Source organism: Natrix helvetica (assembly GCF_964273705.1).
Source record: "Natrix helvetica genome assembly, chromosome: 2".
Lineage (NCBI taxonomy): Eukaryota > Metazoa > Chordata > Lepidosauria > Squamata > Natricidae > Natrix > Natrix helvetica.
In genome coordinates, this window is record NC_138552.1 from 2,661,984 (window position 1) to 2,733,573 (window position 71,590).

Below are 71,590 nucleotides of genomic sequence, written 5' to 3' on the forward strand. Positions count from 1 at the left end.
TGACAGCTTTAACACTTGTGGACTTCAACTCCCAGAATTCCTCCTCCAGTCATGTTGCAGAGACGTCATCTGCGTGGATCTGCTCCATCTTTGCTTTCTTCATTGTGGGCAGGGCTTCTGCTGAAGATGCCGACGAGTACGAGTTGCCACCAGAATAACTGCTGCTACCTCCTCCTCCTCCTCCTCCTCCTCCTCCTCCTCCTCCTCCTCCTCCTCCAACAGAATCACCAGATTTGCTCCTCAGCTCAGCGCTGGGTTACCTCTGCCCCCTCCGTGCTTTTGAGGAGCTATGAGGCTTTTTTTCCCCTGCTCCCCCCCGCCTTCCTACTGGCTCCTGCAGCCTCATGGCTCCTCAAAAGCACGGCGGAGGAGGAGGAGGGGGCAGGGGTAACCCAGCGCTGACTGAGCTCAGCTGCTCCGAGCGGAGGGGAGGCGCCGCTGCCATGCGCGGAGATGCCGGCTGGAGCTTTGGTGGCTTCATCTCAGCCGCACCGCCGGGCGGCAAATCCGGCAGTGCTGCCTGTTAGAGGAGGATGAGGAGGAGGTGGCAGCAGTTCTTCCGGTGGCGGTGGGGGCTTTGGGGCTTCACAACTAGCCTCAGTCGCCCCGTGCTCCTCAAAGCAAGTCTGGGGAAGTCCTTTGCGGGCGGCCCGTTCTAGCTGCCTGCAAAGGACCTCCCCAGCTTCCGAAAGGGAGCGCGCGATCTGAGCCACAGTATACTAAATAATGATAAGAGGCAAAGAGCCTCATTCATTTTGGCCGGGAGCCGCATGCGGCTCGCGAGCCGCGTGTTCGCCACCCCTGATATATGATATCGGTAGATAGATTATCATTTATAGATAGATAGATAGATAGATAGATAGATAGATAGATAGATAGATAGATAGATATGATAGATAAATGGATGGAGGGATGATACACAGACTGAACTTAACAATAGTCCTTAGACATACACACCACTTTACAGTGCTTTATGGAACCTCTCTAAGCAGTTTACAGAGTCAGCCTTTTGCCCCAACCATCTGGGTCCTCATTTTAGATAGATAGATAGATAGATAGATAGATAGATAGATAGATAGATAGATAGATAGATAGAGTCAATCTTGAGCCTGGTAAGATTCGAACCGCGAAATTGCAGGCAGCCGGCAGTCAGTGGAAGTAGCCTGCAGTACTTCATTCTAATCACTGCGCCGCTGTGTGAAAACTAGTCCTAACTCAATTTTTTTTTCACTGCTGTTGTAACTTTGAACGGTTATTAAATGAATAGCTGAGGACTAGCGTTAAACTGCTTTGAATTGACAGTGATGGGGAGCAGCTTAAGAGCCAAAGTCAAAGAATACTGTATATATATTGGGAAATAATTGCAAAATCAAATTCTGATTTTTCTTTTCTTTTGTTTACAGAACTTGCCTGAGGGAAGACTCGGAAGATTAGGTGCTGCCACCATCTGCTGGAAGGATTTGGAAAGTCTCGGCAGAAAGTGGATAATGAAAAGGAAACCCAGGCCCAGCAGGTAGTAAGGTAGTCCTCAACTTACAACAGTTCATTTAGTAAATGTGGCACTAAAAACGTCCAAGCAAGTGAAGGGCAGCTCAAATCTCTGGAGAAACCGCAGATGCCTTGATATGCCCTGTAACCCTTTAAGAAAGAAGGAATTGTTAGGTGCAAAACTGATTGCAGGGAGATCTGAAGCCACGAAGGTCGTTCAAAGCTGAAGAGGTCAAGAAACTCAGAAACAGAAAAGCTAGCGGTGTCTAAAGCCACTGAAGCAAACTCAGCTCTGGAACCAGGAGCTGCATTGAATCACAAAAAACTTCACGACAAATTTTATTTCTTTCTTCATCATTTCATAACCAGTTGTCCATCTCACAAAGGAAGAGATTCTGGACCATCTACAAGGAAACTAAAATGCAGGGAATCTTTGACCTGCGACCACAGTCGGGTCCAAAACTTTTGTTGCTAAGCGAGACGGTTGTTAAGTGAGTGTTGCCCCATTTTACCACCTTTCTTGCCACCTTTGTTAAGTGAATCCCTAGAGTGGAATTAAGGAGAAACTTCCGGGCAGTGAGGAGAATTAACCCCTGGAATAGCTGCCTTCAGGAACCGTGGGAGCCCCATCACTGGAGGCTTTCAAGAAGAAACTAGACAGCCCCTGATCTGAAATAGTGTAGCTTCTCCTGCTTGAGAAGGGGCTGGGCTAGAAGACCTCCAAGGTCCCTTCCAGCTCTCTTCTGTTCTGTTCTGTAAGTTAGTCACATGGTTGTGAAATGAATCCGGCTTCCCCATCGACTTTGCTGGTGAGAAGGTCACAAAATGGGATCACATCCCTCCTGGGACAGCGCAACCGTCATAAATGTGAGTCAGTTGCCAAGCATCCAAATTTTGATCATATGACCGTGGAGATGCCGCAACGGTCATAAGTGTGAAAAACAGTCATAAGTCACTTTGCTCAGTGCCGTTGTAGATTTGAACTGTCACGAAACAAACTGTTGTAAGCCAAGGACTATGTAATATCATATAACATCACGTAATGTCATAGATGATGAGTCCTGCATTATGTATGTCATATTATCATAATGTATCTTGTATCTTGTATCATGCATCATATATCATGTATCATATAACATGTACCATGTAAGAATAAAGTGGATCAGCCATAATCTCGGTTGGGGTCTTTGGACATCCAGCAGGTGGAGAGCCCCCTCCCTCCCTCCCATTGGGTCATTCCGTAGGAGATATGATATGGCCAATGTTATGGAAGGGTTTATCAAGGGGACCCTCCATATCCCACCCCCATTATCTGGGGGAGTGGGAGGCCCCTGGGGTCATGGCCTCAGGTAACCCCCATGAGGGCATAATGAGCTGTGATGTCATGGCCCCTGAAGGCAGACCGAGAAAGGCCAAAGGGAGGAGAGGAGAATGGTGGAGCCTTGAGTTAAGCAGCTCTGCTTTCTCTCTGCTGCCTGTTACTTCCTCTCCGTCTTCTCTCTCTAGCGGAGTTTTGGTTTGGTTGTGGTGCCAAACCAGACAGTTGTAGAGGTACAAAGGAGAAGAATTTCTCTGTAGAATAAGCAGCTCCTTGGGCAGTCTGAGCTTCCTGAGTTGACCCAGGAAGAACACGGGATAAATAGATAGATAGGAGATAGAGATAGATAGATAGATAGATAGATAGATAGATAGATAGATAGATATAGATAGACATAGATAGATAGATGACAGATGATAAATAGATAGATAGATAGATAGATAGATAGATAGATAGATGATAGATGATAGATGATAGATGATGATAGATAGATGATAGGTGATAGACAGACAGTCAGTCAGACAGAGAGGATCACCAGGGACCCCTCTTTTCAACCTGGAGTTACAAACCTTCTCCCTTGTTGATCTGCATCCAGGTCTAGCGATCACTTATCAGGATGTCTCACATGCGGAAAAAGTTCCCCTTCCTGAAGAGGGACAGCCAAGAGGCACAACTACAAGTCAATAATAATAATGACCAGCAGCGGTGGGACAACCGGGAAGGCCAATTCTCGGGCTCCCACCGGTTCACTTCCTCAGCCGCTCAGCGAGCCATGGAAGTCCTGCCTCTGCTGGTAAAGGCTTCTCCAGCTCCAATGGAGGCAAGGAGGAAGGTTCAGCTTCCAGCGCTGGGGCTGCCCAATCTGGTCCAGAGAGGAACTGTTAAGATCCCTCCAAGGATTTCTCAGCTGGAGGTCAAGCACGGCCAGAAGGAGCTCCCTCCCCTGCCAAGGGGGCCCGAGAGTGAAAAGGCTCAGAGGAGCAGCCTTGACCAGGGGACAATATGCTCCCCAGATGCCATCCTATCTTTATATCCAGGTAACTACACTACAGGTCTGGGCTACCTCTGGAACCAGCCTTCTCCTATCACATCAGCCAATCCCACCCTATCAATCAATCAATCAATCAATCAATCAGAACAGAGCAGGAAGGGACCTTGAAGGTCTTCTAGTCCAACCTACTGCTGAAGCAAGAGTCCCTATACCATATCAGACAAGTGATTGTCCAGTCTCTTCTCAAAAGCCTCCAATGATAGAGCACCCACAACTTCTGGTGGCAAGCTGTTCCACTGGTTGATTGTCCTCACTGTTAGGAAGTTCCAGGTTGCTTCTCTCTTTGATTAGTTTCCAACCATTGTGTCTTGTCCTGCCTTGGGGTGCTTTGGAAAATATGTGGACCCCCTCCTCTTTGTGGCAGCCCCTCAAATACTGGAAGACAGCTCTCATGTCACACACACACAAACACACACATACTGCCCTTCTTTTCTCTAGACGAGCGAAACCCAAATCCTGCCACCGTCCTTCATCAGGCAGGGGAGTTATGGAGGAGACCCTCTTAGCTCTTGGCTCTTAGCTCTGTTTTAATCTTATCTTTTTAGAAAAAAATTGTCATCCTAAATCAATCTTCGTATTTCATGGCTAATTTTATATGCTGTTTTATATCTTGATTGGCCTCCTCCTCCTCCAGAGGGTTGTCTGAGGACATGAAGATGAGGGACTCGAGGCTTGTGACACGTTTGACCCCTCCCTCAGGCTCAGCCTGGCCCTCCCCTACACCCCTTTCCCCTCTTCCCTTCGAGAAGGCTCCTCCCACCCAATTGCCCCTCAATCTCATCCTGTCTCTCCTTCCAGAACTCTCCGATGAACAGTTTCGGTTTTTGTGGGAGAGCAAGAAGTCTCTCAAAGTCAGACCCATCAAAGAAATATTGGACTCAATGGAGGAGAGGGTAGTGTTGGAGACTATCTTGGAACATCTTCGTCCTCTCCCGGTAAGCAGCTGCATTTGTGTCCTTTGTGCAGAGGTTGCAGAAGTCAGGGCTGCCCCGGTGGAGATAATTGACCCCCAAAGTAGACAAAGGTGGTTCTGGAGAAGCAGTTGAACGATGGGGCCCTTGGTGGGAGGAGCATGGAAGGACCATGGAATGATCACCTCAACCATTTCGGACCCCGCCTCAACATCAGGACAACGGGATCCTTAGAGTCTGTCACCAGCCGTCGAATGCTTCCAATGCATGGAGAAAATCCAAAGAAGGTGGAGATTTTTGGGTGTCTGGGATCCCACCTCCAAGGCAAAGGTCTTCTGACCCAGGCTTCTTTAAAAAGCATGAAGCAAAGTCTTGGTCCCAGCAAAACCTCTTTTACTGACACGACTGTGAATTCCTTTCATTCAGAGTCAGCCAGCCTTGGCAAACAGACTTTCAGAGGAATATTTATCTACATGAACCTTATCTCCCTCGGAGAACTGCCAGATAATCAGTTTCCAAACACAGGGCAAGGCAACACTTGGCCCAGAGACTCTTAGAGTCACAAACAGAACTTTCCACTCTTGAAATGACCGACTGGCTGAATTGTTTCCTGCACAAGCCCCCTCCCCCTTCACTCCTCTTTTGTTTCCTCTGGGAGGGGCCAATCACCTCCAAGGTGTCTCTTTACTCAGAAGTCGACCCTGCTTTCTTAGTAGTTCTTGTCTTCTGGCAGCTCTGCGCATGCACACACTGGGAACAGGCTCCAGCTGTTCCTCTGCCTCACTGCTGCCTAGCTCCCTCTCTGCCTCTGATGCTTCAGTGAGCTTCCCTGAGCCCCCAGGACTGGCCCATGTTCCTCCCCAACCTCCTCACTGTCCGACTCTGCTGCCAGCTCCACTGGTGGGCCACAACAAAAGGGAACATCAATGGCAAGGTACGAGCAAGGGTGAATGCCCCCTGGATGCGTTGGCAAGAGCTCACTGGTGTGTTACAGAACGGATTGGCATCTATCTTGAATCTAAGACCTACCAGAGAACCATCCTCCTGTTGCACTGTATGGCCCTGAATGCTGGGCAGCAACAGGAGGGAGCAAAAGCTCTCTCCATGCCATGGAAATGCGAAGACTCCCTTGCATATCGGGCACCTCCCTTCCTGACCACATCACACATGACACCATTCGACCACATTTTGGTGTGGCTCCGATTACAGAGAAGATGAGAGAAGGCCGACTCCGCTGATAAGGACATGTCCCGAGAGGAGCACCTTTCACCGTGGCCAAGGCTGCCTACCAACTAGAAGACAAGGACTGGTGACCTTGTGGGCATCCAAAACAGGGATGGCAAGGTGGCATCAACAAAGATATAGAAGCTGCAGGCCTTCTCCCAGGCGACACAGGTGATGGCGTAAAGTGGCCCTCAATGACCCATAAAGCGGACACTGTACCTATGGGAATACGCTAGGAAGAAGAAGATGGGGCCCTTGGTGCTCCCTGAACTGGGTTCTTTAGTTGCACACATTTCATGACCCAACTTCTGTACATCATCAGTGCTGGTAAGTGTGATGTTTGCTCCCTGCTTATTCGGGACAAGCTCCTGTGTATAAACAGAGAGAAACTTCACTCCCTCCTAGCACTGATGATGTTCCCTAGTTGGGCCATGAACCATCTGCAAGAAAACAACTAAGCTCAGAGAGCATCAAGGACCACATAGTCCTCATCATCATCCACCTCCCTTTTCTTTTCTCCCCTTCCATCCTTCCTCCTCCCCTTCCTCCCCTTCTTCTCCTCCAGTCTGAAAACCTTTCATCTCTCCCCCCCCCTTTATCCACCCGAGCGAGGGTGGGGCTTTGCTAGCAGCGGTGGCTCTTCCGTCCCAAGGACCAGCCCATAGATTTCCACTGCTCTCCTTTCCTTTGCCTTCTGGGCTTCCACGCGTCAGGCACTGGGCCCAGTTGTTCCTCCTCTTCCTCATCAGCCACCTCCAGATCTGAGAGGGGTTGAGTCTCCATCTGAGGTCTGATGGACAGCCCAGGCTCCACCCCTGTCACTCTCTCTCTGCCAGCTCCATTCCCTCTTCCCCCTCGGAGCTCCTAGGTTGCCTCAATGCTGACATTGACTCCCACACCACCACCACCTCCTCCTCCTCCTCCTCCTCCTCCTCCTCCTCCTCCTCCTCCTCCTCCTCCTCCTCCTCCTCCTCCTCCTCCCCCTCCTCTGATTTGACTACTGTGGCGGAGAGGCCCCAACAATAAATGGTGATAAATCAAGGACTACCAACCTCTGTAGACCAGTTGCATCCTGGCCATTCCAGACAGAGGAAGAAAATCCAGGCTCTTCATCTCACCATTTGTAGCAGAGCTTTCCCTTCTGTTCCTCTCAAAAGCTCTCTCGGCTCCAGCTGATACAATCCGGATGGTCTTTCTTAGGTTCTTCGTGTCTGTCCCAGCAAGAAAAGTCGAATCAATGATCCGATGCATCCTGAGGCAGAAGGGAGACCAACCCTCCCTTTGGAAACACACAAAAACCTCTTCCTTCCTCTGCTCCTTCACTTCCTCACAGCTTCCGTTTTGTTGTCTTTGTTGTCCAAGCAGATTCCTGCAGACCACAAAGTGCCCAGGGGGAAAATCAGTGGACTGCAGCCCATCAGCCAGAAGCCTTCAATGCCACAAAGCTCTTCCCACTTGTTGCCTAAAGACAAGGTAAATATGCTGAGCTTTCCCCCTTTTAAGGTGGCAGTTGTCTTACACACAAGGTCAGAAGAGGACAACTTGCTGTGGCCAACTCCCCACTGCCCACGAATCACAGCCGACTTGACAGGGGTTAATTTAACAATTTCATTCTTCCCAATAATGTTAAAAATCATTTAAACATTTTTTCATTTCATTTTGTCTCTTCTTTGGCATCCTTTCTTTGATGCTTATGTTCCACATTTCTTCGATATTATACAGACAAATGAACATTAGAATTACAGACTTGGAAGGGGGCCTTGGAGATCTTCTAGTCCAACCCCCTGCTCAAGCAGAAAATCCTTTACCATTTCAGGCAAACGGTTGTCCAATTCATCTTAAAAGCCTTAAGTGATGCAGCACCCACAACTTCTGGAGACAAACTGTTCTACTGGTTAATTGTTCTCACTGTTAGGAAGTTTCTACTTAGTTCTAGGTTGGCTCACTCCTTTATTAGTCACAGAATAACATAATAAGAGAGTTGGAAGGGACCTTAGAGGTCTTCTAGTCCAATCCCCTGCTCAAGAAGAAAACCCTATACCCTTTAAGGCAAATGGTTGTCCAATCTCTTCTTAAAAATCTCTAGTGATGAAGCACCCACAACCTCTAAACTGTTCCAGTGGTTAATTGTCTTCATTGTTAGGAAGTTTCTCCTTAGTTCCAGGTTGGTTCTCTCCTTGATTACTAACAGAATAACATAATAAGAGAGTTGGAAGGGACCTTGGAGATCTTCTACTAAGATCTTCTACCAAAAGTGTTAGATCTGGGCAACGAGAGAACAGACTGCGGACACGAAGTGACTTAACAGCTCTTTATTAATAGTAGTAGTGATCCAGCTTGCTCTGTGGTCGGAGGGTTCCCCTTTTATAGGGATCGGGTACGCCCCTCGACCAATCAGAACGATACCTGTTTCCCGCTGTAGCAGCGGACCAGAGAGGAGACTTTCCACGATATATGTTAATATCTAACACCCCTCCCCTCCTAGACGGAACGTTGCGGTTAGTAATATAGTCCTTAAGATACGTTGGTGTTTGCCTTACTCGGGTGGAGCGTCGCAGTTCGGGTTGGTCAGAAGTAGTTGTAGGATCGGTTTCTTTCTGTGTTTCGTTTCTGGGCGTTTGCAGGCTCTCATTGCCTTGGCATTCGGGGATCTGCTCGCTTTTGTTGCTTGGGGGTTGTTCTGTTTCGTGCTCGACCTCTTGTTCTGTCCTTGGCTTGCAGGTGTCGTAGTTCTCTGTGTTGGGGCTCTCGAGTGGCTGGCTTTGCAATGGCAGGTAGCTCTCGTTCTCTGTTCGTAGATCTGAGTGCGCCAGGCGACCCCGTAGTTGGTCGATGTGCCTTTTCCAGTTCCGCCCATCTTCTAGTTCCAACAGATACGATCGTGGACCCGTGATGCCAATGACCTTTGCCGGCATCCATGTCCCCCCTGCATAGTTGTGGGTGTATACCGAATCCCCTATGCTAAAACTCCGAATTTTGCTTGTAGAGTCTGGGGGAGCTGTGGCAGAGTAATTTGGGTGAAGACGGTCCAGGTGAGACCGTAGACGGCGGCCCATGAGTAGTTCAGCCGGGCTCTTACCCGTCGTTGTGTTGGGGGTAATGTGTTGGATCAATAGGTAATGGTCAATGCGTGTTTGCCAATCACCTGGACCCATCCTAGCGAGGGCCTCTTTTGCGAATCGCACCATTCTCTCCGCCTGTCCATTTGATGCCGGATGGAATGGCGCGACAAGGGCGTGCCGAATTCCCTGACCTGCTAGATATGTCTCAAATTGCATGGCCGTGAACTGGGGCCCGTTATCGGAGACCAGGAGGTCGGGCAGGCCAAGAGTGGCGAAAAGTCGCCGTAGAACCTTAATGACTGCCTCTGCCGTGGTTGAAGTCATTAGGACTACTTCTAGCCACTTGGAGTATGCATCCACAACTATGAGGAATGTCTGACCTTGAACTGGCCCTGCGAAGTCGATGTGTATTCTCGACCAGGGTGCTTTAGGCTTTTCCCATTCTGTGGCGGGCGCTTCCGGGGGTGCTGGTCTCGATTCCTGGCATGGGTCGCAAGTGGCCACCCATTCCTCTATTTCTTTGTCCATGTTTGGCCACCAAACGTAACTTCTTGCTAACGCCTTCATCCTAACAATCCCCGGATGACCAACATGTAAAGCATCTAATACATTCCCATGTAAAGCATACGGAATAACAGCTCGATCCCCCCACAATAAACAACCTTGTAACACTGAGAGTTCGTCCTGTTTTGACCAAAACACTTTGAATTCCGGGCCCACGTTTCCCTTCGGCCACCCCCTCCAAACCCAAGTTTGAACTTGCTTTATTAAATTGTCTTTGGAAGAAAACCTTGCAACATCGTAGGAAGAAACCGGTCCTGAGTCCAAACAATCAATGAGCAGCACCGGTACTTCGGGAGTGGGGTCTGGCAAAAGGTCCGGTAGTGGGCAACGGCTGAGTGCGTCTGCGTGTCCTAGAGTGGAGCCCGGTCGATGAATTAACTTGTATGAGTACGCAGCCAGGAAAACAGTCCACCTGGTCATGCGTGGAGAAAGGGAGACTGGAGTGGGGCGGTTTCCCGCCAAAAGTCCCAACAGCGGTTTGTGATCTGTAATCAGTTCAAAATCGCGGCCGTAGAGGTATTCGTGGAAACATTTTACTCCAGCTACAGCAGCTAGCGCTTCCCTGTCCATCTGGCTATAATTCCTCTCGGCCGATGAAAGAGTCCTGGAGTAGAAGGCGATGGGTACTTCTTTTCCGTCTGGCATCCGGTGGCTGAGGACTGCGCCAACTCCAAAAGGTGATGCGTCACAGGTCAATACCAGCGGTAGTGTCTGGCTGTATTGGACTAACAGCGAGTCAGTGGTGAGCAGGCGCTTTACTCCGGCAAAAGCTGCTGCTTCGGATCGTCCCCATTTCCATGGTGTGTTCCTCTGGAGTAGACGGTGTAGTGGCTCAGCAACGGTCGCCTTCTGTCTCAGAAAAACGCTGTAGAAGTTAAGTAGTCCGAGGAAGGCCTGCAACTCGGTCTGATTCCGTGGTGTGGGGGCGTCCTGGATCGCCTTAATTTTCTTTGAAGTGGGGTGTATTCCCTGACCATCGATTCTATAACCCAGGAATTCTACGCTAGGCACGTTAATTTGGCATTTTTCCTTTTTGAGGCGGAGACCCTTTTCTCTGATTCTGGCCAAAACAGTTCTGACTCTTTTATTTAATTGCTCCTCGTTTGCAGCGGACACCAAGATGTCGTCAAAATAGGGGACGACTCCCGGTATCCCTTGCAAAAGCCGTTCCATGACGCTCTGGAACAATACTGGAGCAATACTCACACCGAATTGTAGCCGGTTGCATTTGAATGCTCCTCTATGCGTCACTATAGTTTGGGCCTCCGCTGTGGCGCTATCTACGGGCAGCTGCTGGTAAGCTTGTGCCATGTCTAATTTAGCAAATACCTTTCCTGGCCCCAACGAGTGCAATAAGTGCTGTACTACAGGCACAGGATATGCGCTTTGTTGTAGCGCGACATTAATTGTGCATTTATAGTCCGCGCAGATGCGGACTGATCCGTCTGGTTTGACTGGGGTCACAATGGGCGTTTCCCAGCGCGCGTGATCCACCGGCTCAAGGACTCCTTGCTCCACTAACTTATCTATTTCCTTATCTATTTTTGGGCGGAGTGCAAAAGGCACTCGTCTCGGTTTAAGTCGGATTGGCGCCACTTTGGGGTCTAAATTGAATGAGATAGGTTTACCCACATACTTACCATGACCGGGGCTGAACACATCCTCGAACTCCTTAAAAATCTGTTCAGCGCTGCTGTTTCCTACGGCGTTGATTCCGGTGACTTCTAGCCCCAAGGATTCAAACCAATCCAGTCCTAGGAGGTTTTGTAATGGTGCGCTGGCGATGGTCACGGGCAGCTGGGCTACGATGTCCTTGAAACGGATCTGGAACGTGCCTTGGCCCACGATGGGGACTCGGTTCCCCTGGTAGTCTCGTAGCAGGATGTCTGCAGCGCATAGTTGGCTCTTTTTGAGGCTAGGGATAGCCTGTTTCATGGATGCCCATGAAATGATCGTCAGGGACGATCCTGTGTCAACTTCCAGCTCGCAAGGTGAGCCCTCCAAGAGGACTGTGACTTTCAGCTTTTTAGGCCGCTTGATGCGGACCTGGCTTATTGTTGTGAGATACGTTTGCAATTCCTCTCTCTGGGTCAACTCTATCTCATCATCTGTATCCTGAAAATACTCTCGTTGAGCGTCTTGATAGAACACTCTCTCAGCTCTTTGTGTGTAGTCTCTCTGGGAATACGCTCGCTCAGCTCCTTGTGTGTAATCTCTCTGGGGATACGCTCGCTCAGCTCTTTGGGAATTTTCTCTCTGGGTAAACACTTGTGGATTTCTCTCTGGGCGCCCTTTTTGATTTCGCCAAGCCCCTGGGTTGGGCTTCTGTTGGCGGTACATGGGTGGCTGCCGTGAGGCAGGGACTTCGCTCCGGCACATTTGTGCGATGTGCCCAAGTTTGTTGCAGTGCGAACAAACAACGTTCCTGAACCTACAGGTAGACCTGGGGTGATTCCCTCCGCAACTTGCGCAGGGCGGCAAACGGAATCCGGGTCTCCCCCCAGGCCTCATGTGACTGCTCCGCATCAGGTGACTGTCCTCGAACTCGGGATCCTCGTAGTCGGGGCTTGTGTCCTCGTAGTGAACTCTGGTTTGCCTTGGTTCTGGCTGATTTACGCTGAAACCTTGTTGTATGGTTACCGATGATTTCTCCGCTGACTCTGACGCTCTTGCTTCGTTTAGAGCTATCTGTAGGGTTAAATTCGGGTTTGCCAACAGCTTCTTTTGTAGTGAAATGTCTCTTAACCCACAGATAAGCTGCGCTAAGATATGCTCGTCCAGATCCCTGAACTCGCAGTGAGTTGCTGCTTTACGCAGGGCTGCAACATATTGATTGATTGATTCTCCCGCTTTCTGGTTCCGTGTGTTGAATTCCTTGCGGCAAACATGGCGGGAAGGTTTTGGCGCGCAATGGGTCTGTAGAGCCTGTTGCAACGCCGTCCATGATACTGCCTGTATCGGAGTAGGCGCGGTGAGGTCTCTGGCCGTGTTGAAGACTTCTTTCCCGCAGTAGCCGAGGAAGATGTTTTTCTTCCGGGCGTCGGTGATCCCCGTGTATTCGTTCGCTTCGAGAAAACACTCGAAGCGAATCATGAAGGCTTCCCACTCATCGTTCGCTGGGTCGAATGGAGCGGGGGGAGTGTGCATCGCCATCTTCTCTCGTTTGAATTTGCCGCGCTGCGGTGACCGAGATGGCTGCCGGAATTTCTTCCGAATTCCTGGGCTGGATCAAATCCGGAGATTCTGGAGTAGCGTAGTAGCGTTCTTCGTCCTATCTGCCTCTCGATCCCACCCTCGTCGCCAATGTTAGATCTGGGCAACGAGAGAACAGACTGCGGACATGAAGTGACTTAACAGCTCTTTATTAATAGTAGTAGTGATCCAGCTTGCTCTGTGGTCAGAGGGTTCCCCTTTTATAGGGATAGGGTACGCCCCTCGACCAATCAGAACGATACCTGTTTCCCGCTGTAGCAGCGGACCAGAGAGGAGACTTTCCACGATATATGTTAATATCTAACAAAAAGGTTTTTACTAGGTTGGTTGTCTCCTTGATAAGTTTCCATCTGTTGCTTCTTGTGCTGACTTCTGGTCCCTTGGAGAACAGGTTGACCCCCTCTTCTTTGGGGCCACCCCTGAGATATTGGAACACTGATTTTAGTGTAACTCTTGTTCCCTGCTGAGTTGGCCATGGCAAGTAAGCGATGCTTATTTGGAAATGGCCCTGTGCTTGACCACACTTGGTCCTTTTCTGATCATTCTTTGTCCTATGCTTCCTTTTCCTGGATGATGGGTGGAGTTCCCTCAGACTCACGCACACTTTTTCCAATCTTCAGATAAACCTATATAAATACTATGGCTTAAAGTTGAGGAATACAAAACAGAAAGATCTTGTAAAAGACCACCTCAAAAATCTTCTGGCATTCTCACTTGCAGACGAGACGGACAGAGAGGTTAGTGGGGGTGGGCTGCCTGCGCGGGCTGAGGCCTCCAACTTTGTGGGGTCCTTGGTGCTCTCTGAGCTTGGTTGCAAGAAATGCAGACCTTTTGCGACCCAACTCGGTCATTTCATCAGTTCTAGAAGGGAACAGGTTTTGCAGAGGGGAGGTGAAGGGAGGAGGAGGGAATAGGAGAGGAGGGGGAGGGAGGAGGAGGAGGAGGAGGGAGGAGGAGGAGGGGAGGAAGAAGAAGGAGGGGAGGAGGAGGAGAACTGTGGGGGTTTTGGAGGAGGAGGAAGAGGAGGAAGAAGACTGTGGAGTCCTTGGTGCTCTCTGTGCTTGGTTGCATTCTTGCAGACATTTTATTACCCAGTTAGGTAATTTCATCAGTGCTAGAAGGGCCTGGGGTTTGCAAATAGGAGGAGGAAGAGGAATAGGAAGATAAAAAAAAGAAAATGTGCAAATGTCGTAATTCACAAGCATCGCTTTGCCTAGGGAATCTCGGAGACAATCCGCCTCGCTGCATTCCATCATCTGCCAGAAATTCTCCTGGTCCTCGGGGAGGTCGGTAATACCACAGAGCCCAAGAGACCTTCTGTCTTGGAAGGATCCATTGAGGTAAGACCAGGGATGGGGTTCCAAGGTCCAAAACTCAGTAGAGAAGAAGGCTGGGGGATTCTGGGAAGGAAAGTCCAAGGTGTTTAGAAGGACGGATGCTCCAGGCCATCTGCTCTCTTCAGACTGGTCATACATCTCAAAGACCTGAGACCAGCACTGAGATTGTAGGTGGGGCTGGAAATTGTCCACCTCCATCTGCCAGAGGACTATTTTATAAATCTAGAGAAGATCATGAGTTGCCCAACAAACATCTCAAGTAGACCCAAAGGTGCTTTTTCAAAGGGCTTGGACTTTGTTTGACCTTGAAGACATTTCGCTTCTCATGCAGGAAGCTTCTTCTGTTTTGACCGAAGTCAGAAGTGAAGAAGCTTCAGGCAGAACTAAAGAAGCTTCTTTGATGAGAAGCGAAACCTCTTCAAGGAAAAAACAAGTCCTGTTCCCTTTGGAAAAAGCCCCTTTGGGACAACCATGACCTGGATGACTAAGAATCTCCATCAGTTTCCATCCATGGCTTCTTGTCTTGTCTTCTGGTGCTCTGGAAAAGAGTTTGACACCCTCGTCTTTGTCCTGGCAGGACTCACAATATCTCTCTGACAGACGGATTAGAACAACATTAATGCTCTGCTATGGACAAGCAGCCCAGGGAGCCTCCCCTGAAGACCTGGGTGTTTTCATCCAACCCATCGTGTCCGAAATTCTCGTCCAGTACGCCACCATGAACAAGGTAGGCTGGTTTCCACCCTCTGTCAGTGCTGTCAGAACTGTAGTTTTCCTCTTGCTAGTTCCTTGATCTTTTGTTTAATTCTGCCTTGTTTGTCTGGGGTTAATCCCTGCTTATCTGGATCTCAATTGATGGTGAAAAAATATAAGAAACGTCTGTAAAAAAACAAAACAAAGTTCAGGGAGCACCAAGGGCTCCACAGTTCAACCCTGAGCTACAAATCGCCCCTTTTAGTGAACCAGGACAACCTGACTGCAGTCCTCAGAGTTTGCTGGGGAGAATCTGGGCTCAACAGGTGACCTCCAGCCCCCAGTTATGCCTCCCATTTCGATCTGCTTCCTGTTCCAATTGCCCTGGAGATGATGAAATGCTAGTGGTTTCCTTATCTATGGTCATGCCACATTCATTACACTCAAGGCAGCGCATTATCCTCTTTCTTCCTTTTCACACAACCACAACAACCCTGTGACGTGTGTTGGATTGAGAGAGAAGAACTGGGCCAGATGTGGAGTCACCCAGCTGGCTCTCGTGCTGAAGCCAGTACTAGAACTCACAGTCTCCTGGTGATTGGCTCAGACAGTTGGCTTTCATGGCTATAGTGGGACTAGAACACTCCATCTCCTGGTGATTGGCCCAAAGTCTCTCGGCTGCCTCTCATGCCTAAGGCAGGACTAGCACCCAGAATGTCCAGGGGATATTTTGATTGGGAGCCCCCTGGAGTTCAAGAAAAGACGGTCGGCTACGTAATTGTTGAAATAAATAGATGCACCCTCTTCCTCCTGCTGTCTTCTCACCCCACCCTCTTCCCACTTGGGTTTCCTAGGACGAAGGCCTGAAGAAAGCCTTCATGAGGTCCATCATCATGGTCACCAAAGCGGCTGCCCTCAGCAGGAGGCAAGACCTCCATCTACCCCAGAAACAGGAATTGGTCCTCAAGATCATCGTAAGTGGGGAGGGGGAGGGGCAGGTGCTCCTGGGCGCCTTTAGGTTTGAAAGAGAATTTGAACTGAATTGAATTCCAGTCATGTGGGCCCCAAATTATTCTTTTGCTAAGTGGGACGGCTGTTAAGTGAATTCTGCCCCATTGTACGACTTCTCTTTCCACAGTTGTTAGCCGAATCACTGCCATTAAATTAGTCGCACGGTTGTTTCATGAATCTGGCTTCCCCATTGTTTTTATTATTAGTGTTTATTTTTAAATCAAGGTAGGTAGGTAGGTAGGTGGATGGGTGAGTGGATGGATGGATGGATGGATAGATAGATAATAGATAGATAAATGAGATATATAGATATGGATGGATAGAGAGAGATAGATAGACAGATATTTAATATATAAAGTAGAATGACCAATAGAAATGGGAAATTAGGGGAAGAAAGAAGAAAAAAAAGGCATTGAGACTTTCTAGAAGAAACGACACAGCCAATGTCCAGAATGGAAGAGGGCGTAAATGTATAACTTTAAGAACGGTGGATTCAACTCCCAGAATTCTCCAGCCTTCAGGGATTCTGGGAGTTAAAGTTCACAGGTCGTAGTGAGACCCTAGTTACCCATCCCTGACTTAAACCATGGTCAGGGGACACTGCAAACTGCCATCAATGCTGGCTGGTTGCCAAGAGACCAAAATATGATCCTCTGATCGCTGAGGAAGAAGAGCCTCTCAGAACTTCAAATCTGGGTCATAAGTAGTCCTTGGGTATCAGAATTAGAAGAACCAAGTTGGAAGGTGCCTTGGAGGTCCTCTAGTCCAGCCAGGAAACCCTACACCACTTCAGACAAATGGCTATCCAATCTCTTCTTTAACACTTCCAATGTTGGAGCATTCACAGCTTCTGGAGGAAAGTTGTTCCACTGGTTAATTGTTCTGGCAGGAAATTTACCCTTGGTTCTAAGAGGGATCCTGGAGAGAATCCTTCATAACTTTAAATGGTGGCTAAGTGAGCAGTTGTAAGTTGAGGACTTCCCCTGTCAACCAGGAAAGGCGTAGGGATGGGAGTAGTGCCAGCTGGATGGTGGCCACATCTCAGGAGCTTTCTTTCTTTCCTTTTCCTATCAGGAAGTCATTGAAGATGAGCCCGAAAGAACCCTGTCCGTCATAGTTCTCCATCAAGCCATCGTCACCATTACCTGCATAAGGTACGTACCTGCCCCACCCTCATCTTCCCACCAGCTGGGGAGGAGCTTGGAGTTGGACCAAGTGATGGGATTTCCGTGGCAAGTCAACATGCTCTAGAGCAGGGGGTGTCAAACCCCATTTCATTCAGGGACACATCGAGGCTGGGGTGGTATGGATGGATAGATGGATGGAGAAAGAGAGAGAGGGAGGGAGGGAGGGAGGGATAATAGATAGATAGATAGATAGATAGATAGATAGATAGATAGATAGATAGATAGATCCAGGAGAGTAGGAGTTCAAACTCCATTTCATTGAGGGACACATCAGGGCTGTGGTGGGATGGATGGATAAATGGATGGAGAGATGGATGGAGAGAGAGAGAGAGAGAGGGAGAGAGGGAGGGAGGGTGTGTGTGTGTGAGGGAGAGAGAGAGTGAGTGAAAGTGAGAGTGAGTGAGAGTGAGTGAGTGAGAGTGAGAGTGAGTGAGAGAGAGAGAGAGAGAGAGAGAGATCGAGATCCAGGAGACATTTTCTTACACTGAGAACAATCAATCAGTGGAAGGGATTGTCTCCAGAAGTTGTGTTCTCTCCATCACTCAAGGTTTTCAAGAAAAGAGAGAACAACCATATGACTGGGATGGTTTAAGGACTATCAAGCAAGGGTTGGAGTAGAAGATCTCCAAGGTCCCTTTTAGTCCTCTGAGTCCAGAATCTCCTCACCCCCCCTCCTCTTTTCTTGTCTTTCATCAGCCGTATGAAGCCTCCCTTGAATTCCGAAGTGAGGTCTAAATTGGTCAAACAAAGCATCCGGAAGGTGTTATCGTTGCCAGCTATCAAGGTGTCCAAAATTAAAACAGATAGCCAGACCTATTCACCTCAATCTCAGGTGAGCAGTCTAGATGGAGCAAAGCAATAGGGGATCCACCTGGAAACAAGGATGCAGTGAGCAGGATTCCCGATCTCCTCAACAGCCCTGGATCCATCCCTCGAGCCAAAGGTCCCCTTGGCCAGTCGCTTCCTCTTTGGTCTTGAAAGTCTGCTTCCCCTTCTCGTTCTATGTTTTTGGATCCCAGGACTCCCTATTTTGAAGCCCTAAACATCTCCAGGGGTTTTTCCTCCCCATCTTTTCTCTCTTCCTCCACTTCTCTTTTATCTTCTGTTTGAAGGATCTTCTCAAGATCAATTCCCACCTCCCACCTTTGCCCCCCCAACAAAAGAAGGGCCATGGTGGGGCAGAGCAACCATGGTCTGCAGGCACAAGCTATGATTCCTAGCTAGTCTCAGATAACCCTCAGAATTCAAATGCTTAGCAACTGATTCAGATTTTTTTAAAACAATTTTTATTTATTTTTGAACAAAGACAAATAAACATAAAAATAAAAAAGCCATCTTGCATTACAAATTGTAGAAAGTGTGTCAGTTGGTTACAGTTCTTCCATGCATCTCTTCCATAGTCATCACCAGCTTTTCATATCAAATCGCATATTTTAAATTCACCTATATTCATGTATATCACGTTTATTATATCTCAACCTTAATTTGACTGTAATTGTTTTTACGTCATTTTATATATAATATTCAAAATCTAGAATAGGATTATATGATAACATTCTATTAAATCATCCAATCCCAATACATCTTTATAACATATTCTAGATAAAGCTTTTAAACCTCCTCTCATATTCTCCATTTGTTGTTTATATAAAATTTCATATTATCAAACTAATATATCTATATGTATTGTTATCATTATTAATCATTATTTAACTATAGCTATTGTTGCTTCATTTTATGTATAAAATACATAATATTTTATACATACATATACATACTACTAGTAAACTAAATTAAGCTTAGTTTTTATTATACATTATATTTATTATATTATATTTATTATATGCAGCATTAATATTCTAGTTACTTTCTTAATAAATCTTGTATGAGCTTCTCTTCGCAACGTGTTTTCCTTTCGTATCTCATAAAAGCTTGAAACCCAGCATCTGATCTTTTCATCAGCCTATCTTTGGTTATCAATGGTGCTGCTGTCAAGATTTCTCTTCGTATCTCCGTCAATTTTTCTCTCCTTTCTTCTTCTGTGCTTTGAAGTCTGGGGTAGAGTTCCAATCGATCTATCTCCCCTTTCCATATTCCACTCTTGCCATTACCAACCACGCTCACTTTGTTGTCAGTGTCCACAGTTTTCTTATCTCTTTGCTCATTTTTTTCTTCCATTTTTTGAACTCTGTTCTCCACATTCTTCATTTGATAAACATCCTCAGTTTCTCCATCAGATTTTTCTGTTTTATATTCCATATTCTCCAATCTCTTTTCAATTCTCTCTGTCACAACTAATAGATTTTGAATTTCAAACATAATCATTTGCAATGTTACAGTTTCTTTTTCCTGCGGCGCCAGTCTTCCAATTTTTGCAGGCACTGCTACTATAGGATTCAAGGCTATTTTAATAAACTTCAAACAGGTTCATTTATTATCTTTCAAGTCAAAATGTTGTCTTCCCTCCAATAGCTAGTGATGGAACTCCCAAAAAGCACCTGTATAAACAACTTGTGCTCTTCCTACTATCACTCTCAGCAAACAATACAATACAATAGCAGAGTTGGAAGGGACCTTGGAGGTCTTCTAGTTCAACCCCCTGCATTGGCAGGAAACCCTATACCTGCGATGGCGAACCCTTTTTGGCTCGCGTGCCACAAGTGGGGGAAGCGCGGGGGGTCATGTGCGGGTGTGCCGCACCCATAATGCAACGTGCCCCCCCAGTGCGCATGCGCGCAAAATGCGCCCCCCAATTTTTATATGCTTTTTTCGCCCTCCGCAGGCTCCAGAGTCTTTATAGGAGCCTGGGGAGGGCGAAAAGAGCCTCCCCCGTCCCCTGGAGGCCCTTCGGAGGCTTCAGGGAACGTCCGGAGGCTTCCCTGAAGCCTTCGGAATGCTTAACACTGCTCCGAAGGCTTCAGGGAAGCCTGGGGACGGTCCCTGAACAGGCACGAGACGTGCATCTCCATCGCCCGGGCCCAGATCGCCTCCGACGTGCGGCGCCTCGGGCCCGGTGTTCTTGCGCCGCTCCAACTAGCCTCGGCACGCTCACCAGGGCCTGGCCTTCACATCGCCGCCACCGCCGCCGCCAGGACGGGCTCGGCCGAAGAGAAGTCCGTCGGGCCCTGGCTGCGCTGCCCTCGCCTCCTCCTCCTCCTCCTCCTCTAGCCACGCCATGCCAGGCAGGCCGCATAGCCGCCTCGAACCCAGCCTCGGACGGCCCCACGCCGCATCGTGCTCAGACCCGCGCGCGCCTCCGTCCTCGGAGCTCGGCTGCCTGCCACCTTTCTCCTCCTTTGTCTTCCAGCACGGGTGGCCCGCCGCCGAGTTTTGACTATTGCTGCCGCTGCCGCTGCTGCTGCCGCCGTTCATGGGACCCGCCTCTTGCCCTCTTCCTCCGGTCGGCAGGTTCCGACTCGTTCACTGCCTGCCGGGCCCCAGTGCCGCGTTCGAGCCGGAGAGGGAAAGGAGGAGAAGGAGAAGGAGGCCAACAAAGCCCCCTTCGCTTTCCCCGTCCCCCTTCCCCTCCCTTTTGGCTTAACCCTTGCGACGCATGCACAAAGCCCTGAGGGGACGGATTCTTGTGCAGGACGAATGGCAGGAAGGCTATAGAGTCCCCCCTCCCTCCGCCGTCCAGACGGTCCCTGAAGCCTTTGGAACGCTTAAAACTACCCTCCGAGCAACCCGGAAGTCTTCCGGGTTGCTCGGACGGTGGTTTTAAGCGCTCCGAAGGCATCAGGGAAGCCTCCGGACGGACCCTGAAGCTTCCGGGGGGGGCGGGGGAAGGCTCTTTTCGCCCTCCTCAGGCTCCTATAAAGCCTCTGGAGCCTGGGGAAGGTGAAAAATAGCTTTTAAAAAGGTGAACTCAGTTGGCCAGCGCGCGCAAGTGCCTCCCGTGCCCTGACAAATGGCTCTGCGTGCCACTTGTGGTACGCATGCCATAGGTTCGCCATCAAGGCCCTATACCGTTTCAGACAACATCTTCTTAAAGACTTCCAGTGTTGGGGCATTCACAACTTCTGGAGGCAAGCTGTTCCACTGATTAATTGTTCTAACTGTCAGGAAGTTTCTCCTCAGTTCTAAGTTGCTTCTCTCCTTGATTAGTTTCTACCCATTGCTTCTTGTTCTACCCTCAGGTGCCTTGGAGAATAGTTTGACTCCCTCTTCTTTGTGGCAACCTCTGAGAACACTGCTATCATGTCTCCCCTAGTCCTTCTTTCTCTTAAGCTAGACATACCCAGTTCCTGCAACCGTTCTTCATATGTTTTAGTCTCCAGTCCCCTAATCATCTTTGTTGCTCTTCTCTGCACTCTTTCTAGAGTCTCCACATTTTTTCTACATCGTGGCGACCAAAATTGAATGCAGTATTCCAAGTGTGGCCTTACCAAGGCATTATAAAATGGTATTAACACTTGGTGTGATGTTGATTCTATCCCTCTGTTGATGCAGCCTAGAACTGTGTTGGCTTTTTTGGCAGCTGCTGCACACTGCTGGCTCATATTTAAATGGTTGTCCATTTAATGGATGTCCAAACAAACTGGAAGAACCTTGAATCTCAAGTGATCAAAGAGAAAGAAGAAAAACAATGTATCCACCCTCCAGCCTCTAAGTGGCAGTGTAACTGCTTTTCCTCCTGTGGTTACAACCCTCTTTATAATCCTTCTTATTATCTTCTTTATATTCCAAGCTTAAGAAAGGAAAAAACCCATAAATGGAGATAAAAAAACAATCCAATCAATCCAAAGAAGCATTATAAAAAAAGAAGGAAATTTTTAATCCATAGGTGTAAACAAAAGTAAAAAAAGAAGAAAAAATTAATCCATTCAGTTTAAAAAATAGGGAGCCTTTGCAAAAATTCCATCCATGAAAAAAACAGGATAACACACTAAGTTTAATGTAGATTTATTTCGCCGCTTAGTCTTCTATCTTCAATTTTAATTTAACTTAATTTTTTGGGGGGAGGGGTAGTCTCTTTTTCTAATAATAAAATTTCCTCACCAATTCGACACACTTTCTCTTTTCGCTTTGTTCCTATTCCGGAGCTGTCCCAACTTCAACAGCTTCATTAGCTGCGTTTCTGTCAACAGAAATAAAGGCTATTCCTGGATCTTTCAGGGACTTTGCGGTGTCCCTGAGATCAGCAGGAAGTGCCCTTCTCAATCACCATCTCTGTGGGACAGTTTAGGTCCGAAAGGACCGTCCAGCGGCAGAAATATGGACTGCAATCTCGGAGCACCAAGATCGCATGTCGAGCCGTCGTGACGTCAGCCCATTTTTTTCTGCAACGGATTCAGATTTATGACGGCTGCAGCATTCTGGGTCACATGACCCTCCTTCTGTGACCTTCCGACCAGTCAATAGGGAAGCTGGATTCACTTAACCACTGTGTGACCAACTTAACAACCAAAATGATTCACTTAACCACTGTGGCAAGAAAAGTCGTAAAACAAGGGCAAAATTCACTTCACTAATGTCTCCCTTAGCGATGGAAATTTTGGGCTCAATTGTGGTCATAAGATGAGGACTGCCTGTATTTGAATCTCCCAGAACTGTTAAGGAAGACATTCAGCTTTTTAGTCATTCTGTTCTGAACTCAAACAGGAAGGAAGTCCTTTTGTTGCTGAAGTTCAGCAGATAAAGCATTTCTTCCCACTCTGGAAGAAAAACCAGCCCTGCAATGTCGGCCACTCCATTTACTGCAGACATCTGGACTTCAACTCCCAGAATTCCATGGCTGGCTCAGGAAGGTTGGGAGCTGCAGTGCCCCAGTCGGAAAAGGGCCATCAGTTCCCCACCCCTGGATTTCTGCCTCTTTCAGGCGCCGTTTCTTCCTTGACGCCCCTCCTTCCTTCTGACATTTTCTCCTTCTTTTAGGATTTCTATCAGCAGACGGCCACCGCCTGCAACAACATGCTGACCGGATTGCTGTCCGAAGCTCCCAATTTGGATGCCCTGCAGGAGATGCTGATGGTAAAGAGGGATCCTTTCTTGGGGTGGGTCAGCCGGTCAGCCAGATGTTCAGGCTGGATTTGGCCCTTCTGTCCCCCTGTGGAGTCTGTGGCTCTTCCAAATGGGAATGACCCATTCCTCCTTTCCTCCTTCTCCTTCCCCTGGCAGCACACAAATCCCTGGATCGACTCTCCAAAGAGCCACGAGAGAGAGAGGGCCCTCAAGAGCACCAGGCACCTCCTCAAGTTCGTTTCGGATAACGTCAATTTCGACGTAAGTCTCCCTTTGGGATGAGAAGTGACCAGCAACTGCGGTTCTGTCATGCTGTGATTCTATGATTTTGTAATTCTAAGTTTCTGTGATTCAAAGATTCTGAGATTCTGTAATTCTCAGGTTCTGTGATTCAAAATTCTGAGATTCTGTAATTCTCAGGTTCTGTGATTCAAAGATTCTAAGATTTGAGGATTCAATACAATACAATACAATACAATACAATACAATACAATACAATACAATAGCAGAGTTGGAAGGGACCTTGGAGGTCTTCTAGTCCAACCCCCTGCCTAGATCCCTGGATCGACTCTCCCAAGAGCCACGAGAGAGAGAGGGCCCTCAAGAGCACCAGGCACCTCCTCAAGTTCGTTTCGGACAACGTCAGTTTCGACGTAAGTCTCCCTTTGGGATGAGAAGCGAAATGTTTTCAAAGAAAGGAAAAACTCCAAGAAAGTCCAGCTGCCTTTTGGGAAAAGCACCTTTGAGATGTGACCAGGAGGATATAAGGATTCTTGCTTGAGCAGAGGGTTGGAGGAGAAGACCTCCACGGTCCCTTCCAGCAACTGCAGTTCTGTCATGCTGTGATTCTATGATTCTGTAATTCTAAGGTTCTGTGATTCAAAGATTCTGAGATTCTGTAATTCTCAGGTTCTGTGATTCAAAGATTCTGAGATTCTGTAATTCTCAGGTTCTGTGATTCAAAGATTCTAAGAATTGAGGATTCAATACAATACAATACAATACAATACAATACAATAGCAGAGTTGGAAGGGACCTTGGAGGTCTTCTAGTCCAACCCCCTGCCTAGATCCCTGGATCGACTCTCCCAAGAGCCACGAGAGAGAGAGGGCCCTCAAGAGCACCAAGCACCTCCTCAAATTCGTTTCGGACAACGTCAGTTTCGACGTAAGTCTCCCTTTGGGATGAGAAGCGAAATGTTTTCAAAGAAAGGAAAAACTCCAAGAAAGTCCAGCTGCCTTTTGGGAAAAGCACCTTTGGGATGTGACCAGGAGGATACAAGGAGCCCTGCTTGAGGAGAGGGTTGGAGGAGAAGACCTCCACGGTCCCTTCCAGCAACTGCAGTTCTGTCATGCTGTGATTCCATGATTCTGTAATTCTCAGGTTCTGTGATTCAAAGATTCTAAGATTCAAATATTTGTTAATTCTATGATTCTATGATGCTAACATTCTGTGTATCCAAGATTCTGAGGTTCTTTGGTTCTTATTCCCTGATTTTAGCCGGCTGAAAGCTTCATTCGCCCCCTCCGCTTCTCCTTTTTCCCCTCCTTTTCCCTTCCTTTCCTTAGACCACAGCTGAGTTTTCTTTGCTGGGACAGCTGGTGGCTTTGCTGGCCCTGCACATTGGCGACACCAGCCCAGTTGTTGGCCAGACGTCCGCAGAGGCTGCCTACCACCTGCACCACCTCATCATGAGCAAAATGGGTGAGAACTTTGTACTCCAAGGGCTGACTTGCTAAAAGAGGACCAGGGATGCCCCCTGCCCAGGAGAGCATTAGGTGGCACAGCCTGTGGCGTGGCTAAGAAACTGATCGTTTGGCTTGGCAGAGATGCCTGGAATTGGCGGTTGATATTGGCACTTCTCAGGGCCAGGGGTCCTTTTAAGACGGAGATTCTCACGTTAAGTGAGTCAGCTAGGAAGGAGGAGGGGGAGGAGGTGATAGGAGAGAGAGAGAAGGAGCGATGAAGAGAGAGAGCGAAGGAGCAAGGAGGAGGAGGAGAGGGAGAAAGGGAGACAGGGAGGAGAAGCAGGAGAAACAGGAGAAACAGGAGGAAGAGCAGCAGCAAGTGGGCCAGGGGTCCTTTTAAGATGGAGATTCTCACGTTAAGTGAGTCAGCTAGGAAGGAGGAGGAGGAGGTGATAGGAGAGAGAGAGAAGGAGCGATGAACAGAGAGAGAAGGAGGAAAGAGGAGGAGGAGAGGGAGAAAGGGAGACAGGGAGGAGAAGCAGGAGAAACAGGAGAAACGGAAGAAGAGGAGCAGTAAGTGGGCCATGGGTCCTTTTAAGACGGAGATTCTCACGTTAAGTGAGTCAGTTAGGGAGGAGGAGGAGGAGAGAGAAGGAGCAATGAAGAGAAGGGCAGGGAGCAAGGAGGAGAGAGGGAGAGGAAGACAGGGGGAGAAGGAGGAGGAAGAGGAGCAGCAAGTGGAGGAGGCGATGAGAAGGGAGGGAAGGGAGAGGAAGATGAGGAAAGGGGAGGAGGAGGAGAGAGTGGGGGAGGAAGATAAGGGGGAAGGGAAGAGGAGGTAGTGAGAAAGTAGGGAACAGAGAGGGAGAGAGGGGGTTAGAGGAGGAGAAGGAGAAGGACTGTGGGGTCCTTGGTGCTCTCTGAGCTTCGTGGTTTTCCTCTTGACATTTCATGACCCAACTAGGTAAGTTCATCAGTACTTGAAGGGAGGGATCTTTTTTCTGTGCTTCTATAAGCATTGATGGCCAACATCCCTACTTGGGCAATGAAACGCCTGCAAGGACCCCCCCTCCTAGTGCAAAGAGCACCAGGGACCCCTCAGGTCGACCCTGAGCTCCAGATCTTCTCTTCTGTTGCAACGACTAAACAGGCAGTCAGATGAAGGAACTTCCCAAGTTCTGAAGGCCAAAATCTGACCTTGTGGCTTTTTACCAGGTACTCCCATGTGACACCGCTCCTGCGTGAGCTGCACTGGCTGCCTGTGGTCTTTCGGGTGCGTTTCAAGGTTTTGACTACCATCTTTAAAGCGCTCCATGGCATAGGGCCCAGTTACCTGCGGGATCGCATCCTCCCACATACATCCCAGCGGCCAATTCGCTCTCACAGAGAGGGGCTTCTCCTGGTGCCGTCCGCTAGGCAATGCCAGCAGGCGACGCCAAGGAGTAGGGCCTTCTCTGTGATGGGCCCAACCCTCTGGAATGACCTCCCCCCAGATATCAGGACTATTACCGACCTCCGCTCCTTCCGTAAGAAACTAAAGACCCACCTGTTTCTACTGGCTGGCCTGGCATAATTTCAACGCCTATCTCCTGGCATTTATATTTTACTGGTTTTTAAGGGTATTATTCTATAGTCTTAATTTTATTGGGTATTGGGATCTTAATGTCTATTTATTTTAATTATTTATTAGCAATACAGTCCTGCACATCTTTTATCCTCCTCTTATGCATCTATCCATTTTATATTTGTATATATATATTTTCCATGTAGTAATTTTAATTGTTTTAATTTTGTTCTTTGACATGGACTGTACACCGCCCCGAGTCCCTTTCGGGAGAGGGGGCGGTCTATAAGCGCTAATAAATTGAAATTGTAATTGAATTTTCCCCTCCCTCCAAAGCGAAAGAAATGGACAAGAAAGGGAAGAATAAAAAGGGAAATATTGTACATTGGTTGCGTGAGGATTTCTTTGTTTCGGGTTCTGGGATCTTCTACAACAACATCTCCAAAATGGTGAAGGTATGTTTTGGATCAGCCTTTGGCCTGTCTTCCTTTTGCTCCTCCTCCTGACCCGGAGACCCTCAAAGGAGTCAATCTCACAGTGGGGACAGCATCCTCCCAAGGTTGGGCTTTGGGTACCCCTTCTCTCCAATGACTAGGAGGAAGAAAGGGCAGCTGCCATGTTGGCTTCCTTGACCCCCATCTGAATCCCACCTGATGGAGGCCATGGAATAAGGCCTGCCTCTCTACATGGTGTGCTGTCCCCCAATCTGGGTCAAAGTCTCAAGAGAAGGGAGTCAAAGCCCTGAGGCATCTCTGCATGGCCTCCTTTCCTTCTCTCCGATAGGCCTTTGGGGAGCACCTCAGCCCATTGCAGCTAACGCAGGTGATCCTGGACGCCCTGGAGGCCTTGACACACGCGGACAAGAACATATCCCAGTCTGCTGGGCAGCTCCTCAACTCCATCCTGGAGGAGTGTGGCATGGATCTGGAGGAGGTAAGAAAATTGCAGGGCTTGGAGCAAAAGGGATGTAGGAGATTTTTTAGAAAGCAAAGACGAGAACGGCTGAGACCTTGTTGGCTCAGTGACGACACTTTGGCTGGTTTTAAGAAGGCTAGGGCTGGATGGGAGACCACTGAGCTATCCAAACCTCCCAGAAGAAGGTAAGGGCAAAACAAAGGAGCCATATTGCTTTCATGAAAAATAACATTTGGTGAGCCAGTGTGCCAGTGGTTAAGGCTCCAGATGTTTTTACATCTTTGTCATCCGCCTTGAGTCGCCATATGCGAATAGGCAGCAATATAAATCTCCTAAAATAAACCAATAAAATATCACAGGCGGCTGGACAAATCAGGAGTCCTTTCAAAAATGTAGGGCAAACGTTGACATTGTGGGGGCCAATTTATTTCCCCCAATGGGTGGGAGTTATCGTCTCTACTGCATCTCCAATGGAGACCAATGCTGGATCTCATCCCTCCGATCTCTCTTTTGCCATAGCTACCCATGATAATGAAGGAGATTTACCAGCGTCTCCCGAATATTGCCCACCCAGCAACGAAAGACCTCACCCTCAAGGCCGTATGTCACCTGGCATCCAAGAGGGTCAACCCAGTTGTGGACATATTGCTGGAATCCTCCATTGGCTGTGATGGGTAAGAAGAACTTCAAGGAGATGGGCCTCCTGTTGCCTTGGATTCCTCAGAGACTCTCAATCCTTTGCGATGGGGTGAATCCCTGTAGCTCAGGTGGAGGGAGAGGGTGGAGGTTGGTTCTCTGAGCTTCTGCGTTGGTTTCCAAATGTTTTGTTACCAGGCAAGGTAACCTCTTCAGTGGAGTTTAAGGAACGCCAGTCCTGGTGATCTTCTGCTTGTAAGGGCTTGGTGTCATCAGAAGGTCGTGTGATGGGGAGGTCACCTCAGATTGAGAGTCATGTGAGGTGGGGGATCTTGTGATGGGTCTTGTGATGTGGAGGTCATGTCAGGTGAGGGTCATATCAAGTGAGGGACTTGTGATGGAGAGGTCATGTCAGGTGTGGATCTTATCAAGTGAGGGTCTTGTTAAGTGGGAGGTCATCTCAGATTGAGGGTCATGTGAGGTGGGGATCTTGTGATGGGTCTTGTGACTTGGAGGTCATGTCAGGTGAGGGTCATATCAAGTGAGGGACTTGTGATGGAGAGGTCATGTCAGGTGTGGATCTTATCAAGTGAGGGTCTTGTGATGGGGAGGTCATCTCAGATTGAGGGTCATGTGAGGTGGGGATCTTGTGATGGGTCTTGTGATGTGGAGGTCAGTAAAGGTCGTGTCAGGTGAGGGTCTTCTGATGGAGGTCTTGATGGGCCATGGGTGTGTCACAGATGAAGTCTTCTAGTGGGGAGGTCACATCAGATGAGGGTCGAGATAGGAATGAACTTTGAAAGATATTTTACGACTTTTCTTGTCACATTTGTTAAGTGAGTCACTGCAGTTGTCAAGCGAGAAACATGGTCATTAAGTGAATCTGGCTTCCCCATTGAATGTGCTTGTTAGAAGTTCGCAAAATGTGATCGCTTGACTTTGGGACGGTCGTAAATCTGAACCAGTTGTCCAGGAGTCTGAATTTTGGTCAGATGATCCCGAGGATGCTGGAACGTGTGAAAACTGGGAATAAGTCGCTTTTTTCAATGCCGTTGTTCCTTTGAATGGCTGCTGGACAAACGGTCGTAAGTCAAGAACTACCTGTGTATATAGAGATATTTTTTTGGGATGAGAGCCGTTCATTTGGGCATCGGTTTTCCAATCCTTCCTTTCATTGGGTGGGTTCATCTATCTGGACTGGCCGTCTCTTCTGAAATGGGGAAAGGATTTGATTTCCACCCTATCTGTTTCTCCCCCTCCGCAGAAGCGCCAGGGAGGTTTGGGGGGCACTGGCTGCAGACCATTATGCCAACCTCAAGATCATGAAGCCCCTCTTGAAAAGGCTGCAGGACCAAGACCCCAGCACCGACGCCCTCACAAGGAGGAACAGCAAGTCCCTCATGCCCATTGCGGTAAGCCCTCCATGCCTGAGGGAAGGGAGGAGGGAGGCAGTGGGCAAGCGGCTGGGGGCTGAAATTGGAGCATCATTTGGCGTAAGCCCCCCTCCTTTAGGTGGAGGCAGATGTTTCTCTCCCTGAGCACAATGAGAATATATCTGCCGAACAAAACTCCTCATTGGCAACAGGAAGGGTATCTGGCCAGTAAACCCCCAGCTCCATTCAGTTGGCCAGACTCCACCCTGCAAGTGTTTCTGGGAACGTTAGAAGAAGAGGAGGAAGAAGAAGAAGGTGATGAATCTAAGTTTCCTGGGGAGCCCAAGGTGACGCTTCTTTCATCCCGCTTCTAGGCCACCAACGCTCTCTGTTTCCTCCTGTCCCTCCCGAACGCTGCTGAGCTCCTCCACAAAAAATTCTCCAACCTGCTCCTCGCCCTGGTCACGCAGCTGTACTTCCTCCTGGGCGCCAGCAAGAGTGGGGCCAGGAAGTCCAGCAGAGTCACAGACCTTTCAGAACAGATCAACCATTTGGGGTAAGGAATCTCCTGGGCCCAATCTGGGTCCTACAGGATATCACTGGAGGGGAAAGAAATAAAGGGAGGCTGATTTGCTGTTGTGTTTTGTGGTTGTTGCACAAGCCGCCAAGTGAAACCTGGAGCTCTCCTGAAGGGCAGCGGGAGGCCGGTTGGCATCAGGGTAAGCCTGGCCTTTGCAGGGGGCATCGGCCGAAGGATTGGCACCAACTCTTCTCCCTTTCTTTGATTTAGCACGACAGTGCAGGCGATCAAAAACCTCATCCTGTCTGCTGGATACGAAGAGGAGTACAAAGATTTGGGGATGGTGGGATGCTGGGAGATGCTCTTGAGCCCAGATAGTCTGTTTGAGGCCATTTTCCACCTGGTCCGGTAAGAACTTCAAAGTCCAAAGAGCTTGGCTACAAGTGTCAGTGGGTGAGAGAGGGAGGAGAAGGCAGAGAGAGAGGAGGAAGAAGAAGGGGCAGAGTGAGAGAAAGTGAGGGAGAGGGGGAAGAGGGAGGGAAGAGGGGAGGAAGAGGCAGAGAGAGAGGAAGAGGGAGGGTGATAGAGGTGAGGGGAGGGCAGAGGGAGAGGAGGAAGAAGAGGCAGAGAGAGAGAAAGTGAGGGAGAGGGGGAAGAGGGAGGGAAGAGGGGAGGAAGAGAGAGAGAGAGAGAGGAAGAGTGAGGGTGATAGAGGGGAGGGGAGGGCAGAGGGAGAGGAGGAAGAAGAGGCAGAGAGAGAGAAAGTGAGGGAGAGGGGGAAGAGGGAGGGAGAGGGGAGGGAGAGGGAAAGAGAGGAAGAGGGAGGGAGAAAGGAGGAGAGAAAGAGAGGGAGTGTAAGAGGGAGACATAAAAGGAGAGAGAGAATGAGATGGAGAGGGAGGGTGGGAAGGAGAGGGAGAGAAAGACAGAGAAAGAGAGGGAGGGTGAGACATTATCTAAATGGAGTAATTCATTGAGTAATTCATTTATCCATAATTCAGATAATCTTTTCCCTAGCTTGGTGATTTTCTCCTCACTCACCAGCAGATCTTGTCTGATTTCTCCCTATTTGATCTTTAGGAAACTCTTCAACTACTCTAAAGTGGAGCTGAAGGTGATGTTCAGACAGGCCAACAACTACCTGCACCATCCCGATTTAAGGGAGAAGACAATTGGCATGGTGTTCTTCTCAGAGGTGAGGAGACATTGTGATGCACCACAACATTGTGGATCTCCAGGAATGTTGCGCAGGGTTCACAAGGACTTTATGGATAGGAACTTGAAGTTGTGGGGGCTCTATCACTAGAGGCCTTGAAAAAGAGACTGGAGAGCCATTTGTCTGACATAGTAGATGGTCTCCTGCTTGGTCAAGGGGTTGGACTAGAAGACCTCTAAGGTCTCCTCTTATTCTGTTAATCGGTGGAATGGGAGAGAGAGAAAGAGGCAGGGAGGGAGGGAGAGAAGGAGGGAGGGAGGGAGGAAGACTCAATGACCCCAAATTCCTTTTCCTCTTTGCAGTATAGGCAGTTTTGTATTCTTACAACTATCATTTGCACTACCTTTTGCGATACTGTAGTCCTCGACATATTACTTGGCTTATCAGATGGTCACAAGATGGATCACGTAACTTCTAAACATTGCAACTGTCATAAATACGGACCCTCAAATATCCAATTTTTGATCACGTGACCGTGATCAATGGTCATAAGTTTGAAAAATGAAATTGTCCCTTTTGTCAGTGACATGGTGACTTTCCGCAGTCACTAAACGAGGACTGTCTTTTCTTCTCCCCGTAATGGCTGAATGTGGCATCTCTTCATAGAGGCTCTGAGGAAAGTTCCCTTCCTTTGTTTTGCTAATGCTCTGTCTCTCCACTCTTCTTCCCCAGCTTCTCTATCACCCGGAGTTCGGAGAATTCTTCATCATAAAGGACATCCTTGATGTCCTCCAAGCCTGGATGGCTCAGCCATATCCCCTCATCCAAATATTTGCTGTTCGTGGTGTGGGGTATCTTCTCCAGCACCCCTTGGAGGTAAGAGATGGGGGCAGGAAGTGAGGGACTTTCAAGGGAGCAGCAGGTGTGACCTCTTTGGGAAGTCTACAAGGCTAGGAAGGGTAGAAGGAGGAAAAGAAGACAACCACCAGAAAGAGGATGCCCTCAGCTACAGTGGCGTCTCTTCTACAAAGATGGGGGCATCCCTGGAAGATCTGAAGGATCAATTTGGAGACAGATCCTCTTGGAGGACATCTAAAGCAGAACAAGAAGCAACGGATGGAAGCTAATCAAGGAGAGAAGCAACCTAGACCTAAGGAGAAATTTCCCGATACTGAGAACAATTAACCAGTGGAACAACTTGCCTCCAGAGGTTGTGGGTGCTCCAACACTGGAGGCTTTCAAGAAGAGACTGGACAACCATTACTACTGGTTTCCCTAGTAGTAGAGACCTTGGCGGTCTTCTAGTCCAGCCTTCTGCTCAAGCAGGAGAACCTAAGCTAATTCAGATAAGTGACTGCCTGCTCTCTTCTTAAAAACCTCCAGTGATGGAGTGTTTTGCGTCAAACCCCTGGGATGAGGAAGCCCCTGAGCTGACCTAACAATCATCCAGCTTCCTCACACCCAGCTATTTCCCCAAGATCTTCCCTTGCAGGATGGGAGATCACGGGGAACCTCCACCTGGGATGCTGGGTGTTATGGTTTTCTCCATTTATACATCTCATCCAGTTTTCTTATCATTGCAACCCAAGAGCACATGAAGAACGCTTACAAGAACTGGGAATGTCTAGTCTAATGAAAAGAAGGACTAGGGGAGACAGGATGGCACCTGTTCCAATATTTGAAGGCTCCTACAAAGACCAGGTGGTCAAAAGAAAGAAAGAGGAGAAAGAATGGTTGGAAACTAACCAAGGAGAGAATCAGCCTGGAATTAAGGAGAAATTTTCCTAATGGTGAGAGCAATCAAGCAATGGAAGGACTGATCTCCAGAACGTGTGGGTTTTCCAAAAGAGACTGGAAAACCATTCATGGTATAGAATCTCCTGCTCGAGCAGGGGTTGGACTAGAAGACCTCCAAGGTCCCTTCTGACTCTGATATGCCGTGTTGTATATGCCACATGTTTATGTGCTTGAAATGGGGCACATGATGGTAGGTTTAACTGTGAAAGCTGAAATGTGGAGTTGAGGCAAAACATAGGATGAAGAATTGGGGAACTAGGTAGTTTTAGTCTAACAACAAAAAGTGGGGCTGGGATGAGATGAGACTTTTAATATTTGAAGTGCTTCCACAAAAAATGGGGGGGGGGCAACTGATTCCCCGAAGCCCCTGAAAGGAGAACAAGAAGCAATGGATGGGAACTAATGAAGGAGAGAAGCAACCTGGAACTAAGGAGAAATTCCCTGACAATGAGGACAATTCACCAGTGGAACGACTTGCTTCCAGAGGTTGTGGGTGCTCCAACACTGGAGGTTTTCAAGAAGAGACTGAACAACCACTGATCTGAAACGGTACAAGGCCACCTGCTTGAGCAGGGGGTTGGACTAGATGACCTCCAAGTTCCCTTTCAACCCTGTGATTCTAGGTTATGGGGGCTTCTCTGTGTTTGTCATTCATAGACACAGAGAACTTCAGTGACCATGTTTAATTGCTCCCTTTCTTCCCTCCTTCCTCCAGAATACGATGTTAGAGCCGGTGCTAGTCCCTGTGGTCAACTGTGCTTGTCACCCAGAAAAAAGTGTGGCAAAGGAATCCTTACGGACTCTTCAGTTCCTATTCCGGTATCTGAAAGTTCAAACCTATGGATGGAAAGCTGTCAATCTTATTCCGGTCCTGGGGAAGTATTTTGCTGATGTACGTCAACCAAATCACGACAAACGAATCCATCACCCCTCTCTCTTCCTCTCCCTCCCTCCCTCTCTCTTTTTCTCCCATAAAGATGGCCTGGGTACCATCTGCAGAATTCTAATTTTATCAAAAAGGCTTAGAAATAGTTCAGCAATAACTGTGCTTTTCCCATCTAAAAGAGTGTGTGAGCTTTCAGATGATCCTTGAGCCCTTCCAGAGAGCTGGAGAAGGTTCCCACTCTCTTCAGCTTCACCAAACCACCATCAATCCCTCTCCATATTTATTAAAAATCCAGATTGGTGTTGCTTGATCTCAGACCCTTTAAGGTGTGTGGATCTCAACTCTGCTGGCATGAGAACTCCAGAGGTTGAAGTCCCCACATGTGAAGGCTGCTAAGATGGGAAAACAGCTCCCTCGATCACACCATAGAGGTTGGTCTGCAAGCCTTTTACACCCATGGCCAACCATCCCCATGGCCTTGTCTGGAGAAACAGTTGCCAGACTCCTTTTCCTCGTCTTGTGAGTGGGAAACTGAGGCAGATCAGATGAAGAGGATGGAGGTGATGAAGGCTTTTATTGTAGGTTTAGTGGATCCCTCCCTGCCTTTCTATTTCAGGAAACAAAGAAGAATCAAATTTGAGATGTTTTCTCGTCTGAAATTTCTGCTCTCAGTTTTTGCTCAGCTCACTATTGTGTGTGTTGCAGTTTGTTCTTCTAGGTTCTCACAACGCCTCCCACTTCCTGAATGCTATTGGAGGGACTGACCCATTTCTCTTCCTTCGTAGGAGGACACCGAGTTGCGCAACACCTCCATCACCCTTTTTGGCCTGGTCTTAAATGGGGTCAAGGAGACAGAGCAGAATCTGACCAAATCCATCCTGCGCAGCCTGATTCCTCTCGTCATTCAGTTGGCTAATCCTTGGACCCAAGAGGTGAGTTGAAGGGCGGGGTCAACTAAGCTCCTACTCTTTCATGCTCCCGTCTCCATGAGACCATGTTGTACCCCCATCTTCACTCAGGGCAACATGGTTGCATCATGTCGACCCTTTGGAGAAGGCAAAGAGATTCTGGACAATCCTGAAGTTGTGAGGTCCTTGGTGTTCTCTGAACCTGGTTGTTTTCTTGCAGGCCTTTCCTGACCCAACTAGGTGACAGAATCAGTAGGTTGGAAGGGAGGGTTTGACCTCTGCTTAATGCCCGATCATTTTGATGTGGGTGCAGGTTTTCTGTTGGGTTGTCTTCGATTAGGGGGTTGTTCTCTGCTTGATTGTTTGCCTGGTTTACCAAGAGAGTCAAGGTTGAATTGTGGGGAACTCTGGCCTTCAGGGGGGCCCTTTCCCTGCCATAGCTTCCTCTTGGGGTGGCTCATCCCCTTTCCCACCTCTGAGCAAGGAGAAGTCTGGCTTTTCTCTGCCGAAGATGGATAACCTCAGAACCGGCTCCTCTGATGCCTCCTTTCCTCCCTCGGCCCAGTTCTCCAGGAACGCCCTGACCTCCTGCGTCTCCTTTATGAAGTGGGAGGAGTTTCCAGAGACTTTGTTTGACTACGAGATTTACACCAGTCTCCAGAGCATGTATTCCAGCATCTGCTCGGAGGTGGTAAGTAGGAGCCCAGCTGGTTCCTTTTCTTCTGGATTAGAGTGCAATATATTTTCTTTTTCTCCTGCCTTTCTTCTTTTGATAAATCATTCAAGATGGTGGACGTCCCGAATGCTTCTCCTCCCCCTCCTCCTCGGCTCCTGGTTTGTTGCCTGAAGCCTCAACTGTTAGATTCGGGCAATGAGAGAACAGACTCTGGACACGTAGTGACTTAACAGCTCTTTATTGGTAGTAGTAGTGATCCAGCTTGCTCTGTGGTCTGAGGGTTCCCCTTTTATAGGGATCGGGTACGCCTCTCGAACAATCAGAGCGATACCTGTTTCCCGCCGTATCGGCGGACCAGAGAGGAGACTTGCCGCGATATATGTTAATATCTAACACCCCTCCCCTCTTAGATGGAGCATTCCGGTTAGTTACATAGTCTTTCAAATAAGTGGGTGTTTGTCTCACCCGGGTGGAACGCCGTAGTTCGGGTTGAACGGGAGTGGTTGCAGGATCGGTTTCGCCTGTTCTTTCAGCTTCGCGTTCGGGGGTCTGCAGGCTTTCATTGTTCTGGCGTAGTTCTGGTTCGCGATCGACCGCTGGTTCTATCCTGGGCTCAATGGTGTCGTGTTCCTCCGTGTTTGGGCTCTCGGATGGCTGACTTTGTGCTGGTAGATAGTTTTCATCGTCAGCCTGCAGGTCTGAGTGTGCCAGGCGACCCCGTAGTTGATCGATGTGCCTTTTCCAATTCCGTCCATCTTCTAGCTCCAGCAGATATGAACGTGGACCCGTGATGCCAATTACCTTTGCCGGCATCCACAATGTTCCCCCTGCATAGTTGTGGGCGTATACTGAATCCCCTATGCTAAAATTCTGAATTTTGCTTGTAGAGTCTGGGGGCGATGTGGCAGAGTAATTTGGGTGAAGACAGTCCAGGTGAGACTGTAGACGGCGGCCCATGAGTTGTTCAGTGGGGCTCCTACCCGTCGTTGTGCTGGGGGTAATATGCTGAATTAAGAGGTAATGATCAATGCGTGTTTGCCAATCACCTGGACCCATCCTAGCAAGGGCCTCTTTTGCGGATCGCACCATTCTCTCCGCCTGTCCGTTCAATGCCGGATGGAATGGCGCGACGAGGGCATGCCGAATTCCCTGACCTGCCAAGTACGTTTCAAATTGCATGGCCGTGAACTGGGGCCCGTTATCGGAGACCAGGAGGTCGGGCAGGCCATGAGTGGCGAAAAGTCGCCGTAGAACCTTAATGACTGCCTCTGCCGTGGTTGAAGTCATTAGGACTACTTCTAGCCAGTTGGAGTATGCATCCACAACTATAAGAAAGGTCTGACCTTGGACTGGCCCTGCGAAATCGATGTGTATTCACGACCAGGGTGCTTTAGGCTTCTCCCATTCTGTGGCAGGTGCTTCAGGGGGTGCTGGTCTAGATTCTTGGCACGGATCACAAGTGGCCACCCATTCCTCTATCTCTTTGTCCATGTTTTGCCACCAAACGTAACTTCTTGCTAACGCCTTCATTCTAACGATCCCCGGATGCCCAACATGTAATGCTTCTAACACATTTCTTCGTAACGCATAAGGAATAACAACTCGATCCCCCCACAATAAACAACCTTGTAACACTGAAAGTTCATCCCGTTTTGCCCAAAACAGTTTGAATTCCGGGCCCACGTTTCCCTTCGGCCACCCCCTCCAAACCCAGGTTTGAACTTGCTTTATTACATTGTCCCTAGAAGAGAATCTGGCAACGTCGCAGGAAGAAACCGGTCCTGAGTCCCAACAGTCAATTAACAGAACCGGTACCTCGGGAGTGGGGTCTGGCAAAAGATCCGGGAGTGGGCAACGGCTGAGTGCGTCTGCATGTCCTAGAGTGGAGCCCGTTAGATGTATCAGCTTGTATGAGTACGCAGCCAGGAAAACAGTCCACCTGGTCATGCGTGGAGAAAGGGAGACTGGTGTGGGGCGGTTTCCCGCCAAAAGTCCCAACAGCGGTTTATGATCTGTAATTAGTTCGAAATTGCGGCCGTAGAGGTATTCGTGGAAACGTTTAACTCCAGCCACAGCAGCTAACGCTTCCCTGTCCATCTGGCTGTAATTCCTCTCGGCCGACAAAAGAGTCCTGGAGTAGAAGGCGATGGGTGCTTCGTTCCCGTTTGGCATCCTGTGGCTGAGGACTGCGCCGACGCCGAATGGGGATGCATCGCAGGTCAATACCAGTGGTAGCGTCTGGCTGTATTGCTCTAGCAGTGAGTTGGTGGTGAGCAGGCGCTTGACTGCGGCAAAAGCTGCTGCTTCGGATCGTCCCCATCTCCATGTTGCGTTCTTTTGGAGTAGTCGATGTAATGGCTCAGCAACGGTCGCCTTCTGTCTCAGAAAAACGCTGTAGAAGTTAAGTAGTCCGAGGAAGGCCTGCAACTCGGTCTGATTTCGTGGTGTGGGGGCGTCCTGGATCGCCTTAATTTTCTTTGAAGTGGGGTGTATTCCCTGACCATCGATTCTATATCCCAGGAATTCTACACTAGGGACGTTAATTTGGCATTTCTCTTTTTTGAGGCGGAGACCCTTCTCTCTGATTCTGGCCAAAACAGTTCTGACTCTTTTTAATAGTTGCTCCTTGTTTGCAGCGGACACCAAGATGTCGTCGAAATAGGGGATGACTCCCGGTATCCCTTGCAAAAGCTGTTCCATGACGCTCTGGAACAGACCTGGGGCAATACTCACACCGAATTATAGCCGGTTGCATTTGAATGCTCCTCTGTGCGTCACTATAGTTTGGGCCTCCGCTGTGGCGCTATCCATGGGCAATTGCTGGTAAGCTTGTGCCATGTCTAGTTTAGCAAATATCTTTCCTGGCCCCAACGAGTGCAATAAGTGTTGTACTACTGGCACAGGATATGCGCTTTGTTGTAGCGCGACATTAATTGTGCATTTATAGTCTGCGCAGATGCGGACTGACCCGTCTGGTTTGACTGGGGTCACAATGGGAGTTTCCCAGCGCGCGTGATCTACCGGCTCAAGGATTCCTTGCTCTACTAATTTATCGATCTCTTTATCAATTTTTGGGCGGAGTGCAAAAGGCACTCGTCTCGGTTTAAGTCGGATTGGCGCCACTTTTGGGTCTAAATTGAATGAGATAGGTTTACCCACATACTTACCAAGACTGGGGCTGAACACATCCTCGAACTCCTTAAAAATCTGTTCAGCGCTGCTGTTCTCCACGGCGTTGATCCCGGTGACTTCTAACCCCAGGGCTTCAAACCAATCTAGTCCTAGAAGGTTCTGTAACGGCGCGCTGTCGATGGTCACGGGCAGCTGGGCTACGATGTCCTTGAAACGAATTTGGAACGTGCCTTGGCCCACGATGGGGACTCGGTTCCCCTGGTAGTCTTGTAGCAGGATGTCTGGTGCACGTAGTTGGCTCTTTTTGAGGCTAGGGATAGCCTTTTTCATGGAGGCCCATGAAATGATCGTCAGGGACGATCCTGTGTCAACTTCCAGCTCGCAAGGAGAGCCCTCCAAGAGGACTGTGACTTTCAGCTTTTTAGGCCGCTTGGTGCGGACCTGACTTATTGTGGTGAGATAGGTTCGCAATTCCTCTCTCTGGGTCAACTCTATCTCTGCATCGGTATCCTGGCAATACTCTCATTGAGCGTCCTGGTAGAACGCTCTCTCAGCTCTTTGTGTGTAATCTCTCTGGGAATACGCCCTTTCAGCTCTTTGGGAATTGTCTCTCTGGGTAAACTCTCGTGTGTTTCTCTCTGGGCGCCCTTTTTGATTTCGCCAAGTCCCTGGGTTGGACTTCTGTTGGCGGTACATTGGAGGCTGCCGTGAGGAGGCAGGGACTTCGCTCCGGCACACTCGTGCGATGTGCCCAAGTTTGTCGCAGTGCGAACAAACAACGTTCCTGAACCGACAGGTAGACCGGGGGTGGTTCCCTCCGCAGCTTGCGCAGGGTGGCAAATGGAATCCGGATCTCCCCCCAGGCCTCATGTGACTGCTCCGCATCAGGTGACTTTCTTCGAACTCGGGATCCTCGAAGTCTGGATTGGTGTCCTCGTAGTGGACTCTGGCGTGTCTGGGTGCTGGCTGGCTCGCGTTGAACCCGCGTTGTATGGTTTCCGATGATCTTTCCGCTGATTCGGATGCCCTTGCTTCGTTTAGCGCTATTTGTAGGGTTAAATTTGGATTTGCCAACAGCCTTTTTTGTAGCGAAATGTCCTTTAACCCCCAAACAAGTCTTGCCAGGATTTGCTCGTCCAGATCCCTGAACTCGCAGTGAGTCGCTGCTTTACGTAGGGCTGCAACATATTGGTTGATTGATTCTCCCGCCTTCTGGTTCCGCATGTTGAATTCCTGGCGGCAAACGTGGCGGGAAGGTTTTGGCGTGTAATGAGTTTGCAGAGTCTGTTGTAGCGCCGTCCATGATACCGCTTGTATCGGTGTAGGCTCGGAGAGGTCTCTGGCCGTGTTGAAAACTTCTCGCCCACAGTAGCTGAGGAAGATGTTCTTCTTTCGGGAATCAGTTATTCCCGTGTATTCGTTTGCTTCGAGAAAACACTCGAAACAAATCATGTATGCCTCCCATTGGTTGTTCATCGGGTTGAACGGAGCGGGAGGAGTGTGCATCGCCATCTTCTCTGCGTTGAATTTGCCGCGCTGCAATGGCCTGAGATGGCTGCTGGAATTTCTGCCGAATTCCTGGGCTGGATCAAATCCTGGGATTCTGGAGGTAGCTTCTTCGTCCTATCTGTCTCTCGATCCCATCCTCGTCGCCAATGTTAGATTCGGGCAACGAGAGAACAGACTCCGGACACGTAGTGACTTAACAGCTCTTTATTGGTAGTAGTAGTGATCCAGCTTGCTCTGTGGTCTGAGGGTTCCCCTTTTATAGGGATTGGGTACGCCTCTCGACCAATCAGAGCGATACCTGTTTCCCGCCGTATCGGCGGACCAGAGAGGAGACTTGCCGCGATATATGTTAATATCTAACACCAACCACTAGACTAAATCGGCTAGAGCAGTGGTGGGCAACCCGCGGCTCGCGAGCCACATGCGGCTCTTTACACCCTTTAATGCGGCTCTTCTGTGTGCCGGGTGCCCGCTCCCCTCCCTCCTCTCGGGCTTCGGAGGGAAGCTTCTGCAAAAGCCCGGGCGAGTGACAACCAATTTTGGTCCTATGACTGCAGAATGCTGCAAAATACCATAAATGCAGGCCAGTTGTTGAGTGTTTCAAATGTGATTGGAACACTCAACAAGGTGACCACAGTGTGCGTGTGTGTGTGTGTGTGAGTGAGACAGACAGACAGAGAGAGGAACAGAGAGGGAGTGAGGGAGGGAATCAGAGAGAGACTGACAGACAGACACACACACACAGACAGAGAGAGACAGAGAGGGGGAGGGAGGGAGAGAAAGATAGACAGACAGAGAGAGAGACACACACGGAGTGAGTGATTAAGTGAATGAGTGAGAGACAGACACACCCACATACACAGAGTGACAGAGAGAGAGGAAGGGAGGGGAGAGAGACAGAGGGAGAGACAGAGACAGACACACACACACACACACACAGAGTGAGTGAGAGACAGACACACACACACACACAGAGTGACAGAGATGGGGGAGGGAGGGAGAGAGAGACAAAGAGCCAGAGAGAGAGAGAGAAAGAAAAAGAAAAAAAGAAAGAAAGTGGGAGAGAGAGATGTAATTAAAAACAACAACATACAAACCTGACTTACTCAAACTATCCAAGGAAATGCAAGGTCAATGTTCACATTAGTGGTTGTGACTTTGTCAGTCAATGTGAGGATGTAATTTTCTCTACATTGTAAGGCAAATTTTACGGAATTTAACGTTATCGATAAATAATATCGTTCTAAAGTTTTTGTTTTATTAGTTGTGTTATTTGTATCCTCCCGACCTATGTGGATACTTGCATGCAGAATATTCTCAATAAAAACTTATTGAAACTAAAAACAGTGTACCATCCTATGTATTTTCGGTTTTAAAAATGTGGCTCTCAAAGTAAATTTCAATCATGGTTTTGGCGAGATTTGGCTCAGTTGAAAAAAAAGTTTGCCCACCACTGGGCTAGAGGGATTCTTCTTGGGTTGTTGTTCCCTTGGGAACAGCAGAGGTTCCATACCACCATGACGACTAGAAACCTTGCTGATTTGTGGGTTTGAGATTAGAAATGGCAGTTTGTGGAAAAGGGAAATTACGATGTAAAGAGGGCAAAACATAAATGCATTTATAAGACCAGAAGCCATTTCCTTATCATCTTTCTTTCCCTTTTCTTTTTCTATTCTTTTTTCACTATCTATTATTTTTCTTTATTTTCCTTTTTGGTTTTAACTTGGATAAAATTGTCTTTAACAACATAAATGTGTGTGTGTATAATATAATACAATATTAAACTATATTATACTAATACTTTTAATATAATGTAATAGTATATTGTATTGCATTGTACAATAATCCAGTCTAGTCCAGTCCAGTCAAGTCCAGTATAGTATAATAATATTGTTTAGTATAATAAAAGATAGTATAGTATAACAATCTTATAGTTTAAAGTACAATACGATACGATAAAGTATAATAAAATTCAATATGTTATTGAAGACATTGTTGTTGAGGACATGAGGACTAGAAACCTTAGAAAGAAAAAAAGAGGAAGCTACAGAGTTCATTGCCTTGTTTGTGGCCTTGTGTTCCCCAGATCAATCGATGCAAGGAAAACCTGCCTGAAATGTTGGAGCAGATGGTGGAATTCCTAAAGAGCCAGAATCCTTCGTCCCGAGAGGCAGCTGCCCTCTTAATTGGTAACCCCAAGTGCAAACTCTGGAAGGAGGGGAGGAAAAACCAGGGCAGGCGGGAGGCCTAAGGCCAGGCATGCTGACCATTATTACACACACACACACACACACACACACACAGACACACACACACACGGCCCCCGTTCTTAAGGGTATCGCTGTGGTTGTTAAGTGAGTCACATAGTTGTTAAGTGAATCTGGCTTCCTTCTGGAGTTTGCTCGCTCGAAGGTTGCAAAAAGTGATCAGGTGACCCCCAAGACTCTGCAACCGTCATAAGTACGAGTCGTATGAAATTCTTTCCATTCCATCTCTAGACAGACCCAATTCCTGGGACCATCCCGTAAAGTCCCAAAGCGACTCTTCCAAGTTGAAATAAAAGAATTCTGCGTTTTCTTTCTTGAATCAGTCGATTTAGCCGTCTCTGCCAACTCCACCAACCTTTTCTTTGCATGTGTCTAGGCTGCTGCGCACAATACATGACACGGGATCTGGTGACTTCCAAACAAATCGAAGAAGTTTTCCTTGGTGAGTTTCAAAGTTCCCTCGCTTGAAGCGGAGACTTTCTCGCCAGAAGCTCTGGCCCTGATCGGGGTTGGTTCTCAAGGTGGATCCTGGTAATCATTTCTTTTCTGGATTCCTTCCAGGTCTCCGGGATCTGCAAGAGGATCCCGAAGCCTCCGTGGCTCAGGCTGCAGCTGGGTCCATGGAAGTAATCTTCCGGCAGTATGGCCATCGGATCAACCCTGCTCTCATTAGTAGCCAGCTCCTCTCCAAAGTCATCCAGAGCATCTCCAAGACCAAATTATCATAGTTAAATAGTTTAATCCTTTACTTTATTGTCTTGGCACCTCATATAACAAAGTTGTGCCTTCTTTAGTGTACAGTATATTATACATTAAAAATAAAAGTATGCAATTGTATAGAACTATACATTCTATACGATGAAATTGAAAACTCCTGATATTGCATTTCTGTTGCCCTCTACAGTAGAATTCAAGATAATTACTGCTCTGGGATGGAAGCTCTTTTTCAGTGTACTTGTCCTTGCTTTTATTGTCCTGTACCGTCTGCTAGATGGCAATAGTTAAAAGAAAGGGTGCCCAGGAGGAGATGGATCTTTAAGGGTGTTTGGAACTTTCTTAAGGCAGCGGGAGGAGGAGCTTCCGGAGGGAATGGAGGACTGCCTCTGAGCTCCGCTAAATGCGGAGGGTTTCCTGACGGGCGGGATGCTGCCGACCCTCATTTCCACCCTGAGGGTCGGGGATTTTTGGCGCCAAACATCCTGGCACCTGCCCGGCCCCAAGCTGGCCCGTCGGGTCGGCCGGGCAGCCGGACAGGAGGAAGATAGCGCGCCAGCCGGTCGCGGCGTGGCAGCTGGCATTTTAAACCAGCATGGCGGCCGGCGCTCTCTGAATCGGAGTCGGAGCGGCAGAGCAGCGGCAGAGCAACGGAGCGCCAGAGCCAGCGGAGCAGCGGAGCGGTAAAGATTGGATTGGAGGGGGGCGAGAAGGCTGGAGGAGGTGGAGGACAGCGGTGGAGGACAGCAGCGGTGGTCTGGGCGGTCTGCGTGATTGCGTGATTGTGTGACTGGGCGGTTTTTGGCCTGTGACATGAGAGAGATGGTGGCAACCCAGGAGAGCCGAGCGGCCCAAATTACGAACTATGGATCGCTGAGCTCTAATCTGGCCGGTGATTGTGTGAAGGAATGTAAGGCCCGAGGGAGGCCCGAGAGACCCAAGGCGCCGAAGGGAAGAAGGAAGGAGGGTGAGGCCTGAGGCGCCGGAGGAAGCAGAGAGTTGAAAGAACGATGGAAGGGCTGCAGGGAGGCCGCAGGGAGGCCGATGCAGCCCTCCCGGGCCCAATAACAACACCTGGGTTGCCAAATGGACAGAGGATTCTTTTCATCTAGGGCAGGCCATGGAATCGGAGGCCTGGAACATCAGAGGCCCATGCAGAAGGTCAGACCCAGTGTTTTGCTGTGCTCACTACTACCCCCCCCCCACTCACTCATTTACCATCTACTTACTACGGGCTATCTGCCCTACCACCTATTATGACTTACCATCCATTACGAACTACCTCTTAGCTGCAATCTTTTATCCACCAGCTGGCTACTTTATCATATTTCCATCAGCCAGCATTTCCATCCAGATATGGATTATTTTCATCAGCCTATCCCCCTGCCTGGACTATCTTCTTGCCAGGACCATCCCCTTAGTGGGAACTGCGGCCGCTGATACACATTAACATCTACAGCTCCCACTTGATGAACTTGGCCCTGTCTAATTATGTTATATACGAGGCTAGACCTACTACAGCTACGAGATTCCCCCCTCTCGCAGCTATGGCCTCCTGCCCTTTCAAGGGCCCACCTTGAGGACGGGTTCATTAACCCAGAGAGGTGGAGGAAGCGCACGTTGAGGGTTTTTTTAATTAAATGTTTTTTAAAAGTTGTAAGGGGTTATAAGGATGGGGGGGGGGAACAGGTCAGGAGGGATGGGAGAGCCAGGCACCTAGGTGTGGTCGAAGGAGGAGGGAGCGGAGTGGGGGAGGAGAGGGAAGATAGCATTCTTGCGCAGGGCTCCCTGATACCAACGGTCGTGGGGAGGGGCAGGTGCGAGGACAGATCAAGAACGCGTAGTCGGTTGGGAGACCGGGGTTTTTGGTCATTCCCGGTCGTTTGTACCAACCCCTGCATACTAGGTGGTCAGGATCTACAGACCCGAGGCCTGAGACTGCTGTTATGCAACGCGAGGTCCGTTGTCAATAAGGCCCCCCTCATTCACGATCTAATTTCGGAGGGGGAGCCGGACCTCGCAGGAATAACCGAGACCTGGTTGGGCCACGAGGGAGGTCTACCCCTCGTGGAAATGTGCCCGCCAGGTTATCGAGCATTTCACCAGCCTCGGGCCCAGGGAAGGGGCGGTGGGGTAGCAGTGATTATCCGGGAAGACTTGGAGCCGAGAGAGTTCACTGTGCCACAGACATCCGGGTGTGAGTCCCTCGTCGTGAGATGGGGCCCAGGGAGGCAGTTGGGCCTGCTGATAGTATACCTGGCTCCTCGCTATACATCAGCGGCCCTGCCTGAACTCCTCGAGCTGATCTCATCGGTGGCGGTTGAGACCCCCAAACTTGTAGTGATGGGGAATTTTAATCTGCCGTCGATGGGAGAAGCATCTGAGGGGGGTCGGGAGTTCATGGCTTCCATGACAGCCATGGACCTGACCCAGTTAATTCAGGGCCCTACTCACGAGGGAGGCCACACGTTGGACCTTGTCTTTGTCTCTGGCCAGTGGACGAGTGATCTGGGAATAGGGGACCCAACTATTATTCCCCTGTCATGGTCAGATCACTCACTTCTCCGGCTTAACTTCCCTGGTGCTACACCCCGCTGCGGGGAGGCGGAGCCGGAAGGTATTAGATGGTTCCGCCCCAAGCGCCTGATGGAACCAGATAGGTTCCAGACGGAGCTTGGGCCACCTCCTGTGGACCTGACCCGCCCCCGAGTAGAGGACCTGGTAGACGCATGGAATAGTGCGACTACCGGGGCCCTAGACCGGGTGGCGCCTTTGCGGCCTCTCCTGCGGCGACGAACCACCCTGGCCCCTTGGTTCACCGAGGAGCTAAGGGTGATGAAACGCCACAAGAGACGCCTAGAGAGTCGTTGGAGATCCTCCCGTTCCGAATTCGACCGAGCACAGGCACGAGCCTATTTGAGGACGTACCTTGTGGCATTAAGAGCGGCCAAACGTCAATATTGCGCCGCTCTTATTGCGTCCGCAGATAACCGCCCTGCCGCCCTGTTTCGGGTGACTCGCTCCCTCTTGTTTGAGAGACCACGGGAAGCCCCTTTACAGGGCAGAGCAGAGGAGTTTGGGAAATATCTACAGGACAAAGTCGCTCAAATCCGGATGGGATGGGCCCCTTTCAGTAGTCCATCTGAGACGCCCGCGGCGAGTCTTGAGGGATCGCTTTGGGAGGAGTTTGACTCGGTTGCCATCGAGGATTTGGACAGGTTGCGTGGACGTCTGCGACCTACCACATGTTTATTGGACCCGTGTCCCTCCTGGCTTGTACTGGCATCCTGGGAGGTTACACGCGACTGGCTCCTGGGCCTAGTGAACGCTTCGTTGGGTGAGGGGCTCCTACCTACCACCTTGAAAGAGGCGGTGGTGAGGCCCCTGCTCAAGAAGCCTTCCCTGGACCCAATGGACCTAGTCAATTATCGTCCAGTCTCCAACCTTCCTTTTTTAGCGAAGGTTGTAGAGAGTGTGGTAGCACAACAGTTCCCACGTCACCTGGAGGAGAATGATTATCTAGACCCGCGCCAGTCCGGCTTCCGACCCGGGCACAGCACGGAGACGGCCTTGGTCGCATTGGTTGATGATCTCTGGAGGGCCAGAGATAGGGGCTGTTCCTCTATCCTGGTCCTATTAGATCTCTCGGCGGCGTTCGATACCATCGACCATGGTATCCTGTTGCACCGGCTGGAGGGGCTGGGAGTCAGGGGCACCGTTTTACGGTGGTTTGGCTCCTACCTCTCTGACCGGATGCAACGTGTGTTGGCAGGGGAGCAGAGATCGACCCGGAGGTCACTCACATGTGGGGTGCCTCAGGGGTCGGTGCTCTCGCCTCTCCTGTTCAACACATACATGAAACCGCTGGGCGAGATCATCCGTGGCTTTGGGGTGGGATATCATCTGTATGCTGATGATACTCAGCTATACATTTCCACCCCGAACCACCCCAATGAGGCCGTCGAAAGGATGTCCCGGTGTTTGGAGGCCGTACGGGTCTGGATGGATGACAACCGACTAAAACTCAACCCTTCCAAGACGGAGTGGCTGTGGCTTCCGGCCTCCCGGTTCAACCAGTTGCTTCCATCTCTGGCCATCGGGGGCGTGCAACTGGCCCCCATGGAACAGGTGCGCAATTTGGGCGTCCTCCTAGATGCCCGGCTGTCCATGGATGACCATGTAACAGCCGTGGCAAGGGGGGCGTTCCATCAGGTTCGCCTGATGCGCCAATTGCGCCCCTTATTGGACCGGGATGCCCTATGCACAGTCACCCATGCGCTAGTGACGTCTCGCCTGGACTACTGCAATGCTCTCTACATGGGGCTTCCCTTGAGATGCACTCGGAGACTGCAGTTGGTCCAGAACGCGGCCGCGCGGGTGATTATGGGGAGGACTAGATACTCCCCTGTAACACCTCTCCTGCGCGAGCTGCACTGGCTTCCTGTAGTCTACCGAGTGCGTTTCAAGGTTTTGATTATGATCTTTAAAGCGCTTCATGGCACAGGGCCTAGTTACATGCAGGATCGCATCCTGCCCCATACATCCCTACGACCAATCCGCTCACACAGAGAGGGACTTCTTCGGGTGCCGTCCGCCAAACAGTGTCGGGGGGCGACACCCAGGAGCAGAGCCTTCTCTGTGACGGGCCCAGCCCTGTGGAATGACCTCCCCCGTGACATCAGGACTACTTCCGATCTCCGCTCCTTCCGTGTACAGCTGAAGACCCACCTCTTTCAATTATCTGGCCTGGCTCAACCGTAAACTTTTCTTACTCCTCCTGACAGTTCTTTTAAATTTTAAAAACCTTAAATTTTAAATTGTGTTTTACAATTGGGGTATTTTTAATGGTGACTTTTAATTGTCCAATGTGATGTAATTTGTTACCTCCTCCGTGTATGTATGTCCTGTATATATGTATGTTTATGTGTTGTATATGTTTTATATGCTCCACTGTACGCCGCCCCGAGTCCTGTCTGGAAATGAGCGGCTAATAAATTTAAATTTATTATTATTATTATTTATAAAGCTCTTCCAAAGAGGGGAGGGGGCAACCAAGGACCCTCTGGGCACCTCCCTTCCAGCTGATCTTTATTTATTTATTTATTTATTTATTTATTTGACTTATCAGTCGCCCCCTCTCCGCAAAGGGACTCGGGGCGACGTACAATCAAAAACAAATATACAGATGTGGCATGGAGGAGGTGACATCAATGCTTAACAAATAAGATTCCAATAAAAAGCCACTAGGTTAAAATAAATAACAATAAATGAAAACAGTTTAAATAATTTAAAACCCCAAAATTTACATTTACCATAATTAAAATTGCCAGGGAGGTTAGAAAGTTCTAGTCTAAGCCAGGCCGGCTAGTTGGAACAGGTGGGTCTTGAGTTTCGTGCGGAAGGAGCGGAGATCGGTCGTTATCCTGATGTCTGGGGGGAGGTCATTCCAGAGGGCTGGGCCCATCACAGAGAAGGCCCTACTCCTGGGCGCCGCCCTCTGACACTGTCTGGTGGACGGCACCCGGAGGAGTCCCTCTCTGTGAGAGCGAATTGGTCGCAGGGATGTATGGGGCAGAATGCGATCCCGCCAATAGCTAGGTCCTGTGCCATGGAGCGCTTTAAAGATGGTAACTAACGCCTTGAAGCGCACCCGGTAGACAACAGGGAGCCAGTGCAGCTCGCGCAGGAGAGGTATTATATGGGAGAACCTCGTTCTCCCCATAATTGCCCGCGCAGCCGCATTCTGGACCAGTTGCAGTCTCCGGGTGCATCTCAAGGGGAGCCCCATGTAGAGAGCATTACAGTAGTCCAGGCGGGACATCACCAGCGCATGAGTGACTGTGCGGAGGGCATCCCGGTCCAATAGGGGGCGCAATTGGTGCACCAGGCGAACCTGGTGGAACGCCCCCCTTGCCACGGCTGCCACATGGTCTTCCATAGACAGCCGGGCGTCTAGGAGGACACCCAAATTGCGCGCCCGCTCCACGGGGGCCAGTTGCTCGCCCCCGATGGCCAGCAATGGAATCCACTGGTTGAACCGGGGGGCCGGTAGCCACAGCCACTCCGTCTTGGAGGGGTTGAGTCTGAGTCTGTTGTCTCCCATCCAGACCCGTACGGCTTCCAAACACCGGGACATCACTTCGACGGCCTCGTTGGGGTGGTTTGGGGTGGAAATGTACAGCTGTGTATCATCAGCGTACAGGTGGTATCCCACCCCAAAACCATGGATGATCTCGCCCAGTGGCTTCATATATGTGTTGAACAGGAGAGGCGAGAGGACCGACCCCTGTGGCACCCCACAAGTGAGTGGCCTCAGGGTCGACCTCTGCTCCCCTGCCAACACACATTGCTTCTGGTCAGAGAGGTAGGAGCAGAACCACCGCAAAACGGTGCCCCGGACCCCCAACCCCTCCAGCCGGCGCAGTAGGATACCATGGTTGATGGTATCAAAAGCCGCTGAGAGGTCTAATAGGACCAGGATAGAGGAACAACCCCTATCTCTGGCCCTCCAGAGATCATCCACCAACGCGACCAAGGCCGTCTCTGTGCTGTGCCCGGGCCGGAAGGTGGACTGGCGCGGGTCTAGATAATCAGATTCCTCCAGGTGACGTGGGAACTTCTGAGCCACCACGCTCTCTACAACCTTCGTTAAAAAAGGAAGGTTGGAGACAGGACGATAATTTGCTAGCTCCATTGGGTCCAGAGAAGGCTTCTTGAGCAAGGGCCTCACAACCGCCTCTTTCAAGGCAGCTGACAGGAAACCCTCACTCAATGAAGCGTTCACAAGTCCCAATAGCCAGCCTTGTGTAACCTCCCAGGATGCCAGTACAAGCCAGGAGGGACACGGGTCCAATAAACACGTGGTGGCTCGCAGTCGCCCACGCAACCTGTCGAAATCCTCGGTGGCAACAGAGTCAAACTCCTCCCAGCATGGTCTCTCAAGACTTGCCTCGGACGTCCCCCCTGGAACACTGAAGGGGGCCCATTCCCTCCGGATTTGAGCGATTTTATCCTGCAGGTATTCCCCAAATTCCTCTGCCCTGCCCTGCAAAGGGGGCTCCCGCTGCCCCTGTGACAAGAGGGAGCGGTTCACCCGAAACAGGGCGGCAGGGCGGTTCTCTCCGGACGCAATAAGAGTGGCACAATATCGACGTTTGGCCACTCTTAATGCCACAAGGTAAGTCCTTAAGTAGGTTCTTACCTGTGTTCGGTCAAATTCGGAGCGAGAGGATCTCCATCTGCTCTCTAGGCATCTCTTGTGGCGTTTTATCGCCCTTAGCTCCTCGTTAAACCAGGGAGCCAGGGCGGTTCGTTGCCACCGGAGAGGCCGCAAAGGCGCAACCCGGTCTAAGGCCCCGGCAGCCGCACTATTCCATGTAGCCACCAAGTCCTCCATCCGGGAGCGGGTCAGGTCCACAGGAAGTGGCCCAAGCGCCGTCTGGAACCTATCCGGTTCCATCAGACGCCTGGGGCGGAACCATCTAGGACAATCTGGTTCCGCCTCCCCGCGGCGGGGGGTAGCGCCAGGGAAATCGAGCCGGAGAAGTGTGTGATCTGACCATGACAGCGGCGTGATAGCTAGATCCCCTACTCCTAGATCACTCATCCACTGGTCGGAGACAAACACAAGATCCAGTGTGTGGCCTCCCTCGTGCGTGGGGCCCTGAATTACTTGAGTCAGATCCATGGCTGCCATGGAAGCCATGAACTCCCGAACTGCCTTGGATGCTTCTCCCATCGACGGCAGGTTGAAATCCCCCATAACTAAGAGTTTGGGGGTCTCAACCGCCATCTCAGTGATCCGCTCGAGGAGTTCGGGCAGGGCCGCTGATGTATAGTGAGGAGCCAAGTATACAATCAGCAGGCCCAGCTGTCTCCCTGGGCCCCATCTCACGCCCAGAGACTCACACCCGGATATCTGCGGCACAGTGAATTCTCTCGGTTCCAGATTCTCCCGTATAATTACCGCTACCCCACCACCCCTGCCCTGGGCCCGTGGTTGGTGGAATACACAGTAGCCTGGTGGGCACATTTCCACGAGGGGCAAACCTCCCTCATGGCCCAACCAGGTTTCCGTTATTCCCGTGAGGTCCGGCTCCCCCTCTGAGATCAGATCGTTGATGAGGGGGGCCTTGTTAACCACGGACCTCGCGTTACACAACATCAGCCTCAGGCCCTGGCTCTGTAGAACCTGACCACCTAGAATGTGGGGGTTGGTACAAATGACCGGGCATGTCCAACGACCACGGTCTCCCAACCGACTACACGTTTTTCGACTGTCCTCGCGCCTGCCCCTTTGGGGAAAGGGAGGAAGCATGAAGATAATTCTTATATCGTGAAGGACCACGAAGGGACGTTGTGGAAACAGGACCTAGCAGGGAGATTTTGGAAACAGAAAAAGCCAGGACAATTTAATTAGAGAGAGAGGAAGCCATGAGAAGGTCCCAGAGCCACAGGTAATAATAATAATAATATAATATATTTATTGCTTAGCCGCACCCTCTCCCGAAGGACTCGGGGCGGCGTACAATGAAACATATGAAATAAATATGTGGACAAAACAAACATATAACAGAGACATATACCGAGACACACACAAGGAGGAGGTCGGCTGATAAATAAAAACAATTAAAATACGGTATTTAAAAACCCCTAGATAATTAAATATAATTAAATATAATGCCAATGGAGAAGGGTGGTGGCCACCATCAGTCATCCACGATGTCTAGGACATCTCCACACTTGGTTGAATTCCGGCAGAAATTGAAGCATGTAGAGTAGGGCAGATGCCAAGAGCTGAACACTCCCCTGGGGGCAGATCTAACGTCCTCCAAAAAAATTCTCCTTATTATCCACATAGATGGACCATTGAATCAAAGCCTTCAGGAAAATATCTGGATCCCACATAGTCTCTTCCCATGGGTCGTGATCGCCTTTGGAAACCATGCAATGTTTGTCAACTTAGTTTGTTAAGCCAGGAAGGGGGCTGAGCCCTGGTCCCCTCCTCATATCTGTTACAGGGAGGCCTCTCAACGTTCAGCCATCAATGAGCCCAGCGTTATCGGCTGTAAGTTGCGTCAGTCAAAAACCAGGTCACCCTGGTTCCCTGATCGATTTTATGACCTTTGAATGAATTAAGGGAGTCTTTCAAAAATACACATTTTTAAATTATGATATATTTATTTATTTATTTATTTATTTATTTATTTATTTATTTATTTATTTATTTATTTATTATTCATGCTTCTAGACCGCCCCCTCTCCCAAAAGGGACTCGGGGCGGTGTACAGTCCATGCAAAATATATCAAAATACAATAAAAATTGAATATGTACAGTTGGAATGGAGGAGGTTAAAAATGGAATTAAAAGAACTGTACAAAGCAATATATATAAATATAGGATTTTGAACCCCTAAAACACACACAATAAGTTAAAAACAATACCCCTAAAATAACCAGTTAATACATTTGCCAGGAGGGACAGTTGTAATTATGCCAGGCCTGCTAATCGGAACAGGTGAGTCTTCAATTTTTGCCGGAAGGAGCGGAGGTCAGTAGTGGTTCTAATGTCGGGGGGGAGGTCATTCCAGAGGGTTGGGCCCATCACAGAGAAGGCCCTACTCCTTGGTGTCGCCCGTTGGCATTGCCTAGTGGACGGCACCAGGAGAAGTCCCTCTCTGTGTGAGCGAATTGGCCGCAGGGATGTATGTGGGAGGATGCGATCCCGCAAGTAACTAGGTCCCGTGCCATGGAGCGCTTTAAAGATGGTAATCAGCACCTTGAAATGCACCCGAAAAACCACAGGTAGCCAGTGCAGCTCGCGCAGGAGAGGTGTTACGTGGGAGTACCTTGTACTCCCCATCACAGCCCGCGCGGCTGCGTTCTGAACTAACTGCAGTCTCCGGGCGCGTCCCAAGGGCAGCCCCATGTAGAGAGCGTTGCAGTAATCCAGGCGGGACGTCACCAACGCGTGAGTGACCGTGCGTAGGGCATCCCGGTCCAGTAGGGGGCGCAATTGGCACACCAGGCGAACCTGGTGGAACGCCCCCCTCGCCACGGCTGCCACATGGTCATCCATTGACAGCCGGGCATCAAGGAGGACGCCCAAATTGCGCGCCCGTTCCACAGGGGGCAATTGTTCGCCCCCTATGGCCAGCGATGGAATCAGCTGGCTGAACCGAGGTGCCGGTAGCCACAGCCACTCAGTCTTGGAGGGGTTGAGTTTAAGTCTGTTGTCCCCCATCCAGACCCCGACGGCTTCCAAACACCGGGGCATCACTTCGACAGCCTCGTTGGGGTGGTTTGGGGTTGAAATATACAGCTGGGTATCATCAGCGTAGAAGTGACACTCAACCCCAAAACCACGGATGATCTCACCCAGCGGCTTCACATATGTGTTGAACAGGAGAGGCGAGAGGACCGACCCCTGTGGCACTCCACAAGTGAGTGGCCTCGGGGTCGACCTCTGTCCCCCTGTCAACACACATTGCTTCCGGTCGGAGAGGTAGGAGCCGAACCACCGCAGAACGGTACCTCCGACTCCTATCCCCTCCAACCGGCGCAATAGGATACCATGGTCGATGGTATCAAAAGCCGCCGAGAGGTCTAATAGGACCAGGATAAACAACCTCTATCTCTGGCCCTCCAGAGATCATCGACCAACGCGACCAAGGCTGTCTCTGTGCTGTGCCCGGGTCGGAAGCCGGACTGGCGTGAGTCTAGATACTCGGATTCGTCAAGGTGTTGTGGAAACTGCTGCGCCACCACATTCTCGACAACCTTCGCTAAAAACGGAAGGTTGGAGACTGGACGATAGTTAGCTAGCTCCATTGGGTCGATTCATTCATGTGACTTTTATAGGCGAAATAGAATACAAATACAATCCATTCATGTGACTTTTATAGGCGAAATAGAATACAAAAAGAAGTCTAGAATAGAGCTGGAAGGGACCTTGGAGGTCTTCTAGTCCAGCCCCTGCTAAAGTAGGAGACACTATTGTTAGATCGGGTAAAGGAAGACACAAAACGCTAGCGATAACAGCTCTTTATCGAAGTACGTGCAAACATCCACTGAGGAGATGGTCGGCCAGCTCCCCTTTATAAATTGAAGCTGTCCAGCCTCTCAGCCAATCAGGTGCTCCTCTGTTCCCACCGGCAACAGAGGATCTGAGTGGAGACTTCTATTGTTTAGCTGCAATAGCGGGGGGGGGGGGGGAGGATCTAACACCCCTCCCCTCTAGGATGGAACATTCAAACTGGTAACATAGTCCCGTAAGTAGGCAGGCCTTTGCGTTGCCCGGCTGGACCTGCACAGTTCAGTTTGCTGGTTGCCCTCACGCAGGTTGGACGGACATGACGCTTCTTCGGACCTGCCTGGTGGAACCTCCTGGAAACTTTCACAGGCCCCAGCTGGAACTTCTGGTGGTGGTTCTGCCCAGCCCACATCGCCGTCAGATAAGTCCCGTGATGCATCCGGAACAGTCGGGAGGTGGTGCTGCTCGAGTTGTGGAGGAATCATTGTTGGTTGTCAGAGTGGGGAGTTGGTTATTTGGCCCCGGAGTTGGTCGATGTGCCTCCTCCAATGTCGTCCGTCCTCGAGTCTTACCGAGTAGGATCTCGGGCCGGTGATGCCAACGATGGTCGCAGGTATCCACAGAACCCCCCCCCCCCCGTGTAATTGTGCGTGTATACCGGGATGCCTATGCTGAATGACCTGACTTTGCTCATGGAATCTGGGGGTCTTTCTGTGGAATAGTTGGGGTGTAGCTGGTCCAGGTGGGACCTGAGACGGCGGCCCATGAGCGTTTGGGCTTCTTCCAGTAGTGGCTCTGGGTGAGATGTGTTGTATTAGCAGGTAGTGGTCTATTTGTGTTTGACAGTCGCCCGGGCCCATCCTGTTGAGGGCTTCCTTTGCGGATCTCACCATATGCTCCACCTGGCCATTGGAAGCCGGATGAAACAATGCGACCAGGGCATGTTGGAATCCTTGTGCCGCAAAGAACTCCTCAAAACCCCTGGCCATGAATTGTGGGCCATTGTCTGACACTAGCACGTCGGGGAAACTGTGAGTTGCGAACAGCTTCCGTAGCGCCTTGATGACTGTGACTGTGGTAGTGGATGTCATCAGGACTACCTCTAGCGACTTGGAGAATGCGTCCACAATTATGAGGAAGGTTTGGCTGTGGACTGTTCTGGCAAAGTCTATATGTATTCTAAGCCACGGTGCTTGTGGCCACTCCCACTCTTTTGCGGGCACCTCTGGGGGAGCTGGTCTGGATTCCTGGCAGGGTGTGCATGTGGCCACCCATTCCTGTATGTCTCTGTCAATGTTGGGCCACCACACATAACTCCTTGCCAGTGCCTTCATCTTGACTATCCTTGGGTGCCCCATGTGAAGCGCCTCCAAAACGGCTATTTGTAGATGTTTAGGAATGACCACCTGGTCCCCCCATAGCAGACCACCCTTGATTGCCGACAATTCGTCAGTCTTCAAAACATACATTTTATATTCCAGCCCAACCGGCCCTTTGAGCCACCCCCTCCACACCCAGTTCAGATTCTGTTTTATGATGGAGTCCTTTGTGGAGTGGCATGCGACGTCACAGGAGGAGACGGGTCCAGAGTCCAGACAGTCAAGCAGGAGCACCACGGTCTCAGGGGTGGGGTCATCCAGCAGTTCTGGTAGGTAGCAGCGGCTCAATGCGTCAGCATGTCCTAGTGTGGTGCCTGGGTGGTGGCTGAGCTGATAGGAATAGGCCACCAGGAAAATAGTCCATCAGGTCATTCGGGGGGAGAGTGACACCGGAGTGGGGCGTTCTCTGACCAACAGTCCCAGTAGAAGCTTCTGATCAGTAATTAGGTCAAAGTCCCTGCTGTACAGATATTTGTGGAACCGCTTGACTCCCACCCCTGCAACCAGGGCTTCGCGGTCCAACTGGCTGTAGTTCCATTCCGTCGTGGACAGTGTCCTTGAGTACAACGCGATGGGGGCTTCCTTACCATTCAGCATCCAATGGCTCAGGACAGCACTGACACCGAAGGGGGAGGCGTCGCAGGTCAGAACCAAGGGCAGGGTCTGGCTGTATTCCACAAGGAAAGAGTCTGCGGATAACAATGCTTTCATGGCGGCAAATGCTTTGGCCTCGGCTTTGCCCCATGTCCACTCTGCGTTCTTTGCCAGCAGCTGGTGTAGAAATTCAGCAGCTGTCACCTTCTGGTTTAAAAACACGATATAGAAGTTAAGGAGCCCAAGGAACGTCTGCAGCTCAGTCTGATTCTTCGGTGTGGGGGCTTCCTTAATAGCTTTTATTTTTTGGTTAGTTGGGTGAATTCCCAAACCATCGATCACATAACCCAGGAATTCCACTTTTGGTACATTTATTTTACATTTTTCTCTTTTGAAACGGAGGCCCTTGTCTCTGATTCTGCTTAGGATGGCGCATACTTGTTTTAAAAGTTGCGCTTCATTTGCGGCTGATACCAGTATGTCATCAAAATAGGGGACGACTCTGGGTATCCCATGCAAAAGGTGCTCCATGATACTTTGGAACAGTCCAGGGGCGATACTTACTCCAAATTGCAGGCGGTTACATTTGAACGCCCCCCTGTGCGTCACGATGGTCTGGGCCTCTGCAGTAGCGTCATCTACTGGCAGCTGCTGGTACGCCTGCACCAAATCAAGTTTTGCATAGATCTTTCCTGGACCGAGGGAGTGTAACAGATGCTGTACTACTGGTACCGGGTATGCGCTTTGTTGCAATCCTTTGCTGAGTGTGCATTTATAGTCAGCGCATATTCTGATAGACCCATCAGGCTTAAGGTGGGTCACGATCGGCATTTCCCAACAGGCGTGAACGATTGGTTCGAGGATGCCCTGGCTTACCAATTCATCGATTTCTCTGTCAATTTTTGGACAGAGAACGAAAGGTACTCTCCTGGGCTTAAGTTGAATTGGAGCTATGCTTGGGTCTAAGCTAAATGAAATTGGGTTCCCCTTGTACTCACTCAGACTGGAGGCGAAAATGTCCTCAAACTCCTTAAATATGGTTTCGGCGGCGCTCCCAGTGGCGGCGACGGCTGGCCCTTCTCTGGTCTGCTGCTCGTCCATGGCGTTGACTTCAGCCATGACCATTCCCAAAGCCTGAAACCAGTCCAGTCCAAAAAGGCTTTGTAAGTCATCCCTGACTATGATCGTGTGTAGGTTCTTACTGATCTTTTTTTAAAAAAAAATTTATTGGTTTTTAATTACTTGGCTCTTTTTGTCCATTGGACTTTGTTCTTTTTCTGCCTAATTGCCTTCCGATCCCATCCTCGTCGCCAATGTTAGATCGGGTAAGGGAAGACACAAAAAGCTAGCGATAGCAGCTCTTTATTGAAGTATGTGCTAACATCCACTGAGGAGATGGTCGGCCAGCTCCCCTTTTTAAATGGAAGCTGTCCAGCCTCTCAGCCAATCAGGTGCTCCTCTGTTCCCGCCAGCAACAGAGGACCTGAGTGGAGACTTCTATTGTTTAGCCGCAATATCGGAGGTGGGGGGAAGTATCTAACTCCTATTGTATTTTTTTGAGTATAAGACGCATCATTTTCCCCTCAAAAAAGAGTCTGAAAATCTGGGTGCTTCTTATACATCGAATACAGCATTTTTTGCCTCCCGAACCCCGGCCCTTCACCAAAATGGCTGTGAATACCCTTATGGAGGCTTTTAGAGAGCTCCTGGGGGCTGGGGAGGGCAGAAATGAGCAAACAACAGGCCACTTTTTGTCCCCCAGCCCCCAGCAGCACCCTATAAGGCTATGCATGCAATTTTTTTGACAAAAAACGGACGCGTTTTTGGCTCATTTTTTGGCTCCCCCAAGCCCCCAGAAGCACTCTGCAAGCCCCCCCCCAGGCTATTCATGCCTTTTCTGGGGAAAATGGGACCTTTTTTCGTGAGCTTTGCAGAGTGCAGAAAGTTTTTTTTCCTTTTGGAAAGCTCTAACTCAGCGATGGCGAACCTTTTTTGGCTTGCGTGCCACAAGTGGGGGGAGCACAGGGGGTCGTGTGTGGGCGTGCCACACCCATAATGCAATGCATGACCCTCCAGTGCGCATGTGCACACAATGCGCCACACCCCATTTTTACGTGCTTTTTTCGCCCTCCCCAGGCTCCAGAGGCTTTATAGGAGCCTGGGGAGGAGGGAAAGAGCCTCCCCTGCCCCCCCGGAGGCCCTCTGGAGGCTTCAGGGACCGTCCGGAGGCCTTGCGTGCCCTGACAAATGGCCTCATGTGCCACCTGTGGAACGCGTGCCATAGGTTCGCCATCACTGCTCTAACTGATTGATGAGAAATACATTGATTAAGTGCTGTGCCAGCAGAAACACCTACCTATATACTGTATTTCTCTCTCTCTCTCTTTCTCTCTCTCTATCCCTCTACCTACCTACCTACACTCACACACACACTCTCTTTCCCTACCTATTGCATTTCTCTTTCATTCTCTATCCCTTTACCTATCTACCTACCTACACTCACACACACACTCTCTTTCCCTACCTATTGCATTTCTCTTTCATTCTCTATCCCTTTACCTACCTACCTACCTACCTACCTACCTACCTAACTAACTAACTACTCTCTCTCTCCCTACTTATCTACTTTATTTCTCTCTCTTTCTCTCTCTCTATCCCTCTACCTGCCTACACACACACTCTCTCTCCCTACCTACCTACTGTATTTCTCTCACTCTCACTATCTCTCTTTCTCTCTCTCTATCCCTTTACCTACCTGCCTGCCTGCCTGCCTGCCTGCCTGCCTGCCTGCCTGCCTGCCTGCCTGCCTGCCTGCCTGCCTGCCTATCTATCTATCTATCTATCTATCTATCTATCTATCTATCTATCTATCTATCTATCTATCTATCTATCTATCTATCTATCTATCATCTACCTACCTACCTACCTACCTACCTACCTACCTACCTACCTACCTACCTACCTGACTAACTAACTAACTAACTAACTACTCTCTCTCTCTCCCTACTTATCTACTTTATTTCTCTCTCTCTCTCTCTCTCTCTCTCTCTCTCTCTCTCTCTCCCTCTCCCTACCTACACACACACACTCTCTCTCCCTACCTACCTACTGTATTTCACTCACTCTCGCTATCTCTCTTTCTCTCTCTCTATCCCTTTACCTACCTACCTACCTACCTATCTATCTACCTACCTACCTAATTACTCTCTCTCTCCCTACCTATCTACTGTATTTCTCTCTCTCTATTTCACTCTCTCTATCCCTCTACCTACCAACCTGCCGACTCTCTCTCTCTCTCTCTCTCTCTCTCTCTCTCTCCCTACCTATCTACTATATTTCTCTCTATCTCTTTCAATTTCTCTCTCTCTATCCCACTACCTACCTACACACACTCTCTCTATTTCTCTCTCTCTTTCTCTTCCTTTCTCTGCCTACCTACCTACTCTCTCTCTCTCTCCCTACCTACCTACTGTATTTCTCTCTCTTTCTCTCTTTCTCTATCCCTCTATCTACCTACCTACTTTTTAAAAATTTGCCTCTTCAAAACCTTGGTGCATCTTATACTCCGAAAAATAAGGTATATCATTTCAGACAAATAGCTGTCCAGTCTCTTCTCTTTTTTGGGCCATTTTTTTTTAAAAAAAATTCTCTTACATACCATTGTAAATATACTTTCACATAATTGTTATTCTTTTTTATATTTGTCATTCTTATACATTTGTTATTCCATTTAATAGGTTATTATACAGTTTGAGTTGCTTTATTTACCATCCCTTCCACCTGTTGTAACACCACCTTATTTGCCCTTTCTTTTCACCCTCCCTCCCTTCTCTACTTCCTTCCTTCCTCCTCTCCTTCCCCTTCCTTCTTCCCTTACCTCTCCCCTACTCCTACTCTTCCCCTCCCTTCCTACCCTCTCTCCTTCTCTTTCTCTCCCTTCCACGCTTCTCTCCTTACCTCTTTCTTCTGCCCCTCCTCTTCCTCTCCTCCTCTCTCCCTTTCTTTTTCTGTTGTTATAGGTGCCTCTTTCAAATCTCAGTTTATTTTTCCTTGGGATGATATTTCTGCAAATATAATTTAGTATCATTTCTTATTCTCTTACTTTTGTGTTCCCAGTCAAGAAGTAGAAGGAGACTGCTGAACGTTAATCTTTATTTAAAAAAACAACAGTAACTGACTAAAACCAAGATACACAATCCCCGGCTGACAGCAATTTATACAAAACGCCGTCAGTCGGGGAACCAATGGGGTAATCAGGATTCTCCCGCCGGATGTATGGGCCAATGCAAGGAAGGTCTACGCAGCGCCACCTACTGGTGGACTGGCTCAGTACACAACACCCCTTTCCCCTGGTTCGCACAGACGTAGTCCCGTAAATACCCGGGACGCTGGCGCACGCGCAGAGATCTTCACAGGGGAGGAGTGGCTGTGGTCGCCGTAGAAGAATGGCTCGGTCCGGAAGGCAGGCGGAGCTGATCCAGAGGCCCCGCCCTTGGAGGTGCACCAAAGTTACGAGATAAGTCTGCAGATCTAAACGTGGTGGGGGACACGGGTTCGGAGCTAGCTGCGTTGTTGTCGTTGGGCCGGCAGGCGGCGTCGCTAGGGTCTAGTCTACTCGGAGTTGATGGTCTATCCGGAGACCCATCGTCAGTTCGCCGCCGCAGCTGATCTATGTGGCGCCGCCACATTTGTCCGTCGCCGAGTAGGACCCTGTAAGAGCAGGGCCCTGTTATGTCCGCAATACTTCCGGGTACCCACTTCGGATCACCCGCGAAGTTCCGTGCAAAAACCCTCTCACCCACCCGAAAAGCCCTAGGAGGGAGAGAGGTAGGAAGGGGGGAAGAGGAATACAGAGGGTGTAGACGATCCAGGGTGGTCCGGATTTTTCTGCCCAAGAGGAGTTCAGCAGGACTTTTGCCTGTGAGGGGGCACGGGGTGGAATGCTGGGAACGCAGGAAGGTGGTAATCCGGGAGGATAAGGGAAGATTAACCATGCAGGCAAGTGATTCCTTGGTGGAACGCACAGTGCGTTCAGCCAGGCCATTCCCCGCAGGGTGAAAGGGAGCGACTGGGGCAAGGCGAATGCCCAAAACTGCAAGGAATTGTTGGAATTCCTGGGAGGTGAACTGGGGGGCATTGTCCGAGACAATGACGTCCGGCAACCCATGGGTGTTAAACAGTGAATTAAGGATGCGGATAGTAGCCGCGGAGGTGGTAGAGGGCATAGGAAAAAGTTCCACCCACTTAGACCAGGCATCTATAACAAGGAAGAAGGAAGTGCCTGCGAGGGGGCCCATGAAATCTGTATGGAGGCGGCTCCACGGAGCCCTAGGATGTTCCCACTCGCGAGCAGGGGCGGAGGGAGGGGCGGGACGGACCTGTTGGCATGGGGTGCAGCGCTGCACCCAAGCCGCGATGTCTGCATCCATGGAGGGCCACCAGACATACCCCCTGCCCAGGGATTTCATCCGGACTATGCCTGGGTGCCCCTCATGGAGGCGTGCAAGCACAGACTGGCGCAAATGGTCAGGAATGACCATGCGATGGCCCCATAGGAGGCAACCCTGAAGCGCGGAGAGCTCCGTGCGGCGCCGGTAAAAGGGGAGAAAACGGGGTTCGACAGAGGAGGGAGGCCATCCCCTGTGAACATAGTTAAGGACAGCAGAAATAGTAGAATCAGAAATAGAGGACAGGGCTATATTGGAGGCGGTAATGGGCAGGTGAAGTTCGTCCAGGAGGTGGATGGATTCGATGGGAGCTGGGTCGGAAAGAAGCAGGGGAAGCGGGCAGCGGCTAAGAGCGTCCGCGTGGCCCTTGTGGCGACCGGGCTTATGGATGAGGGAATAACTGTAAGCAGAGAGGAATTCCGCCCAGCGCGACATGCGAGGGGAGAGGATGGGAGGAGTAGGGCGATCCCCTGTGAGGATGCCCAAAAGAGGCTTGTGATCCGTAAAGAGGGAGAAGGGACGACCGTAGAGATAGTGGTGAAAATGTTTTACCCCCGCAACGGCGGCCAGCGCCTCTTTGTCCAGCTGGCTGTAATTTCGCTCAGGCTTGGTCAAAGTGCGGGAGTAAAAAGCAATAGGGGCTTCCGAGCCATCAGGGTAAGCGTGGCTCAGGACAGCCCCGACGCCGAAGGGGGAGGCGTCACAAGCAAGGAGCAGAGGAAGGGACTGATCGTATTGTGCCAGGACAGGTGGGCACGTGAGGGATTCCTTGACAGCCGCGAGCGCATGCGCTTCGCGGCTAGGCCATGTCCAGGTGGTGGAACTGTCTAAAAGCCTATGGAGAGGCTCTGTGAGGGAAGCTTTATGAGGAATGAAAAAGGAATAGAAGTTGAGGAGGCCAAGAAAGGCCTGCAACTCAACCTTGTTAGAGGGAGTGGGGGCGGAGAGAATGGCATCTATTTTGGAGGGGGAGGGATGGACGCCATGCCGGTCAATGAGGAAACCTAAGAATTCAATAGAGGGAACGCCAAGCTGGCATTTGGAAGGTTTAAGGCGGAGGCCAGCTTTACAGAAACGCTGTAGGATGGAACGAAGGACTTTGGCGAGTCCTGATCGATCCTGGGCAGCGATCAGGACATCGTCGAAGTAGGGAGTGACGCCAGGGATCCCATGGAGCAGCCGCTCCATGAGACTTTGAAATATGCCAGGAGCAACACTAATGCCAAACTGGAGCCTTTTGCATTTAAAGGCACCGCGGTGGGTCACGATTGTTTGCGCAAGCGCCGTGGCGTCGTCAACAGGGAGCTGCTGATATGCTTGCGCAAGGTCCAATTTGGCAAAAATCTTGCCCTGGCCGAGTGTGTGCAGGACATGTTGCACAACTGGAACAGGATAGGGATGGGCTTGAAGGGCCTTATTGACAGTTGACTTAAAATCTGCGCAGATCCTTACGGATCCGTCGGACTTCAAGGGGACTACTATAAGAGTCTCCCACAAAGAAAAGTCCACAGGTTGAAGCACCCCCTGGGCAAGAAGCTTTATCAATTTTAGCGTCTACCTTTGCCCTTAAGGCAAAAGGCAGACGTCGGGCTTTGAGACGGATAGGAGCAACAGTAGGATGAAGGTTGAGGGAAATAGGAGAGCCCGTATAGCAGCCCAGAGAAGGAGAGAAAACATCAGAAAATTCAGAAAGAAGGGAAGAAAGGTCATCCACAAGGGAAGAAGAACACCGGGTGGAGTGGATCCCCGAAACAAATAGACCAAGAGCACGGATCCAGTCCATCCCTAGTAGAGAAGCTAGGTTTTTTTTACAATTAGCAATGGCAGACGCCCATTGAAAGAACCGTAGGTAACAGTAGGCGTCGCGCAACCCAGCAGCAGAATTGGGTTGCCCTGGTAGTCTCGAAGACGGCAGCAGGCAGGAGTTAGGTCACATGTTCGGAAGTTAGGCAGGAGAGAAGAGAAGGTGCTCCAGGACATGATAGAATGGGCAGATCCGGTGTCCAGCTCCATGGAGCACGGGCTGCCTTCGATCTGAAGCGAGAGATGGATCTTACCACGTTCTCCCTGGGAGGAGGAGGAAGCGTCGATGACCCATTCTGGACAAGAGTCGTCGATGTCACCTAGGGAGAGAAAATTTTGGCGCCTGGCAGGGAGAGGCAGCAGGGCTGGCCGGTAGATAGGAGGCACCGTAGCAGGACGGGAATCAGGAACGGTAGAGCGGCAAACATTTGCTAAATGGCCCTGTTTACCGCACTTTCGGCACACAGCAGTGCGGAAAAGGCAGGCTGAGCGCAAATGGCGGCCACCACAGCTGAGGCAATTCCGTGTATCTTTATGGCTCAAAGATTGCAGGCGGTCAATCGCCAAACCTAAGTCAGTTTGAAAAGAGTTAGAGGCGACAAGCTGGTTGGTGGCTGAGGAAATAGCTGGAGGAAAACGCCTCTGGTCAGGGGTGGATTGTCCTGCCATTTTGTAAGCGCGAGCCTCATCGACAGCATTCTTCAACGTGAGGTCCGAGCGGGAGAGAATGCGCCGGTGGAGATTAACATCCTTTAACCCATAGATGAATTGCTCAAGGAGCGCTTCGTCTAGGTCGGCGAATTCACACGTGATAGCGGCAGCTCTAAGCGCGGCTACGTACTGACTAATAGATTGTCCATCTCGTTGAACGCAGTGGCAGAAATCTTGGCGCCTGGCAAAACGTGAGGGCGCTGGCTCATAGTGCGTTTTAAGTTTTGCCATGAGGAGCTCCCATGGCATGGTATGAACAGGGGTGGGGGCAGATAGTGCCTTTGCCGTGGCAAACATTTCTGGGCCACAGTAATTCAAGAAAATACCCCTCTTATGTTCAAGCAAGAGATTCAGCAGGTCATGGGCTTGAAGAAAACATTCAAAACGTTCTATGAACACCTCCCAGGATTCGGTCTCAATGCGGAATGAAGCGAAGAAAGCTGTATTAGCCATGGCACTTGTGGTTTGAGGTTCAGGTTTGCTCACCTTCGTCGCCAGTTTTGTGTTCCCAGTCAAGAAGTCGAAGGAGACTGCTGAACATTAATCTTTATTTAAAAAAACAACAGTAACTGACTAAAACCAAGATACACAATCCTCGGCTGACAGCAATTTATACAAAACGCCGTCAGTCGGGGAACCAATGGGGTAATCAGGATTCTCCCGCCGGATGTATGGGCCAATGCAAGGAAGGTCTACGCAGCGCCACCTACTGGTGGACTGGCTCAGTACACAACACTTACCTTTGCTAATCTATCCTAAATATGTTTTTTCCCCTTTATATCTTGCTCTTGAATTTATACTTGTATATTTAACATTTTCTTTTCTGTTTTCCCCCTCTTCCCCCCCTTTTCATTTAATAGTGCATCGTCTGGGTTCTGTATTTTCTTCTTACTTTCTTTTCTATATTCCTTTCTCTAGTCAATCATAAAATCTTCCCCATGTCTTGAAGTACACCGATTCCTCTTTATCCTTTATTTTCAGTGTCAACCTGTTCATCTCTGCATAATCTAGTATCTTTTTAAAAAATCTTTAGTATCTTCATCTCTTGGTAGCTTATTTAATTTTTAATTTTGGGCAAATACAATTCTTGCTGCTGTAGATACATGTATAATCAAATAAGTATCCTCTTTCTTAAGTTTATCTGGGATGATACCTAGAAAAAATATCTCTGCTCTAAATTCTATTTCTTTTTTTTGCAATTATTTTTTAAACAGACATAGACAAACAAGACATAAAACATAAAACCATATTTCATTATATACAGTGTGTTGATTGGTTACAAGGTTTTTACAAGGCATCCTGTCCATAGTCATCACTTGCAATTTATATACAATCACATGTTATCAAATCCAATATGTTTATATACATTGTTATCATTGTATGTTATTTGTTTGACTATTACTATTTATTCCTTCATTTTCAATGAGCTTTACTTAATATTGGGATCATTTACATTATAACAATTCATTACATCATCTTCAATCTATCCAATAATAATAATATATCTTTATATTATATTCAATATCATTCTATTATTCTTGTATTGATAACATTCTCTAGTATCTTTCATTCCCATGGTTTTTTTATCTAACCATTGATAAAATAAAACCCATATCTTATAAAATTGTTTATCTTCTTGTTCTCTAATTTCAAATGTCAATTTACTCATTTCAGCCCATTCCATTGTTTTGTAAGTAACTTCCTCCTGCATTGGTATTTTCTCATTTTTCCAATTTTTAGCAAATACAATTCTAGCTGCCGTTAATACATTTACAATCAAGTATTTCAATTCTCTATTGTATGTTTCCGGTATAATTCCCAATAAAAAGATTTCTGGTTTAAAGTCTATATGTTTTTGTATCATTTTTTCCAACCAGGTGTGGATTTTAGTGCAACATCTTTTAGCTTCTATACAAGTCCACCACATATGGTAATATGAACCCGGTATCTGTCGATTCTCCATTTATCATTATCTTTGCTGTTTGTTTGTGGTATATAGTTTGTATGGCTTGGGGGAATTTCTTACCAAAGCCCCTCTGTTCCAACCGTAGCAACATAAATCACCAGTTCACATTGTCAAAGGCTTTCTGTGCATCTAAGAACATCAAAGCCATTTGTTTTTTGTTTTTTCCCCACATTTTTTTTATTTTAAACATAAAAGACAACATTAAAAAAATTTCATCCATTACATACAGCATGTCATTTGGTTACAAGTGCTTTTGCATCCATATTTTCAATTACATATACAATCACAGATTTTCCATCTAATATAACCAAAAACCTCACTTTCATTGTACAACATATATTCAATTACGATTAATATTTCTTTCTTTTCAATAAACATACTCTCTTACATACTTGATTATCTGCTTAATAACAACATACCTTTATGTAACCATTATCTCATTTTAAATATTTTTACAGTATACAAGAATTTATCAAGTGTTGGGCGGGACTTGCTGCCAGCATGAATGGCTGCTCGGACAGAGAGCTCTGTTAGTAGCAGCCAGAACTAAGGAGGAGGTTTGCTGAAAAGATTTTGATAAGCCAAGCCTTCCTGGAGGGAAGACTGAAGAGAGAAGGTTGGTTTGACACGACCATAGGACGGCAATCCATGGTCTGTGCTTGAAATCTCCTTCATATCCCTGGACGTGGAAGAGGGCGACAGTAATGGCCGTCCCAAAATGCTGACAAGAGTTCAAAGCAAGCGAGGATTTACTACAGAGAAGCTGTCGGAGTTGCGAGTGACCTAACAGTTTCCGGATCTTGGAGAAAGTAATTCTATCCCAAAACAGCTCAAGAGATTAAGGGCTCCAAGAAGAAGTGGGGGGGGGGGGGGGCTGCTTACCCTCCTCCATCACAGCGGCGAGAAGTAATATGCTGAGTGAAAAATGGAGGCTTTATCTTTTTACTCTCTGAACTGTCTGATAAGCTGAACCTAAACCTAATCTGTTAACATAACAAAGCCGGCTGCAAATAACTCTGACTATACAGATACCTTCAGGGGTTTTTGAGTTAATTCTACAAGTCTTGAAGGCTTGAAAGAAAAATATATCTTAGCAACATATATATATGATTGCAGTTGGTTAGCTTCTGGACAAGTGGAAGAGTGACATCTATTGGCGAAATCTGGAATTTCCCCACCCTCTTAATACCCTAAGAGAAAACAGGATTTTTACAATAATACAATAGTAGAGTTGGAAGGGACCTTGGAGGTCTTCTAGTCCAACCCCCTACCTAGGCAGGAAACCCTATACCATTTCAGACAGATGGTTATCCACCATCTTCTTAAAGACTTCCAGTGTTGGGGCATTCACAACTTCTGGAGGCAAGCTGTTCCACTGATTAATTGTTCTAACTGTCAGGAAGTTTCTCCTCAGTTCTAAGTTGCTTCTCTCCTTGATTAGTTTCCACCCATTGCTTCTTGTTCCACCCTCAGGTGCCTTGGAGAATAGTTTGACTCCCTCTTCTTTGTGGCAACCCCTGAGATATTGGAACACTGCTACCATGTCTCCCCTAGTCCTTCTTTCTCTTAAGCTAGACATACCTAGTTCCTGCAACCGTTCTTCATATGTTTTAGTCTCCAGTGCCCTAATCATCTTTGTTGCTCTTCTCTGCACTCTTTCTAGAGTCTCCACATCTTTTCTACATCGTGGTGACCAAAACTGAATGCCGTATTCCAAGTGTGGCCTTACCAAGGCATTATAAAGTGGCATTAACACTTCACGTGATCTTGATTCTATCCCTCTGTTGATGCAGCCTAGAACTGTGTTGGCTTTTTTGGCAGCTGCTGCACACTGCTGGCTCATATTTAAATGGTTGTCCACTAGAACTCCAAGATCCCTCTCACAGTTACTACTATTGAGCACGGTACCACCTATACTGTACCTGTGCATTCCGTTTTTGTTGCCTAAATGTAGAACCTTACTCTTTTCACCATTGAATTTCATTTTGTAAGATAGTGCCCAATGTTCAAGTTTGTCAAGTTCCTTCTGTATCTTAAGCCTGTCTTCTGGAGTGTTGGCTATTCTTGCCAGCTTGGTGTCATCTGCAAATTTGATGAGTTCCCCATTTATTCCCTCATCCAAATCATTGATGAAGATGTTGAAGAGTCCTGGGCCCAAAACAGAGCCTTGGGATACTCCACTGCATACTTCCCTCCATGTAGATGCAGTTCCATTGAGGACTACACGTTGAGTGCGGTTGGTCAGCCAGTTACGAATCCACCTGGTGGTGATGCTGTCTAACCCACATTCTTCTACTTTATTTAGTAGTAGGGATTTTTGTCAGTATTTTTGTCAGTATAGTCAATACTATAGTCAGTATTTTTGCTGACTATATTCTCTGGATAACCTTTGGATACTACTATCTGGAGAGAGAGAAAGAAGATCTATCGGAGCAGGGGAACCCAGAACACTCTCATATAATTATCCAACACAGGAGGGACGCATCTTAAAGTTCCAATTTAATAAGACAGACATCTTAGCACATCTGTGGAATTCCAACTCTGATTTACTTCCTGGAATTCCACCCAGTTGAACGTTCATAATCTTATGCCCACTCTCATAAATCCACCACATGGTCCAATCTTCTTCTTCGACCCTGACAACTCCACCCCGCTGGTTCCGGTCAGGTGTCAAGGTGCGGAGACAAAAGATGACCTTGGCTTCTAGAAAAGAATGACAACAACATATTCCACAGTTCTACTCCTTTCTATTCCCCCTTCCCAATTACTACACTAATGAAACAGCATAGGAAAATAATAGAAAGTGTGGCAGGCCAATGATCCTAAAAGGAATATAATTGCAGGCCTGACATATACATTATATTACCAATCCTCTATCAAATGTACATAAATTCGTTATTATCTTTGTCCTTCATTTTATAACAAAAAATTCTAAATTATTCAATTCAGATATATGTCAGTGTTTCATTGTATCATTATTAGTCTATTTAACAACATTATTGTATTCTCACTTTTCTCCTTCAATTAAAACATAAGTAAAACATTTTTCATTTCGAGGTTCTTTTTTCCAGCCACTGATAAAACAAATCCCATATCTTATAAAATTGCTCATCTTCTTTTTTTAAAAAAACAAAGTTTTATTGGTTTTTTAAAAAAATAAAAAGGAAAGGGGTGGTGGAATAGATTACAAATTTTGGCAGTCACAATATGTAAGAGGTGCCCGTTCCCCCATGCTCATAATTTCCATTTATACATAAGTAAGTTTAATACTAAATAGTAATATTTTGTCAGCATATAAATTCAAATAATAATTTCAATCAATTTATGTCAAGCAGATTTTCTTGCTCATTTTTGTGATCTGAGCTTTCTTGGTATTGCCCCTTCTCCCCCCGCCAGCAGAGCTCCGGCCCCTCCCGCGTCCTGTAGATCTGGTGTATCATCGAATTTATCTAGGAGTACTTTATTTTTTTCCATAAAGGCCTGAGCCTCTATAGTTGTGTTGATTCTAACTCTTGTGTCCTCCCAGAATATTAACATGCCTTCAGGCATCAACCATCTGAACCACACCCCTTTCTGGTATAACTTCTTTGCTAATTGCGAATAATTTTTTCTTTTCTCTCTCACTTTCTTAGGGATCTGTTTCAGAATGGTTATTTCTCTATCTTGATATTTCAAAACTTGCCCCCTTTGTGCACTCAGAATCTCATCTCTTGTAGCCTTTCTAAGAAATTTAATGTGTACCTCCCTTGGGACATTGTGTGTTCTAGCATATGCTGAGTTTACTCTATAAACCAGGTCCAAGTCCCACCCCATCTGTTGTTTTTCTTTTTGAATATATTCAGCCAAAAGATTTGTCATGATGTCCCTTAAATCTTAATCATCCACCTCAACCACATTTTGAAATCTAAGAAAAAAGGACATTCTTTCAAATTCCGTTTTTATCTGGTGGTTCTCAAGCTCTTGGTTCCCCTTCTGCACCCCTTTCACCTCCCCCCTCATCTCAGCCATCCCCTCCTCCAAAAGATCAAATCTCTGTGAATTTTTAATCGCCCGGTCCTGGTTCTCCTTAAGCTGCTTATTCATCTCCTTTAGTTGATTTTTAAAGTCCTCCTGTCCCTTTAATATTTGTTGAAACATCTGCTGGAAGTCCGTCTCAGAAGGCTTGGGCTGCAACAGGGAGGTTAGGGTCTGTTGTCCACTGGGACTGGATACTGTAGATATCGGGGCAGAGACAGCAAAGCCCGACTTCCCCGGGGGTGGTCTTTTAGGTGGCATTGTGATGAGCAGAAAAGGTACAAAGTCAATATAGAGAGGAAGCAATTGGAGAGGGAAACTGCCAAGAGAGATTAGGAGGCAAGGAGTCCAAGCAGAGGGAAACTTTTTCTGGTTACAGCTTCTGGCAATAGAGAAATAAAGTCCTTTGTTCCAAACGGAGTCCAGTACAACAAGAGATTTGTCTGAGTGTCACGGAGACAAAGGCAAGATGCCTGATGATCCTATGTGTGGAGTCAGAGTTCAGTGTCTATGAGGACGACGAAAGTATGCCATCTTGCCCTGCCAGCTTTGGAGTTAGAGGGCATAACAAAGAGTTTTCAAAGTTTCCAAAGTTTTCAGATCATCACCTCATTTATAAAATTACAGTCCAAAATCCACCTTTGTTATGAGCATGAAATCATTGCATGGCTCTCTCCCTTCCTCCTCCTCTACAGCAGAGAGCAAAAACGTTTATAGCCGACTGTCCGAGGGGGGGGAATCCCCCTCCCTCCAGTCACGCTTCTCCAGTCCGAGTTGAAAATAACTCTAGGAACAGCTGGCAATTTTTTTCCCTTTTTCCAACAAGCTAGGGAACGGGGGGAAGTTTTCCACCTCACCATACAGCGACCGCAGCCTTCACAATGTTGGTTCGTCCGGCAGCTCCGTTGCGAAAGCGCGTGGAAGCGCGAAGCTCCCACGCACCCCCTTTTGCCTCCCGGCGCCTAGGGCAATGCCAGGAGCCCCCCCGCGGCCGCCGCCGACTCCGGGGACTCCCAGCTAGCAGCCCCCTCGGCTGGGCGCCTCTAAGGGGCACCCAGTGCCCCCCCGATCAAGGGGGAGCCCACCAGGAGAGCACAGGGCGAGCAGACGTGCCTGTCGCTCTCGGGAGCCGGAACCGGAAGTCAAAATTGCTCATCTTCTTGTTCTCTAAATTAAAATGTCAATTTGCTCATTTCAGCACACTCTATTATCTTTTGAATAACTTCTTCCTGTTTTAGTATCATTTCATTTTTCCAGTTTTTTGCAAATACAATTCTAGCTGCTGTTAAAAAGTTTACAATCAAATATTTTAAGTCTTTGTTATAGATTTCTGGTATGATTCCCAGTAGAAAAATCTCTGGTTTAAGGTCTATGTGTTTGTGCATCATTTTCTCTCTAACCACATGTGGATTTTAGTCCAGTATATTTTAGCTTCAATTCAAGTCCAACCCATGTGGTAGTATGAACCCGGTATCTGATGACATTTCCAGCACTTTTCCGATTTATTCTTGGACATTCTTGCAATTCTCGTCGGGAGTAGATGCCACCTGTAAAACATCTTATACAAATTTTCTCTATATGCAGTTGACATTGTCATTTTATAATTTTGAGCTCACAGTTTCTGCCATTTCTCTAAATCTATCCCATGCCCAAAGTTTCCCCCCCAAGCAATCATAGTTTCTTTAACTTGTTCCTCTTGTAATTTAGTCTCTAATAACTATCCATATAGTTTTTCAATTACTTTTTCATCAGTACCTGTTAAAATTTTATCTAACTCAGTCATTTCATTGTAAGGACCTTTCAATTTTCTATCTTCATTATATCTAGATTGTATCTGTACATATGAATACCAATTCATTTCTATTCCTTCTTGTTTCAACTCT

At 48.7% G+C, this 71,590-nt stretch overlaps 1 protein-coding gene across 1 annotated transcript; it reads left to right on the forward strand.

Annotated features, from left to right (window-relative positions):
* Window positions 1-3,422: 3,422 nt before the first annotated feature.
* On the forward strand, window positions 3,423-42,775 carry LOC309385752 (maestro heat-like repeat family member 5; the record flags this gene model as incomplete). Its single annotated transcript, XM_081940456.1, has 27 exons — window positions 3,423-3,843; window positions 4,656-4,792; window positions 7,358-7,465; window positions 14,746-14,895; window positions 15,716-15,835; window positions 16,947-17,026; window positions 17,756-17,891; window positions 20,097-20,241; window positions 20,367-20,467; window positions 22,934-23,029; window positions 23,177-23,281; window positions 24,589-24,724; window positions 26,609-26,727; window positions 27,056-27,205; window positions 27,707-27,861; window positions 29,088-29,235; window positions 29,571-29,752; window positions 29,987-30,124; window positions 30,797-30,911; window positions 31,605-31,748; window positions 33,385-33,561; window positions 34,341-34,487; window positions 34,575-34,640; window positions 35,029-35,154; window positions 41,867-41,969; window positions 42,424-42,489; window positions 42,609-42,775. The coding sequence occupies 27 exons, from the start codon at window positions 3,423-3,425 to the stop codon at window positions 42,773-42,775; spliced, it is 3,738 nt and encodes a 1,245-aa protein (XP_081796582.1).
* Between the last annotated feature and the right edge of the window lie 28,815 nt (window positions 42,776-71,590).